This window comes from Argentina silus (assembly GCF_951799395.1).
Source record: "Argentina silus genome assembly, chromosome: 4".
In the NCBI taxonomy this organism is placed as follows: domain Eukaryota; kingdom Metazoa; phylum Chordata; class Actinopteri; order Argentiniformes; family Argentinidae; genus Argentina; species Argentina silus.
This window is the reverse complement of record NC_139658.1, coordinates 1,136,822-1,208,910: the sequence shown is the minus strand read 5'-3', so window position 1 is coordinate 1,208,910 and position 72,089 is coordinate 1,136,822. Positions and strand designations below refer to the sequence as shown.

Below are 72,089 nucleotides of genomic sequence, written 5' to 3'. Positions count from 1 at the left end.
CCGTAAAGTGGTAAGTGGAAATGCCAAAATTGTGCTTTTCACATACAACTATGAACTGACAGTCATTTTCCCTCTGCTCTCAAAGTTTCTGTCAGTGAAAGTGAAAAAGCAATGGGGACCAAGACCAAAACAAAATGTCATTGAGGAATGATGTGAATAGCCTGAGCAGAGCTTTGAGTTAAAAGGAGCTGAATGAGAAAAGATCAAATCTCGTTTTGACGGCTCAATTAGGAATAGATGCAGGCAAGTAAATGGTGATGGGTCTGAGTGGGTGTAAAAGCAATAAGCGGAAAGGCACAAGAGGGAGAAACATTGTAAAAGGTCAGAAAAACTGCCCTGCTCTATTGCAGATATCGAACATAATTTGAAATAGAGGAGCTCACTTCTGTCGTTGTTCAAGGAGTCTACTTTTGTAGTCTAGACCAAACATGAACGTATGTATCTGTTATTAAGTTTGTGTGATGAGGGACTGTATGTTATTTGCAGACCCCATCTGGATCTCACACTGTAGCTTCAGAAGATTAGATATTCATTTTCATTATATCACATATATATCCTATACGGTACAACACTGTTCATGCTGACATTTCAGATATGTCTCCTGAATGACCTATATGAGAATGGACCCATTGGTGTGTCTGGAAATAGGCTCTCATGTTCTGGTCCGTGGAAACTCACTTAGTTGGCGAAACATGTGTCAATGTTTATCCTTAGAATCTGGCAGTCCTGTCTCTGTCTATGTATCTTTCTACTTTCTCTCTAGCCAAGCATCCCATTTGTTTTAAGTGGAAGGTCTGGGTTGCTGCGTGGTTCAACCCCCCCCCCCCCCCCCCCCCCCACACACACACACACACACATACACATGCACCAGTAGTCACACCAGCATGCAGGTGGATCAATCCTGCATTCCGGATCCTCCATATGAAAAGGATGAACAAATGCTCCACAGGAGGGAAGCCACTCACAGAGCAGGTGGAGATGGGAGCTCTAGCTGAAGAGAAAAATGTCGACTATTCATCTGTCTGCTTTAATTTTCAACCTGAGACTACATCTCCACATATAGTAAATGGATAATTTCGGAAGACAGAGTGGAGAGGCAGCACTCCTACACCCTCTTTCACAGACATGTTCTAATTGGGATAAAAAGGTACCACGTTTGTATTTGTCCTTGTAAAAGACAAATGTGGGTATACTGTATATTATCATGAGTTTTATCATGTAAATGTCCAGTTATTGCATTAGTCAAATGAACATGAACGGAAGATGCAGCAGGTTTCTAATGATGCTGTATTGTGTCCACCTGATTGACAGGTTCATGCATTTAACACAAAGGAAAGCATCTTATCTGTACTACACATGATCAAAGTCTTACAGGAGTGCTGGAAGCAATGCATTATTGAGACATTGGCCTCAATGCAATTTTCTTTGAAAGGTACCCTTGACGTCAGAATGCCAAATCAAAGTGGTCCCACTATCAATACCCTCTTTTCATCATCAACCTTCGGCTTTATTTACAATACTGTAATATTCCTGCATCTCTTCTGAAGTTCCACAGGTTCAACCATAGGAGAGGGTCAACTAAGATTTCTCTAGTACCCTTGGTGAAGGTAAAATATACAGTACTGTAGTGTTGGTTGGGGTCTATCAAACATGGTCAGCTATAGGCAGCATAAACCAACATAAGTATTCACCAAGGAGACTCTAGTTCCTCAACATCTAATTAGTTTGGTTAAAAAATGACAGGAATTGTTCAGCTTTTTTACCTTTATCTATTCAACCTACAGTATTGGTAGGTACTGAGTTCAAAGGTCCTGATGCTGCCTGCTACTCAAGTGTGGGAATGATATCATCAATATACAGTGCTCTTTGAAAGTATGTGAACCCCCTGTGTAATTATAGATTTTTTTTGTTTTTACCATGAAATCTTTATTTAATCAGAACTAGTCTTTTTTATCTGACATAACACGTTTATATTTACCAATTCCATATGTTGGTTTAGAGGAAATCATGTGTGTAGTAGAAAAACTAAATTACAAAGAAATTAGTGCAGATGCAAAAATAAGTGAACCCCAAGTTGCATTGGTTAAATCAAGTAGGTAAGTAGAATCAGGTGGGTAAATAATTGGGTACCAAATGAACCAATCAAAGGAGAGATCTTTAGGAAATAGTTTGGGTGGGACTCTGATAAATAGAGATAAGAATCCTGGTCAGTTTTGTGTTACCCATACAGGTGAATCCAAAACACACCATGCCGAGAGGAAAGGAGGGTAGTGAGTGCATATCAGTCTGGCGAAGGCTATAAAATCATCTCAGTAAGATTTGAGCTCCAACAGTCCACTGTGAGGCAAATCATTTGCAAATGGAGAGCATTTAACATGACAGCAACTCGGCCAAGAAGTGGACACCCTTCCAAAATATTCCCAAGAGCCACAAGAAAAATAATAAAACAGGTAAAAGCCAACCCAAACATAACATCTAGAGATTTGCAGACCACCCTTGCTGCATCTCAGGTAACTGTGCATGCTTCAACAATAAGAAGAACACTGAATCGAAATGGGAGGGTTACTAGGGAGAAGCCTCTCCTGTCAAAAAAGAACCAAAATGCCTGTCTTAACTTTGCCAGAGATCACCTGGACAAGCCTGAAGGTTTCTGGAAGTCTGTTCTCTGGACAGATGAGTCCAAAATTGACCATTTTGGTCACAATCAAAGCCACTATGTCTTGGTGAAAACCCAACACTGCCTACCACCAAAAGAACCTTATACCAACAGTCAAGCATGGTGATGGGAATGTCAAGATCTGGGGCTGCTTTTCCTCCTCTGGACTTGGACAACAATAAGTGAATCATGAATTCTGAGGTACACCAGGAGATTCTTGAACAGAACGTCAAGCCATGAGTCAAGGAGCTAAAGCTGGGCTGAAAATGGGTCTTCCAACAAGACAACGACCGAAAGCATTCAAACAAATCTACCAAATAATGGTTCAGGAGAAAGAAGATTTGTATTTTGGATTCAAAGTTCTGACCTAAATCCAAGTCAAAGTTCTGACCTAAATCCAATCGAGATACTGTGGCAGGACCTGAAGTGGGCAGTTCATGCCAGACACCCCTCAAACCTCACTCAATTGGCTAGGAGTTCTGTAGGGAGGAGTGGGGAAAAATCTCCCAAAACAGATGTCAGAGACTGATTAGTGGCTATAAGAGACATTTAAGTCTCGAGAGTTATTTAGGGGTTTAGATAAAGATTTTATAAGTTAATTTTAATATTTTATACAAAAATAATGACCATCCCTGTAGGGTTCACAAACTTTCAAGCACCACTGTATACTAGTACCCCAACCCTTGGGTTTTAGAACAATACCTACAATGTCAACAAGCATGCTGCACAAGTTCTTTTAGCATGATTGAATGAGTCAGACCATGCCTGATAGTTTCTTTGGGATGGGCATTATCATACATCATGTGGAAGCGACTTCTCTTGAACAGAGGGAATTCTATTTCACAACTTAGGGCTAGATGAATCTGAACCCTGATCAGCTTGTGCTGAGATGCACTGGCATACTAAGACACATGGATAACAGCTCTCTCCTCCTTCACTGCTCTGTGATACACTCTTGAATTTCAAGGCCTATGGCAGTTGTGGCAGAGAAAAACATGGTGAAATTGCCTTGAAAAAAGACACCTGACTGAGCATAATAGACCTTCCTTGCGTAAGCCTTGAAACACAGACAACAAAGCAAAAAGTATGTGATGCTGAGAGTCTGTGAGTATGTATGTGATGCTACCTGTTCCAATAGAAGCCCCATAGCATTCCTCCTATTAAGAAACCAATAACCTCTCCGCCAATCTGTACTGCTTCCCTGATGTCCCTGTCTCTGCCTCTGGGACATACCTGTTCTGAGGCTTTGTATAGTAGGGCTTGCTCAGGCTCTGTCAATGTTTTCTTAACCGTTAGTATGGTATTCTGCTAAGCTAAATGCACACTTTTCCCTAAATCTCCAGTGGCTGAGGACTCTTCTTTCAGGGAAATCATAAACCTACGGCATGTTTCATTTTAATTAAGTAAAGGTTGAAGGCATGAATTATACAATCTCTTATTCCTCCCTCAACCTCTGCTTAAATGTTTTATGAGAAACCTCACACTCAGAGTCAAGCCTTGCAAATGTAATGTAAGATTAAGAGACATTCTCCTTATATGATCTACAGTATAGTTAAGTATTGATATTATACCTAGACTATGATTAGGCCAACTCATCTTGGAGCACTCACTTACAGTATTTTGGGTGGTGGGATTGAGGGGGAAATTTTCAGCAGGGTCATAATTAAGCTGTCAGGAAAAGTTGTGCAAACATATGGAAGAACTCAAGACCAGCATACAGTATTATAATAAATTCTCTCCAATAGTATAAATTAATGAACATCTGTGAAGTCTCAGAGTAGTGTGGTGAGTTTAAATTTTAATAATGTGTCGGTAGAGTAGGGTGGTACAGTACTGTACCTGAGGTGGGATGGCTGTCGCTCTATCAAAGCCTGATAAACCTCATGGCTTACTGTACTGCAGTGGTAAATGTATATGGAACATGAGGCCGTGTTTACCCCAGGTGAAACAAGGCCCAACCAATGGTTCCCCACCATGTGAGATTTATCATTCCATTCACACTCAGCAGTCAGACAGGAGACACTTGTGTAACACTGTGGGGCAACCATGAATATTAAAATACCACTCCAAATTGTTTACATGTAAGAGGTGAAAGGACACTTCTCTTCAAAGCTCAAAGAGCGAGACCGATCTGCATAGAGAATTATAAATGCATTAATTCCCCTGTATCATTTGCATTACATGCATTTGCACTTGAAAAGCAATGCATAATCAGAAAATGTACTATTTGTACTAAATGTACTAAATGTACAATAATAATGTATTATTATTGGCATTATTAACAATCCGGTCAAGTGTATGTTGTAACTGATTCCATAAGCATTAGTTTGATAGTCAAGGATTCTGCCCCAGGTAGTCTGGATATTGAACATGCTCCAGCTTGAAAACATTACATTGTGTGAAAGAACATTAGAACACCCATAGAGTTGCATTCAATATCGATGAAGCAATCAACCTCTCATAGGACTACAGACGTCATGATTGATTCTCCCTGCCTTAAAGCAGGTATTGTTCCATTGTTTAGCTGTATGGTTTTACTGTGTTGTGAAACCATGTAATCAATCATGTGGCTAACATTATATCATTTCTCAACATACAGAGCCTTCAGAAAGTATTCATCACTTTTTCCACATTTTGTTGTGTTATAGACTCAATTTAAAATGGATTAAATTAAAAGAATTTGCCATCAATCCACACACAATACCACAGAATGACAAAGTGAAAACAGGTTTTTAGAAATGTCAGTAAATTTATTAAAATTTAAATACAGAAATACCTCATGTACATCCGTATTCAGACTCTTTGCTATGACACTCTTGAAATTAGCTAAAATGCAAAAATGTCATCAACAAATCACTCAATAAGTTGAATTGAATCTGTCTTAATGCAAGGATAATAGTTCGTGTAATTTTGGAATTAATATCTGATTTGCATAGGAATCAATTACACATTGTGTAGATTAGGATGTCACTACCAACTGAGCAAATGTTCCTCTCCATTTGCTCAGTTTGTGATGACAACCTGATCCACACAGTGTGTAATTGATTTCTATGCAAATCAGAGACCCTATAAAAACAAAGATAATAATTCCAACTATTATCCTTGCATTAAGATGGACTCAATTCAACTAACTGAGTGATTTGTTGATGACATTTTTGCATTTTAGCTAGTTTTAAGAGAGTCATAGCAAAGGGTCTGAATACTTATGTACATGAGGTATTTCTGTATTTCAATTTTAATACATTTACTAAAAACCTGTTTTTTTGCTTTGTCATTCGTGTATGGATTGATGGCCATTTCTTTTAATTTAATCCATTTTAATCCATTTTAAATTGTCTATAACACAACAAAATGTGGAAAAAGGGGTCTGAATACTTTCCGAAGGCACTGTAGCTGTAGGATCTCATTAGTTGATTTCCTAGGTTCATACAAACTATCACCTCAACAGTTCAAGGTACAGTCAGCTAGTGTAGTGAGTTCAGTTCAAGGGTATTATACAGTACGTTGAATTTCCACACAATTGATTTAACTTTCTATGTTTAGTTTGCAGTATGTACGTCTGAACTGGACATTGAGATACAATGAACTATCGCCAGAAGGCTTATATTAAGCCACCAGTTCTCTGTGTTCACACTCATTGTCACTGCACTGATACCACATTCATTTTACACAGGGCCACAGGGCCACAGGGCCACAGGGCCGACACAAAGGTGTTTCATTTTCATTTTTTAGATTCCTTTGAAAAGGTTGAAAAATGTGACACATAATTTCTCAATTTCAGTATTTCAGTACCCAGAAGAGCTATGATAGAACAAATCCAATGAACACATTATCTGAGTAAATATTTTTGCTGTTTGCCAACCTGCTTTTCTTAAGTGGGCCAATTTGTCACACTGTGCACTTTGAAAGATTATCCCTGTGTTCTCACCTCACCACTTATTTTGTTTTCATGCAGCACTTATGGATCAAATGTGTTAATCATTATCACAAAATGAAGAATTGCCGCCTCAGAATCGATAGGAAGCAAAATAAAATCCTCACTACCAGGCAAATATAAAACAATAGAGTGCACTTACTTAGTGACTGACCATAGTCATAATTGCTTTTCTATATTTTGAATATATTTTGTGTGTGTTTGTGTGCTTGTGCATATATCTGCATGCACAGGTATAGTACAGCACAGTACTGTATGTGGAGTTCAATTTATTATGCTTCTTTGATTCCACTCCACAGGATGTGTTCCTATAGGAACAAGCTGATTGACACCCAATGGTCTGGTTGTGAGGAGGCGGGGCTGATGACTGGTGGGCATCCTTAATTGGAAAAGGTCAAAGCTGAGGCCTGAGCCAGCTGCCACACACTGGGTAAGATTACAGATCTGAGGATACTGTAGTCTCAAAACTCATTGAAAGGCTTTTATATGCATCAATCTTCCTGTGGATCAGGCAGAAGCTATAGTTCTCTGAGGTTCACTGAGCATTATTCTTCATAGAGCTGTGACTGAAGAATCTCTTTTTTAATGATGTTTGTGCTCTGCGTGAAATATTTATATACTATGTATATTTCAAAACTAGAAAAAAAGAAACCTAGAATCAGGCAGATTGCATGTTATTTGATTGTGTGTGATGTCAAGTAGTGTTGAAATCTGTGATTGTGCATTTGAAGTTGTAATGTAAGGATATACAGCTCAAAGAAGAGGAATGAAAATAACATCTTAGAAGCGCAGAGAGCATAGGGTTTAAAGAGCTGACCAGAGCCATCTTCTAGCTGTAGGGCTTTATGAAAGGGAAAAGGTGTGTTATAATAATGGTAAAATAAGCTTCTGACTGTAGTTTCCATCGTCTTAGTGCTAAGGGCCAATACCACTGTACCTTGATTCCTTATCAATGAGTAGGGATCTCATTCATGCAGTGTATTAGCAAATTCAGTATAGACCACAACAACCTTTAAACTACTGAGGCAAAATCAGACTGAGGGTCCCAGTGGTCAGTGAGTCTTAACAATCTTAGACCAGATCCTCTGTGGGAACCAAACAGCTGATTAGACATCACATTCAAGTTTGAATCCAAAGGAGCTAAATGATGCTTATTTTTCATTCAGAAGATGAGCACTGTTATCTTTGAATATGAATATTGCTTTAGTTCATATATGGGCCTGTTCTATCATGTCCATTGACCTAAGAGTTGTCCTTTGGGGGGAAAGTAAACAGACACAAGCTATATCATTAGTTTATTTGTCAGCATTACACCCGCTTGGATCAAAAGAGGAAAACATATATGGTGTTTACTGTGCCATGCAAAATGTACTTATAATGTACAAAAAAAAAAGAAAAAACTTTTTCACAGTTCATAAATTGCATACCTACAAGTAATCATTGACACAGTGTGTATATACTGTATATATATATTATATTGATACAGTGTTATATGTCTTAATTTTAGACAAAAGACATAGATTTAGACTTCACTATATGTCACAGACACTAGGCACTTATGCATTTAATCATATTTTGTATGAATTTGTATATGTATGAATCATGCAACAAGCTCAAAATGCCAATTATTGAGGCAATATCTAAGAAACTATACTGTGCATGACTAGTCATGAAAACATCCCATTAACATTGCAATTCCATTTTCATGGTCAAATACACATGCATGGTACATAAGCCCATTATAGCATTGTGCTCTTTGAATATACAATTTATACACAGCACTCCAATTATTTTCAAAGACACATTCTTCTTTAAGCCGCAGTGGGGCAAAAGCAGATGCACTGTACAGAATATATTTGCAGTGAATCATGTACAGAAGCAATAAAGGTAAACATAATATCTACACTGTCCTGGATATCAACCACTGGGCAGCTTGTTTCATCTGGAGTCAGACAGGCTCTTGAAACTTATGTACAAGGAGCTGACAACAGTTGCATCCTCATGTATGGATTCCTCCATATCCGACTGGCCGACGCACACCAATGCCACTAGTCTTTTAGGAAGCTTTCCACTGAAGAGCAGGTAGATGCAGGGATTTGCACAGCTGTTCAGACTTGCCAACAGCATCATGATGGTAAACATCGCAGCTGAAATCAATATAAAAGTACATAACATAGTTATTATAATATCAATCATCTGTTCATGTGATGTTTTAAGACAATCAGTTGTAATTTTGAGAATGAAAAATAGTGTTATGATTGCATGGGATCATCATAACAAGGGATGTTTATTTCCGCTCTTTGAATGATAAAAAAAACATAGATGTGAATGATGGTAAACTTTATTTAAATATATATTAAAAAAAAAAATTTAAACTGTGCATGCAGAACAAATAAACAATGATGATGATGATTCTTACTTTCAGTGGGTGCTTTTGCATCCCAGACGGACCACAGCTGGACAGTGAAGAAAGGTGACCAACAGATAATGTAGGCAAGAACAATGACCACAGTCATCTTCACGGTCTTGATCCTTGCTTTGGACACCCCGGCTACGCTACTTGCCCTCGAGGGCAATGGTTTGGTAACAGTTTCCCCTCGGTACGTTTTCATTTGGAGGTTTATTTGAACAGCGCGACAAATGCGCACCTGACACACGATAACAGTCAAGATGGGCAAGACAAATATCACCATAGTTGTCCAGGTCACGTAAGCTTTCAGTCCCCACGGTTTGATAAAGTCAGCCCAGCAGTCGTAGACACCAGGCGCGACTTGAACTCGGGAGAAGACAAACACTTGAGGGAGACTGCCGATCAGGGATACGGACCACGCAACACAAACAGGGACGTTCCAGCGCGCTCTGCGTCTTTGGAAAGTGACCATCGGGTTGCAAATGGCTTGGTAGCGGTCAATGGTCATCACTACAATCATGTATGTAGACGCAAACATGCCAACGACCTGCATGTATTTCACCAGGCGGCACATAATGTCAGGACCGACAAATCTATCCGTTATATCCCATATCAGCTGAGGACACACTTGGAAAAATGCGACTACCAAGTCTGCCAGGCAAAGGTGAAAAACAAAAACGCGCATCCTCGACAGCTGTTTCCTCCGCTTCCATAGCACCAGTAACAATCCCAAGTTTAGCATTACCGCACTGAGGAATATAATACTCAAAAGAGCTATTTCAACTCGAGCCAAGTGCTCATCTCGTGCCAGACCCTCGGTCATTTCCGTCTCCAAAGTTTTATTAGTAATGTTTGGACTGAACCAAGCCATGGTCTGTAAAAAAAAAATCTCAGTTGTACACTGTTGTTTAAGAAAACAGACAGATGCTCAAGCCCGATGCGTCCACAAGTAAATAAAACGTACTAAGAGAAGCAACGCAAACCTCATAACTTGGCATAAAATATGTCATGGAAGCTGTGCACAATTGAAATGTGAGTTGATCTTTGTTAGTGTATAAACACTGATGACCAAGTAGAACCCTTTTTTGAATAGTAGACCCTTTTCAAAAATAATATTAATGAAACCGTCGCTGCATGAAAGCTGCCTGATGCGCGAGAAGTTTTGAGATGGGTGGCACCGATACGCGCAATAGGAGCGAAGTCGAACGCACTGGATTTATATTTTAGATGCATAGCAGGAGGGAGGAGCTATCCTCTAGAAACCATGCCTTTAACACATGAAAGGAGGGAAACAATACGAGGCAAAAGTTTGCTAAGAAATATTATATCGGTTCCTGCAGTCAGGACTTTCACTGAAATACCAGTGATCGAAATACATTAAATTAGGATTTTTCCCCCACTGATCTATATTATATTTAGCTCAAATGCAATAATGTCTTCACTAAGTTACTAAATACGTTTAACTGAGTCTATTAAGTGCAATGATAATAGTTCAAACCTATTTTTGAATGTATAACCTTGTCTTTGCAGGGTCCCTCGTTTGAATAGGAATCAATTACAGTCTGTTGAACAGGTTGTCTGAGCGAATGGAGACGAACAAAACTGCTCAGTGATACTAACAGAGGCCTGGGGACTGTGCTTACATTTACAGTTACATTTTACATGTGTGCTTTATCTGAGATTCTGCAAGTGAGTGTAAGTCACAAAATAAATACTCTGCAGCAATTTGGTGGGAGAGTTTGAAGTCCCTCAGAATTTTAATGAATTAACTGAAATTTCTAAAAAGCTGTTTTCGCTTTGTCATTCTGGGGTATTGTGTGGGGATTGATGGCAAATTCTTTTAATTTAATTCATTTTAAATTGAGTCTATAACACAACAACATGTGGAAAAAGTGAAGGGGTCTGAATACTTTCCCAAGGCACTGTATATTTACCTCAAACAAGAGTGAATCGTCTTTATATTGAGGTGATCTCTTGGCACTTAAATCCTTTATATATGATTATTCACGGGTGTACAAGTTTGAAAGTCAAATCAATGAGTCTTACTTTCTTGAGTCTTATAAATGTGGTTTGTGAATCCCTTTTGAAATATTATTCATTGACTACTGACACTTTCTTTAAAAATATAGATTTATAGTCAATGCAGATGGCAGATTTGTTGGACATCTCCAATCCCATTCACATGTGAGTAGTTGTTGCATCCAATACAATTTAATAAGTGACCAGATTTGAATTATTTTGAGTCATATGGCATAAGGCACTGAGAAGCTTGAACTGTGCAACTGAATCATAGTTTGTTTATTTTTTACTGTTTGTCCTCCCTCAAATTCAAAGCTGTCATTGACTGCTGACTTTTGCAGACATATCAATCCAATGTTACTATTGCACTTTTGCACATCCCAAAAACCTTTACATATCCTTACATATCATTTGTAAAACATGATAAATAATGAACTGTGAATTCATACAATACAAAACAGGCAACACAGTGTATGCTGACAAACCAATGGACAGACAAACTAAAACTGAGGTAGTGTTGAGTCTACTCCAGAAAGAGTATAAACACAGTGTACACTAGCACTTCCGAGAACTCAGCAGGATGACAAACAGTTGACTCCAGTTTGTCTATTTACTAGACATTGTGTGCAATACTGCTATCTCGTAATGATTGAGAAGCAGCTTGACACTGAGCAACAGGAGTGGTATAACCACAACATCCGGAGGCAGGCTGGAGCAGCAGGACCCTTTGGGAGACCCAACATCATGTACATCACACCTAGCATGGGTAACTCACATGCATTGAAGATAATGTTGCCCTTATCCATCCAACATTTATGATCATTTTTGTTCATCCTTTTTGGGGTTTTTTGATACTTATGATCACGATGATGATAAATCATAAATTCTAGTCAACATTTTCACAATTGATCTTACCTTTCCCGTGTTGCGTTGTTGTTCTCTTGGTGGCTCTTGAAATCGCATGCATTTCGGCCAATGAAAAAGCTTCTTTTATGTTTATTTGTGTTGACTCAAGAACTATACAACTATACAAAAAGCACTATACAAATCAAATGTATTGTTATTATTATTAACTGGTAAATTGGATAAATTCACTTCAGGTATAAAAATTAAGAATGATACAATACTGTGTTTTGTACAAGTCTGAAGCTTGGGCTTTATTATAAGTGCCACAAAAGTAACATCCTTTCATAAAGCTTGAAAGTGTAACTTAAAAAAAAACATATCAATTGGTAAGGTTATCCATTAAACTAAACTTCCATTAGCCAAATAAAATATGATACTTAGAGAAAACAAATAAACAAACCCAAGCTGTGTTCCCCATAAAGCTGAGTCATTCATAATGTTTTATAATGAAATCATTAACATTTTTGCCCCCACAAAATAAACACTCCATTCTGTTCACGACAATGGCTGAAGAAGACCCCCTTCTGAGACGTGACTGTGACATTTAAAACACATCGATTTATCACAAACTCTGCTCATTAGCCTTTCATTGCATTAGTCTAAGCACAGAGTAACCACTGAGAATTGGTTAAATATTCAGTTTTCCAATAGTACTTGGCTGAATCCCAACTTCACTATCCCAACACCAGATTGCTCCCTCTGAAAGGCATTTTGAAGGCATGAAACATACAAATGATGCAGAGGTCTATAATGCCACAGATGCTGAAATCAATGACTTTTGGGTTGATTGCAAATACTTTTTTCATAGAGGGACAGCTGTGCAGCTGAGAGGGTAATGTCCAAACTGGTTAAGTGCTGCATTGGGATAAATTAGTTAATTTCAATGCAGTAAACATGCGTCAGTCAGTTCCTGTAGGTCCTCTCTCAGTCACATATCCTTCACTGTTTCTGGACAATGAACAGAGATGCGTGAGGGGCATCTAGCAGATGTCAGTTTATGATCATGACTTGTCGACATGACTTAGTAGCTCCTCTTTGTCCATCTGGTAGCGACTCTTCTTCCATACATCTCTTAGTTCTTGAAGGATGGTGCCGATCTCCTTGCCTGAGGTGATGCCCATCTTCCTCAGATCGTGCCCACTGACTGGGAAGCGTGGAACGGACCATCTGCTCAGCTCTGCCAGTAACTTCTTTTCTCCCTGGTACTTCAGAAGCTCACACACTTTACTTTGGGCATCCATCTCCCGACTCTGAAAAGAGGAGGCATTCATATTAACCAGAATCCCCTTCCATTTTTATTCACAGTACTCTTTCCCGTCTTTGTTGGCACAATGCATATGATAATTCACACAGACAACGGCAGTGCTTACATCTATGATAAAGTCAGTGAAAGGCTTCAGGCTGTCAGGCTCATCCTGGGACTTGTGGAGGTCCCGTCTGTGTTTGACCAGGAAGAGGCCCAGGTTCTTCTCCTCCTTGGACACCTTCAGCCTCAGGTCCATCTTCTCCACTTCCTCAGAGCTGCGGAACAGTGCAGACAGGAGTGTCATGGGCTTGGGAGACCAAGCCTCAGCATGCTGACAGACCTGCTTCATCTTCTCCACGTCACCCTCTGGAGGTAAACCTGTGAAATGGAGGTACACTTACTAATTCCAGCTTACGTTTTGAGAAAAGGGTTTATATGTTACACTCTATCAATTGTTAGAAACTTAATTCCTCGCGCTTCCACTCACCTCCTACTCAAGGGGCATTGGAGGAGAAGATCTAGGTTCCTCCACTCCAATGCTTTTTGAGAATTAAGTGAATGGCGGACAAGAGAGGTGGCGAGGAATCAAGTTTCTAACAATTGAGAAAGTGCCATTGTTACTATTGCTAAGGTAATGGGATAATTCCTGCAAAAAAAGGAATTGCAGCAGGTGATTTGTAGATTAGTGATTCTGCACAGTGCCTTGTTCAAACGTGGCGGCTGTCTCAGAGGTAAACAGACCTGCAAGCTGTGTGCAATCCAGGGCAGATGCTCAAAGGGCAGCAGTCTTGCTGCAGCATTCGTGTTGCGTGCACTTAATTGTCTGTGCTCAGCATGGTTAACTAGTCTTCTACTGCATGTCCTTCCTTACATTTTGATATACGCCTATAGTTATTGTCATAGGCTGAAGAGATTTTGACAGTTAGTACATTCAATTACCAATACTACTCCCTTTGAATTTGTGTTGTTGTGAATCTCCATGCATCCCCATCCCCATTGTATATAGTAGCTTGTCATGTTGAATACCATGGATATGGAGTAGACACAAGCGATAATTGTTTTACTTATTTATGTCATTTAGAACATTATTTAACCAGTTACAGAAGTACATACAGTAGACTTTTAGCACACTTGGCTGAATTGTTATTGGCTGAGAAGATGGTATTAAAAACATCTGGTGGAGATTATTTTGTTTTCTCCCCTTCATGACATCTACTGTATAACTATAAATGTAGAGTTTTTGTCACAATCTTTAATTAGGTCTAAATTAATCGTTTGACAGCTATACTTATAATGCTAAGCTGTGACTGAGTTATAACCCTATCCTGTAACAACGTTTCTGGTAGTTTACCTAATGTAACACTAAGAGGAGGGTTCATTTACTTAATTTTCGGGCTACATGATCCTGAGGATGCTTGCCTCTCCCTACCATCATTTCTCAGCAGCAGTACTCACCAATGTACTGAGGTAGGCCCAGCTCAAACATGATCTCTAGTAGATGGGCAGCATGGTTGCCCACCATAATCTTCTTTAACTCCACCCAGATGCGCTCCCCTGATATAGCTGCCAACCCACGGGCATTCTCCCTAATGGCCTCCAAAGTGTCAGTGTCATGTTCAGCAGGCTGGGCTGACACTCTTCCATAGAATCTGGAAGTCAAGTAAGACACAGGAAAGAACACTAAGCAAATCAGCAGATATCAGAGTTTATTATTATTAATTTTACATTTAAAAAGGTTGTGCAAACATGAAGCACCCCTTACATACAATGTTTCATTTGTTATAGTAGTGGCCAAGTCCAGATCCCATGTTTTCACAAACAACTACATTACCTGAAATATCGTAGTATTCTCAAGTAGTCCTCCTGAATCCTTTGCTCAGGACTTCCAACAAACCGAACTTTTTGGTTCTGGAGGTCTTCATAGCCTTGGAAATAGTCATATAGAGTTCCATCTAAACCTGTTAGGACAATAAAGGTCTCAGTCAAACAACACAACTTGGTATTAATGTACCAGTAATGAATGAGAAAGTATAAGTAAGTTTTCATAACTGTCTCGTGTCCAATTTGAGTGGTTTCAGAGGACATAAGTAAGACATGGGCGCACCTAGAAACATAGAGTTTATGGTGAGGTCTCTGCGTTCCGAGTCTTTCTGCCAGTCAGTAGTGAACTCCACCTCAGCATGCCGTCCATCCGTCTGAACATCCACACGCAGTGTGGTCACCTCAAAGTTCTCATTGTGAAGCTACAATTATGAATCACAAATTCAAGTTGATGTAATGGTCGATAAAAATAATAATGGGCCGGTTTCACAGACAAGGCTTGAGCCAAGTCCAAGACTAAAAAGCATCCTCAATTCCTCCAGGACTAGGCTTAAGCCTCGTCTGTGAAACCGGCCCAGAAAGTTGTAATGGAAGATAATGATTGTGCCCAGCTTATCCTATTGCACTATAGTCTTGGTGAACTCTTACTCGGGCAGTGATGGTACCATGCTTCTCCCCTTTGTTGTTGATCATCCTGATGCCTGCTTTCTGGAACATGCTCTTCATTTCCTCTGGTGTGGCCGTGGTTGCAAAGTCCACATCCTCGGGTCGTTTCCCAGACAAGAGGTCCCGTACGGCACCACCTGCTATTCTAAGCTCAAAATTGTGTTTCTCAAAGAGATCTGTGAAAAAACAACACACATTTGAATACAGCAGGTTAATGTATGACGAGTATTACGAGACTGTGGATTTGAGTGAGCTGCACAATTCTTAGATGCCAATGATAAGGTCGTGCACAGGCAATAGTTGTGTTTGACTTCAATGGCTGATACTGAGATGTGATGGCAGAGTTATGCCTGCTTCTGATCTCACCTGCTATGCCAGTCAGTCCATCAGTAAATAAGGACTGGAAGTCACGCGTCTTCAGCTGCATGGTAAACAGACTTCTGCAACTCCAAGTGAGACGAATTCTGCCAATCACCAAAGGATTCAATATTCTTCCCCACATCTACGGTGTTGAACAGTGTCACAACACTCAGAATTAGTCTTTATCGCTAGTCTCATAAATACCAAGCAAACCACAAAGTCGCAGTTAGCTAGCTTGCTAGACATCAAATTAGCTAGCTAGCTAACGACGTTACACTTAGATATATATACAAAAATAACTCGGCAAACAATTTTAGATAAAGTTACCTGCAACAAAATGTGAAGAATTTCTATGGGATGATGTTGTTTCTATTATTTCCATTCCATTCCATTCCTATACGGCATACCATGCATCTGTAAAACGATTACCATTTCGCTTATGCTATCAATGACAGCCAGCCTACAGAGCGGTCTTTACCTGTGTTCTCTGAGCTGAAATAGTGGAACTCCGCCCATTTACTTCTGGTCAATGGAAATGAGGATTTCTTCAAAATAAGAGAGCCAAGTTAAACTTTATTTAGCATTTAAACATGGTAAATAGGGATCAAGGAACCACAAACAATATGCTAATCATCTTAACAAATATATGTCATTCATAACCTTATCATATTTGGAATAGTATTGCCCCAGAAGGGTTTGTAATTGTTCTTATATCCTAATTAACCTGATGAAATCAGAATTATTTTATTTGGTATTAGTATTAGGTATTAGATTTATTAGTTATTAGTAAATAGTATTAGAATAATGGGCTGTATTTTTCAAAGATTTCAATTAATCTCTGGTACCACAACTACTCAGGAACACTTCCAGAATGCATATCAGGCGATTTTCCATTCATGTTTTAACTCACGCTTTTATTTTGAAGCCGCGAAAACGGCGAAAAGCGAAACCGGAAGTCTTAATGGAGATATATGGATTTTAATGGAGCTCTTTGGAGCATATTGGAGCTCTTTGGAGCATATTAGAGCTCAGAGAACACAGATGAGGTCTTTGCAGTCAGGCGTGTAGGAAGTGTATTCTCACAGCACGTGGTCGCTAACCAATAAGGGAAGTTTTTGTCATGAAATAGGCGGGGTTTGTGCTGAAGTAAAAGACGCGTAAATAACACGCGATTTCGTGAGCAGAGTAGTGGTTATTTTACTTTGTTGCAATGTAGCCTACAGTACTTTGTAGCGTCTGTCGAAAATTGATACATTAATCAGATACGTTCATGGGTTCAAGGTAAACAAGTGGGAGCAGAGCCTTTTGTCAGCACTGGTTTAAACCTGCTCATTTTGCTCACACAGCTGATGATATAGAGATTAAACAACATGAACAATGGATTGTTGAGTGAAATTGATTAATGAGATCGACCACGATTCTTTCACTCAGAAAGTGCATCCTCAGCAAATTGCAGCAGGAATTCTATGATTGTGTTGCTATTCATCGCATCAGCGCATTGGATCGCACTATCGCGAGAAACTGAAGTTGATTCTTTCTTCTCAACTGGATGATCCTCCGCTTCTTCCTCTACATACAAGCTGGTTCATTTACAGTAGCCAAATGGCTAAAGTAGAACTGACACCGCTGAGACCATGGGACGATTTCTTCCCAAATTCCGAGAGATTTGCCAAACCAGACGTAACAGATTTACCTAAATGGAACAACAGGGCTGTCAATAACTTGCTTTATTATCAGACAAACTATTTAGCGATGGCCATCATTGTTTTCCTTGTTGTGGGGTACGTATAGCCTAATCTTATTCGTATCTACGTTAAATATACGCAATATGTCTCTCTAGCTATTGTTTTAGATGTCATCGTGTGCTATTCACATTCATATAGTTAGTTGGATGTATTCTGCTGCTACGTGGCAGAAATTAACAGTGGGAACACTGTATTAGGCAACCCCTAGCATGCTACTGTAAATTGATGCACAGTAATTGTCATGCCATAGCCTAGGTTTTTATAGACAAACTCGTTTCAATAGGTATTCAAATGAACTGTTAGAAAATGATGTAGGTAGTGCCAAGAGAGATTAAACGTATAGTTGGTAAACAGGATGTGGGCATGCAGTTTGCACAGGTTGAGAGACTCATGTCAATCAAAATGAAACAGTTTTTATTAAAAGTTGTTTCAAATGGCATTGTGTTATTTCACAACTGGTGGAAGTGACTGATATCCTGTCATGACTACAAGCACTATGCTTACTTTGATGCATTTTGAAATGACAATACTATCTGAGCGTGTGTGTGTGTGTGTGTGGTGGAGGGGGAGGTGGGGTATTTTGGACATGTACAGTCTGTTTCTCTAAGAATAGTCATCTTTTGGACACTTGACTGTGATGACACACAGTTGCTATGGCCAGCTAAGCCCCTTAACCCTGCTCACTTATCAGTTGCTATTGTAGATAACAGGAATATGAGATATTGCACAATGAGAAACAGCTGTCCGTTGGAGTGTGGGAAATTGATTGGACTATACCTCTATAACTTAATCAGGACCTAAGCACTTTTGAATTAAGTTTGATACAAACCTTTTGAATATGATTACCTGAAATTATCTGATATGATATATGATTATATGATTATGATTATCCCCAACATTGCAGTAGTGTAGTCTATTTTGAAGTTCCCTTTGTAATAGGCCAGAGAAATACTGGCATGTTGTTGTACTGACAAGATATGGCCACAAGGTGGTATCAATGCCTACAAGACAAACTTCAGTGCATGTTGGCAGAGACATTTTGCCCTCTTGTTTCTCATATTGTGGTGTACCCTGGCAGGTTTCTGAACCCTATTGGGATGTTCATGGGGATGGCGGTGGTGTCGCTGGTCTTCTTGGGCTCAGTGTGGGCTGGAGATAACAAAGCCATGATCAAGAACTTTAAGAGGCAGAATCCCACACTGTTCATCATTGCAGTGATGCTAGCCAGCTACTTCCTGATGTCTCTCTTTGGTGGCGTCATGGTCTTCATGTTTGGAATCACCTTTCCTCTTCTGTGTAAGTCTGACATTTTTTGTTTTGTCCGTTACCACAGGTAATGCATTTGATGTGTTAGATGTCGTGCAAACTAATATCACATGTCTCTATCTGTTTCCTGATTTGCAGTGATCTTTGCACATGCCTCACTTCGCCTTCGCAACATGAAGAATAAACTGGAGAACAAGATTGAGGGGGCAGGGCTTAAGAAGTCACCCATGGGCATTCTCCTGGAGGCACTGGGACAGCAGGAAGAGAGCCTCCAAAAGATCCAAGACTTCCTGGAGGGCAAACTGAAGGAGTGACTTCCTGTCCAACTCTGGCCTCTAACTGATGGAAATGCATTCTTCTGCATACCCTTTTGGACACACATAAGAATCTGTACTGTACTGTAATGTACTGTACTCAGTGCTGGATATGAATGATACAGTAGTAGTAGCAGCCTAGATCTCAGTTCACTTAAAAATGTTGATTGTAAACAGTAGCCTATGTTGCAGATCAGTAGAGGTTGGTGGAGGTAGAGATTGGAAGAATGAAATGAGGAATGGTATCGAACACACCATTCGTCATTTCATTACAATGAGCCTGTCCTCCGATTTCTACCTCCACCAGCCTCCCCTGTTAAAGATTCAGAGGTGTATACTTACACAAAAACAATGTTGAACCAGTAAAAGGGGAGAATGAGCTATAGTTTTACCTTGGGATGTTTGTTACTCCACCCAAAACTTGTCAGGGCACTTCTCTCAAATAGTGATGATGGCATCCTCGCTATGCAATGTTTCAAAGATATGGAAATGTCTCTTCCCTTCTGAATGTATTTACTGTGTGTGGAGTTGAGGAAATGTTTCTTAATATTACTTTGATTATTTAAAACATCTAACATCCACTTTTGTATTGTAACACAATAGAAAACATTAGGGTGTTAAAAGCACAACTGTGACCTGACAGATTCACAGATTCAAAGTAAACAACCAAAGCTATGTGTATTGTTGCGTGAATGAATTCACAATTATTTCGCAAATTAAGCAGAATGAGTGAATGAGCTTTAAAATGGTTTGTATTCTGCCTCTGAAGTGTATTGATGCAAACATTGTAATGTGAAAAATGCTGAATGACTAATGCTTTACTATCTCTCCTATAGGGAGTGACTGTAGTTGATTACAGTCAGCAGACCTCAACAAAGAATAAAGGTGTTTAATCTATATTTTATTATTCCCAATTAAAAGAAACAACTGCCAAACAACTTGTCAAGTACGTATATTGAGCTGAAGTTGTGAAACCATTGTGAATTATTACTGTAGTATTGTTTTCAATAATGATGAAAGTATAAACTAAACACACACCACTGCCAGAATATTCTGAATACAAGATTGTTTCAAGTATTTCCTTTTTCACAGTGTGTTTCTCCTCATAAACTGTAAGGCTGTACTTAACCACAGCATGGATAGAAAGCAACCCTGCACATTGTTCTATGTAAGTAAAAGAACCAAACAAAAGAACCAAGCCTTTGCTTTGTGTGTCCTCATGCAAGAGTGATTTATTACTTTTAATATTTTCATAATCATACCAAATGGTCTGAATGTGCAAATGGGTCTTAACCTATGTCCGTCAGTATTCATCCAGCACCGACAGTACCTCCAGGGTGATGCATAGGGTAACTTTGCACTTCTCTTCACTTGTCCCAATGCTAATCAATAGGCTGCAGTAGATTATAGTGTAGAGCTGAGCGCTGCACGGTAATGGAGTCAATTCATCTGCAGTTACTCACCCCAAATCTGCTCAGAGTTGTGGTGTCAGCGCTACCCTGGTCTCTCATATTGGCCCCCATTTGAAATGGAATACAAATCATAATGCTGTCTCTTATACTGTATTTAAAAACCTTTTTCATTCACATAAGAGCAGTATCAGGTGTGTGAAGGGTTATCCAATCAGAGGTTGAGTTTGTCTGTGAGGCCCTGTTTGTCCTCTCAGAGCACTGCACGTGCTAATGTATCATCATGTGGTACTTTTCCTCCGTGCTGACTGCATTGTGCAACCCGGTGGTGCAGACGCAAGCACTAACGGCAATAAACTCAAGTAAAGTCAAGTCTTAAGGAGCACAGTGGAGGGCCTTGTTCTCTCTCCCCTGCAGCTGTTGTATGGGTCGTCACAAACGTGTGTGTGTGTGTGTGTGTGTGTGTGCGTGTGTGTGTGTCTGTAGTGTGCTGCTCACCCAACAGGCGTGTGTCTTTTGGTATATTGCCTCCTCAACTAACATGGTGTGTGAGGCTCTCAAAACAGACATGTAAATCTGGCAAGGAGCCCTGAGATAAAAACAGGCTTTGTATTGCAGACTCCCAAAACGATATTCATAATTTTTGTACTGTGTTTTGAGGGATTCAATAGTGTTACCTACCTTCCTCCTTACTGTGACTGAATTCAATAGATTCGACCACAAATAGTGTGAGGACAATGCATTGTTGTACTAGTATTTCAGGACAGTGTGTTCTCCTTATGTGTTATGGCTTTTGAATGACAACATCTGTCTCTTGTTTTCTTTTGTTGCAACAAGCCATTGGCATGAAATGGCGTAATTTAGAATAATGCAACATGCAAAGTGTCTGCTCATCCAGGCACACTTCAACACGACGAGCTGGCTGTTGTTGATCCATCACCTCCTCACCCCCACAGCATGCTTGGCTTCCCTGAGAGGCTTTGAGTTGGCTAAGCTGGTTAGCTAGCCTCATCACTCAAACAAACAATCTGTCATTCACCAGATCCTGGCTCTAGGGGTCTATGGTGAAATTCCTTTGTGGGGCTGACTGTGCAACACATGAATGATGACCCATCAGTCCGTTACTTCCTCATGAGAACATGGCAGTCTGCAGTAAGAGACTATCTATCTCTCCTATATGACTCTTTACCCTCATGGAGGCTATCCATGATCTCATAAACAATGAGCCTCAAGTGTCGGTGAGCTGGCCACTGATCCAGCGATTCCCTCCTCAGTTATAAGTGAGAAGTGTTACTCCCGGAGCAGAGATAGTCTGCTGGTCTGGAAAGCAATGGTTCACTATTATCATGATTTACAGTTGCTTTAACCTGAGCTGGGTTAACAGCAGTGTCTATCCACACAGGTTTGACACATATCTACACTTAACATTAGGGGAGTGTGTTTGTGGTGTACAGAGGGTAAACGTGCAAATATAGGAGTCCATTGTTTATGTAGTCATGTGTCAGCTGGAATAGGCCTCCATATATCTGTTTGCAGCTGGTGTCCAGGGAGAAGGCTGAGAGTTGACGGGAGGAGACAGCTGCAGCCCCGTGGCCCTCTCTCTCTTTCTCTGTTCTCTATGCCTGGGGTAAACTCAAGTAGCTGGAACCCTCTGAGTTCACTTGAGTTTAAGAAGCATAACACTCTCAGGAGGGGATACAGACAAGCAAAGCCAGTGAACTGTACCCTCAATAGGAGGTCAATGTTGATGGAAAGAATGGTAGGATACACTTGAAGTGCTGAGAAATGTATATTGGCTGGCTGGGGAAAGGAGGAAAAGAAAGAGGTGAAGGATTATAGACTGCTCTTGTATTGACTGGAGCCCCCATTGTCATGCATCACATGTTTACCACCTAGTCTCCTATAGAGCAGGTTTAGTGCTCTAAACATTTTGTTGACTTTTGGTTGTCGAATGTGGGAGGTTATTGGAACAGTGTGGGTGAGTCAGGCTCTTAAGACTGGTGTGTCTGGTTTGCAGTGTATGCAGAAAGAAAACCAGCTTGACTACACAGCAGTGGAAAAATGTAGCTAAAACAGCCTAACTGAAGAATGGAGTTCTGTGGCTAGTAACAGTTGTTTACATAGAGTATGTTACACTTGATACTTTATTAAAGATATGTGTCCTTTATCAGTACTCTGTCATGCCACTTTTACAGGATTTCATCCCATTAAGTTGTCAGTGTCGAGTCCACTGTGAAGAGAGATGAATAGAGTTGTAACAATTTGTGGTGATTCTAAGAAATAGCAATTTCATTGTGTGATGGGAAAGATGATGAAGATGTTTCTCACAGTCACATTTTCTGTCGACCATTTCTCTGTCCTTCTCCTGAAGTATGCACTTGTGCACTTGCCCACATGTATTTAAAAGCAAAGGATTGGTATTAGCATGGGCTATTACATCAAGATTTCAATCCTAATCTATGTAGTGAGTACACACAAGTGCATACTTCAGAAAAGGGGCAGGGAAATGGGATGCAAAAATGTAAAAACCTCACCATCCAAGCTAATGCCAATCACCTTACACAAGTAACTAATTTCTTTAAGGGAGATTCAAATGTAACCTTCAGGTCATTATATTATTGTCCTGAGCTCTTTAAGTTCAAGTAAAAAAAGCATTGTACTTTATTTACGGTAAAGCCCATTTAACTAATTACACTGGCTGAATGGAGACATTTAACTGCCTAATTAAATGGACCTGGATTTAAATCCTCTGTTTTACAGAATCAGTTGCATTTCGTGCTAGAATGTCTCTTTATCTAATGACCTCAGATTTAGTTTAAAGCTCCAGAACAGACATTACTGTATAGCATTTTTAGAAGATAAGTGTGAATGAAATGACAACACATTATTCAAAATGGTGGTTTTTAATTCAAACGCATTTCAATTATACAAATTACTAAGAACCAGCTTAACAAATTTGATTGTTTACTATATATTACACATGCTTTTTAAAATACATAAAAAGGCTCTAAAAACAGACAGAACCGTAAAATATATTTACATTATCAACATGTACATACAAATTCCTTCTCGAGAGGAATCGAGAGCACCAGTCCATGGATTCCAGCATGGATGCGAGAAGCATTTCAAAAACTCTGGAATTTTCTCTCACTGCAATATCCCATAAAATGAAGCCCTGTGGTAGACTAAGGGTTAACATAACTGTCATTTATATCCGAGTTGACATAATCTCTGAAACTAAAAGCCAACATGGTTTAGGCTATACTTATGGTTAGACTGTGAAGCATTTGGCAATGAAGATATTCAAATGACTGAAAATGAGAGAGGTCCAATACTTTGTTAAATGGCTGGTCCAAAATCACTGACAAAGTTTGACTAAGAATAGTTCAAAGAGCAGTACAGTGGCCACAAGCAATGTTACCATACATTGCAATGTGCTCTAGTGACTGGAGGATGTTTCAGTGGGTAGGTAGCCTTCCTCACACTCAAATCCAACCGAGTTCATTCCTTCATTTCAACATCTTATTGTGTCAATGTCTGACACATCCTTCATAATAATGTAGATCATAGCGCCTAGGGTTGGTTATACAGGGAGAGTCAAGGTCATTGTCCTCAGTCTGGCAGCCCATGTTAGGAGTCCCCTAGTCCTGTGTGCAAGACCCTTAAGTTCAATGACTCGTGTCCAAAGACACAGCGGCAGTGGAGAAAGACTAGGTGTCCCCCCATCTACTCAGATTAATCCACAGTCACAGCAGCTCCGTCCAAGTGCAAGCCCAAAGCGTAACACAAGTGCCATCATCACACACACTCGAAATTTTGCAATCCAGAACATTCACATGCCCAGTTGGAATACTGCTTTCAGAGAAGGCAAGCAAGGGGGATCCAGGTCACTTGGCAATAATTCGTGGAGAACCCATATCAGCATTGAAAATGTCAGTTCCTCCCCTGGTTGGATTCCATAGTGGTTTGTTCCTTGGTTCTTTGGATTCCTTCTTCCAGAAAAACAGGTAAGTGCAGTCTAAGGCACATGACAGCTTCACAAATGTGGAAGTTGAGGTGGCTGATGATTGCTAAGTCCACTAGACTATTGTTCCAGGTTTGGAATCCTCATGCCAGCAAAGTGTCTGGTCGGCTGGGTCCAAGTTGCTGTTCATTTGGCTGTTCATGTGCGGATCTATTTGGTTCACATCTATGTAGGATCTGAAACACACACAGGATGAAAACATTAGAATACAAACAAAAATAGCTAGGTCAAAGCATCCATAAAAACAAAGGTAAATCTCACTGGTGGATAGTATATTTGAATAATTTAACCCTGGGCTGTCAGGTGGTCAATGCAGTGTGTTTTCAAAGCAAGAATAGCAACTGAACTTAATAAAAAAAATATTAAGAAATTAATTGAACTGTGTCATCTTTGAGATAATTCTGTCCCTGTAGTGGACAAATATTTCCGTCTGTACTGTAGTACTGTAGTGTTGTGTTAGGCCCAGGATTAAAACATTCTCACACCTCAAACAAAGCAAATGCACACAACAACAAGCAGTATACACACAGCGTTCAAATACCAAAGACACAAGGGTCACATTTGCCTTCTTCCACAGATATCACCATCAGAGGTGCTGCCCCACCACCATTGTAAACAGGAAGCAATGAAGTGAAGGCTAGAACAACCCAAAATGTTTTTTTAGTTTTTTTTCACGGCCACATAACCAAAGGATTAATCACCGACACCAAAGAATCCGTGTGGGGTAGTTTTATTTTTCTCTCACCCTTTCTTTTGTGCTGTGCCTTTGATTAGGGGTTTAATTTTCCTGGTCAGTACCATGATAGGCAACAGCACCATACATCTCTAATGACCCCGCAGTGCCCCCCATCCTATCACAGCTTCTCCACTCAAACTCTGGGGGACATCTGTACATGAGAGGGTCAAGGGTCAAGGGTGAGTGACAGCACATTAGGGAGAGGTATTGAGGAGCAGGGAGGGGAAGGAGGGGATGGAGGTAACAGACAATTTAAATGGTGTATATATATATGCACACCATAAGAGAAATGTGACCACTTGATGACAATTTGGACTGGTGTGGCAGCTGAAAGGAAATGGCAGACATGAATAACAAGAGTCAAAGCCATGCAGTTACCTTGTCATAGAGAGAAAGAGAAACCGATCAAACAAACAGCAATGAAGCTCATTGAAAAAGAGAAGCTCAAAGCAAAGACCAGACCAGGACGTTTAAAGCTCACTTCAAAAAAAAGAAACCAAGCAGGCGATGAAGTAACGCTGAGGACAGAGACTGATAAGCGCAAAACCCACAGGCCTGATGCAGCTGGTTTACTTACTATGGTGGGCTACACTTAGCAAAGGAGACCTTACTAAGCCTCTGGCCTCGGGAGCCCTGGGGCTGCTGGGGACTGGAGGCCACGGCCACCCGCCCCGCCACCCGACAGCCAGGGGAGGAGGAGGAGGAAGGGAAGGAGGAAGAGAGCAGGGAGGAGGTGGAGGAGGAAGCGGAGGAGGAAGAGCTAGCAGGGACAAAGGCACAGCGCCTCTGGCCGTCAGGACTGTGCCAGGAGCCCTTAGAGGACTGTTGTTGTGAGGAGCCATATCTACAAGAGAGCGGCGAGGGGACAGTTAAGCAGGAGAGGAGGTAGAATCATTCCTAAGTCCTGTGGAAGAAGCACTGACCATTGGCTGCCAATTGACGCTCTAATCCCCACACCAAACACCCATGCTAGCTATGTCAGTTGTAAGTAAGCTTGTAGTAGCCTCCTATCAAACTTTCTAACACCTCGAGGACATATCATGGACAATAAAGTATATATCCGCCACAAAGGTAACAAGCATGTGTACATGAGGGAGTAATGAAACCAAAGAACAAGCTTTTTTTTTTCTTCTGCAGACATCCATTGTACATAATCAAAACAGTAGCGCTTAGCTCCATTGGTTAAGTAGGATCAGGGAGTTGGTAATTAGATAAGAAGGAGCTGAATTGGGGCCAAGGGTTCTCTCACCTGCTGTGGTGGGCGGGGTGGCTGTAGTGAGCTGTGCTGTAGGAGTACGGCTGCTGGATGGATACTGGCGTGTTGTCGTACTCCACCATGCCCGTGGGCAAGTGGCCACCGCGCCAGGTTGATGCGGTGGAGGCTGAGGACACTGAAGCAGAACGTTTGAGAAAATCAATGGAAATGGGATGGCATCATGAATGCAGTCTGTTAATGAATATGGTTAGCATTGACCTATTTGTATGCTAAAGTACTTGTTAAACTACTCGTTATATAACTTAGGGTGTAATGCAAAAAGCATTGATTTCCTCACTCAATATAAACAATGTCAATATTACGTAGGCCTATACACAGCACAAGCAGCCAAATAATGACAGACACAACATTTTATTATCAGTTAGTAGTAGTGTGTGCGTGGGGAGACAGGAACTAGGAGAAAGGACAAAAACAATTAGAATCTGGGGCATTTAAAAAAAAATACAATAATAATATTGCCCCAACAGAGAGGGATACAGATAAATAATTGTAATATCAAGGGAATGATAACCAAAGTAACAACCTATTTCTTTGATCTGTAACTGTAATATTATGACTCAAATTGGAACAGTAACCCCATTATATTACTTGTTGCTGCAAAAGGTAATACTATGACTGTAACACATTACTTTATAACACTGGTAGTGACAAGTGAGTGCTGTAGTGTGGGTACCTGATGAGTAGGAGGTGGTTCTGCTGCTGTGGCTGTAGGGGGCAGGCATGGTCTGGTAGCCCAGGCTGTGCTGGGAGCCTCTGTCGTAGTCATACCCCCCCTGCTTGTGCCCTGTGTTGCGGTGGTACCAGCCTTTCAGGTGCTCCGCCACCAGGGCCTTCTGGATGTTCTTGGTCACGTGCTGCTCGGTCCTGGGCGGCGCCAGGCGGTTCCTGGGCGGTCGCAGTGTGGCGTAGGGGTTCTGCGCCATGCTGTCCATCTCATCGTTGCCATAACGACCGTACGTCTCATGTCCGTGGTAGGTGGGTGCGTGGTAGGAGGGGTTGACGTTGTAGTGACCTTCTAGCTCGTTGTCGTACATGTAGACGCCGTTGGAGTAGGGCTCGGGCTCTGTGTAGGAGGGGTAGCCTGTCACGTAGTAGGCTGTAGTGGTGGGCCGCGCCCGCGGCTGGTACGTGTTATAGCGAGCTTCAGTCTGTGCCAGGTTGGGCATGCTGCCCGTGTTGGCGTAGATGTTGCCCTTCCTGTGGCGTCGGCGCGCGCGGTGGCTGTGGTTCCCGGGGGCGGCGTACTCCACACTGGACTGGCTGGTGTAAGAGGAGACATCGTCCAAGACCTCTGTGCTGTTGCTACGTCGGGCCGGAGAGACGGTGAAGGCCGGCGCCGGAGGCTCACTCTCCGTCAGAAACTGAGACTGGGACTCCAGACTGCCACTGCGCTGGCGGAAATGCTGGGAGCCATCCTCTGCCCTGGAAGCAAACAACAACCATCTCTATTATGAATCTCCTTCCATATCGTACACACATACTGTTATCAAACATGGAAAACTACACTACAAAACAGGCTTATAATTCACATGCACAGAGAACAAAGTCCTGAACAGGATACTGGCTGGTGTTGAGGCAGATGTTCAGGCCCTTACCTGAGCTGAGTGCTGCTGTAGGCGTTGCGGGTGAGGAGGGGGGTGGGGGGCATGCTGCGTGCGTCACGAGGCTGTCTGGAGACAGACTTGTAAGGGCTGCTGTGGCTCGATAAGGCGTCTCGGTGATTGCGGTGGAGCGACTCCTGGACTTCGCCATAATTTAATCTGGAACACAGATATGAACAATGCTTTTCACAGAGTCCACATCCTCTGGGTGGAGCTTTCATCATGATAAACACCTCTCCCTCTCCACGCTGCTCAGAAAATAAACTAAATAATAATAGAGTTGTATCCTTGCGAGCAGCGGTTTCAGGACGTTTCAGTCATAACTTACACCTGGATGAGTGTCATTTCATAGCTCACTGAACTTTCTCTTCATGGAACAGCAAACAAATAGCATTTACCAAACATTGGCATGAATAAAAACCTACAGCAAATCACTGAATCCCTAATCTCCAAACAGCACATCATCCATATAATTTGGTAAACATTCATGCAGTAAACAACATTTACATTCTGAGAGTTTCCAGACCAGCTTTCCACTTCCAGACTGTGTTTTTTTCCCTTGCTTGGGAATTGTTGTCTGCTCCTTAGCAAGCAGCAACATGCTTAAACTCCTGTCTATTTTTAAAGCCGGAGTGCGTTTGGGCTGATAAGGGGAAGATTGTGGAGGCAGCAGAAGCAGGGAGGAGGAGGAGGGGGAGGAGGAGGAGGAGGAGGAGGAAACTGGTAGGAATGCAGTCCTGGTTCTCCTCTACAGGTCTATACTGGCTGCAGCTCTCAGGGCCCCCAAGAAAACAACTAGGTCTGAAAGAAACACACAGAGATCGGGCCATAACAAGGCCGTGCCCTACTGCCTACTGAGTGGCTACCTGGAGTTGGGGCTGAGGTCCTGGAGTTGGTCGTGGGCGGAGGCCCGTCTGTCGGGGTGGTAATGTAGGGTCAGGGTGTCCGAGTGGTGGGGCTGGGGGGAGTACTGGACCGACCGGGACCGCTGCCTCTGGGCTCCCAGGTCCTCATCTGACACACAAAAATAGGGATCGGTGTCAATGTTAGTGTGACGAAGTTTAGTGTTATGATACAGATCTGCACTCAGAGGTTTAAACTCATGTAAGCACCACCACAGTGTACTATATGAGCCAACGCTAACAGCACTCACCATCGTCCAGGGTCAGGCTGTCAGACAGTGAGCTGAGTTCTGCAGGATTCACGTCATCTGAGGCCAGAGGAGAAACTTGGGTTCAGAAGAGTCTGTGTGTTGTTGCTTTTCATTTCAAGTGAGTCAGTGCATTTGAATAAATCTATCTGCAATCTATACCTGAGGCACTCTGTCAAACAAGTATAGGCAAGGTATAGTAGGAATGCGGTTATCTCTGGTCCCTCTTTAAGATAAACGCAGTGTATACCATGTTATCATCGTGACTGTTTGTGATGCCTGGGTATTGATAAGGCTTCATGTACCTGCTATGATCAGGGATGCTCTCTGAGTTGGCTTCTTGCCATTTTTTATCCTGTAGGCGTTGATTTCTTCCTCGATGTCCTGCAGCCTCCTCATGGCGTCCAGGCAGTTCCTCCTCCTCTTCTTCTTCACGGTTTTGCAGAGCTCAGCCTCGTTGGCCAGCTTCTTGGCTGCCTCCACAATCTTCTGCTGCAGAGCAAACCTGCTCTCCAGGTTTCTAAGGTGGGGGTCCTGTTGGAAGACATACAGAACACACACACACACACACGCACACGCACACGCACGCACGCGTACACACACACACACACACACACACACACACACACACATCAGTAAACAAGGGGATTTCCGCATGATGAGAACATGTTCATCATAGGATCTTATATATCCTGGTCTCATAAGTACTCCAAACATGCACTTTAAAAGTAAACCAACTTTTATCTACTCCAAGCTAATGCACTTTAAATATGTGACTGAAAAGCTAACATTACAATGTCAATCAGGTCTAGGATTCATTAAAAAAAAATGTGCTCAAAGAGCCAGTGCTCATTGTGGCTGCCATACAGTACTAACCGCATCATAGGGGAAGAGGTCATCCAGCTTGAAGGCTGTCCCCATGCGCCGTCGGATGGGGGGGGCCTTCTCACCCAAGGACAGGGGGTACTCTTTAGGTAGCTTGCCTGTCAGCTCCTGGAAACAAAAAACAAAACAAGGTTAGCTGAAATAAAATCTTAAATATTGTCATGTTCAAACAATTGAGAGTCAACGAAAAAGACACTCACAGCTTCTCTCATGCAGATCTTCTTAAGTTCCTCCAGTTTCTGAGTCAGAGCGTCCTGCAGATTCTTCTCCTTCTTCTTCAGCTCAGCCATCTTCTCCTTCTTCTGCTCCTCGCTGACCTCGGAGTCGGCTGATCCTGCAACAGGCACAGATTGCATTAGCCACGAGCCGCCTCTAAATCTGAATTTGTTTGAATTGAATTTGTGGGAGAACAACGCTGAGGCCATCCGGCTTTGCTCAACGTTAATTCATTTAACCATTTGTCTACCTGCTGAGATGAGGCTTCCATTGCTAGCCATGATGAGCCGGTCTTTAGTCTCCATACTGGACAGCTTACTGATCCTGGGCGCCCCGATCTCTGTAAGGTCCATGGCGATGTCACTCAAACTTTTGGCTGTGGTAATTTTGGACTGGACAGAGGGGAAGGGCAAAAAAAGAGGGAAAAAAAGAGAGAGAGAGAAAGTGGAACAGTCGCATCGTCAGTATTTCATCTTTATGATTGTGCAGTGCGATAGCAGCGCCATTTGCATTTTCAGGCTCAAAGCGCAGCGCTCTCTCATCAATCAGACCCGGCGCTATTCCTGGATGAACACTGACAGACCATCTGCTTCTGAGAGATGATAGAAACCCATCGGCCGGACGCACGCATACACACACGATCCTAATGCACTGTTTACATGCACGATCAAAACAAGCACATCGGGCCAAGCGGGCCTTTCATTGGCACATCAGGCTTTTCAGTGACTCATCAATTAAAGGCATGACACCGACACAATAAAATGGAGAGCCGCCCTGGTAGTCTTACTCCTTTTAGTAATAAGACTACAGAGGAGTTAAAGGGGCAGGGAGCAGGGATGGTCTGGCCATGTTAGGTAAAGGAGACATGGCCAGGAGCAGCCCAGTTGTGAGTGGAGATGGTGTGGGGAGATAAAAACGGGGGTGACCAGTGATAAGGCTGATGCTAGCCACAGATGCTGCTGGGGATCAGGGGTGGTAGAGGAGAGAGGAGGAGGAGAGGAGAGAATGGTGCTGACACACTCACTTTGCTCTGCTTCCTGTCCAAATAGAACTGGTGCTGACTGATGGCCATCACCCAGATGGTTTTAATCAGAGAGTGGCTGGCATACCATGTGTGGATGACCAGCCCTGTCTGCCCGAATGTACGCCTGGACACTGTTCTTCTGTGGATTAACACACACACACACACACACACAGACGTTTTAATCACTCGTGTTACTGCAAGGCAGGGGTAATTAAATCTCTTTAATCCCAACCTACAACAAGTGGTTGTAGCTTGTTGTAGGTTATTTTATTTTTTATTGAAATGGAATTATATGATATCACAAGAGTCAAACAAATAAGGTAAACCAATTCAACTCCTGGTGCAAATTAAACTCAGGACTGGGTTTGTAACGCAATACATTGATCAGGGGGAGAGATACAACATTAAGCTGGTTTTGCATGAGTGACTTTTAATTACAGCAAAAGGTGGCTAGCAGCATCATAGTAAAACCTGTGTGCAGTGTGGCATGAAGAACTGTAATGACCTGAGAATACTGCAGCAATACTTCACAGCAGGAAGGCCTTCATTTGACAGACAGGTTATTGCCATAAACATGCTGCTCTGAAATCTGATGTTTAGAGTGTCTCTTAATATAAGGCAATAGGTAAGACTTGAACACTAGTAAAGTAGGGAGTGAATCCAAGATCAGTAAATTAATTCAGTATATCTTGTTTTCTCTCACCTGTGGGGGTCGTTCACCTCCACAGCAAATTTCTTCTCGCGGAAGTACAAATTCTCCAGCTGCTTCCACTGAAACAACTGCAGGGAGAGAAGAAACAGGACACACCACTTAGCACACAACAGACAACCAACCGGGCCATGCCTTGTTTGAGCATCGACCCACAGATATGTGGTTTGATACACATAGCTGCATAAAAAAACTAACATCTACATCCTTTTATTCAAAACTTGCTTGAGGCAGCCGATGTATGGAACTTCTAACTAACTAACAGACAATGCCACAAAAAAAAGCCCAGCGAAAAAACAGACAAGCTTTGTTCCAGAAGCATCAGTCTTTCTATTGGCACCGCTTCATAAAATTCCAGGGAACTTGCAACATTAACAACAACAGCACAACAGCAGCAGCTAACAGCTGCTAACAGAAGACAGCCACTCAGGTAAAAGGTCAATCTAGCACAGTTGCCTCCATAATAATGAAGCCACTGCATCTTAGCAAGCCTCTCATTTCACTGTGCCCTAGAGGGAGAGTGCTGGAAACAGGGCAAGAAGTAAAGTCAGAGTGAAACATCTGGTCCGAACTGGGCTTTCTACAGAGATTTGGGAGCTATTTTCCTGTGAACGACTCTTTCTCCTGGTATCATTGTGGGAGAAGCAGAAAATCCCCGAACAGACAGTCCGGGGGTTGAGATTTATGTGTGGGGAGACGTAATAAACATTCTCTACCAGGTACCAGCCAGCCAGGGAGGCACTGCCCTAAATAATATAACAGATTAGCCTGCACTACAGAAGGAAAGGCAATATGTCATAGACTACTCAGTCCTGTCAGCAAGAATTCAACATGATCGCACAACTAAGCAGTCCATGACATAGCCATACATTCCAGAGCATTTCAGTCCCTCTCGTACTCTACTATTCTTCCCCCATGATCCAAGCACTGCTGTCAGTACTTCCTGACCACGCTTAGATTTTACTCTACTCTAGGGACTAAATCATTATCTGATTTTACTACAGATGTTTCCAGGATACAACTCATCCTCCTTGGATTACACATTATGTTGATTTACAATTGGTAGAGGTAACAACAAAAACATACTACAAATGCAATATAGTAAAAACATAATGAAGACATTATTTCCTCAACCACCTTGTTAGGTAAATTATCACACGGTTAGGTCTTACCGGAGAAGTTTTTGTGCTTTATTACCCCTGTTGAATTATCAGGGGTTGTATTAGATCCTCTGGCAGGAGTTTCCCACAGGGCTAGAGCTTCCTTGAACAATACTCTCTTGTCTGTTCTCAGACGGCCAAATAGGTGTTGCAAGAGTTTCAGCTGAGCAGGCTCCGCCCCTCTCCCCCATTCCGCCCCCCTCACTCTGACATCACAAACACCTCACTCTTCCCTCACCCACCTTGCACTGCTCGCTCTCTCTCGCTCCTTTCCCCATGAATTCTCTCTCAGTAACTCACTCACTCCCCCTCTCCGTCTCTCTAACTCATAGTCAAACCAGATGAACAGGTTGCACACACACAAAGGTATTCTGCCTGCTGCCTCTCCTGGGAAGTGACCATTCACTCTCTTACAGTCTGCTTCCCATCATTATTCACAGATCTTAGATAAACTCTCAATAGTCATACATAACATTCATTTGTGCCTCCATGTCCTTCTAGGAAGTTTTCCCTCCTCTAACTCGTGGTCTAAGTACCACTCCAGCCCCTGTTGTTTAGAGTCCCATCCACTGTAGAGATCTCCCACCGCTCCCCAAGGGAAATATGTGAGGAATCTCCTAGATTGGCCAATCATTAATAGCAGGCTAGGCCCCTGTAGCATGGCCCTCTTCACCTCCCTGTGAAAACAGGACAGACCGTGAGCTGAGCCCTACCTGACCAGAAGGAATCTCTCACCACCCTTCTAAACTGAGTTATTAATAGCAGCAACACCAATTACCACAAGGTGGTCTTAAGGGTATTTTCACACATACTCTTGAACTCAGTCCTCTTTAAGTGAATCAAGAGGTGAAATTCAAATAACTCATTTATTTTTGTGCTGCCATTCTGTTTGAATGAGGACTCGTTCTTGCTGGTCCATTTCAGCAGTGATGAGGTCTCAGTCCACTTTGATTTCACAACACCATCTTTCATTGGAATTCAGGCCAATTCACTGCTTTGTACGTTGATTTGTGCTAAAATTGCACCTAAAAAAGCAAACTGAAAGTTAACCCTAAAGGGAACCGAACTCAGATCACCTCCTGAGATGTGTCTGAGTTCATTTGGAGCGTTCACAGATGCTCCACACATTTCGGTAAACAGTTCACACAATTGGCTGAAAGGAACCGAGTGTGAAAATACCCTAAAAACTGTTTAAAATGAGAGTCTTTGGAAAGGACGACAACAAACTGTATAACATACATTTTTCAGGATTACATTGAATTAACATCAAATTGTCTTTCAGGAAATGTTTGAAATAAATCCAATACTATTCTCAATATAATGTCCAAAGTAAGCTAGTTGTATGATATAATCTCCAGTACCCACTAGAGATTCAGGGTAGTGGAGTGATCCACACAGTTACGTATTAGGTGCCAGCTCCAGCTGATACTGCAGGCCTAATCAATTGCATAGGCAGTCTCACAGTGAATTGGGAGCACGGTAATTAATGAACAATGGGAACCAGCATCCTCCACACTTCCCACAGGCTCATCCCATTGTGTGGGACACTGATACCCCTCTCCAATCCACACACCCCCCTGGCCACTCTCTTTTACTACAGCAGTACATTCAATAAACCAAAAAAAACAGAACACACACACACTCGCGCCCACGCGCACACACACGAAACCCTTTTAATGATTCCTCATGTGTGGCCGCTGATGAAGCGACTGCCAAAGTATGTCAAGGATGTGTCACACCCCGAAATCTAACATCACGAGACCACACTTACTCTCTACAGAAAGGCAACAGTCCACGACCGCACTAACAGTACTGAGGCAGAAAACTGCTCTGGCAAATTCAAGATAAAAAGACAAATCCCAAAACAAAACGCTATTAAGAAGGTAAGCAACAAGAGAGGTCGATAAGATAATAATTCATTTTGTATTTATTGTACATAGATTTTTCCTACACACATTAGCAGATCAGTGCTTTGGATGAACGTACAGTAGTTCCTCATCTCCATCTCATTTATTTCAGCTGTTAGATGTTAAAACCCTCATTAGGAGTGGTGGAGTCATGCCAAAATGTTTGTGGTTACAGAACGTTCTGAGTTCTGAGTTCTGATCCAGACCCAACCCCACAACAAACTTCAGAAACACCCTCCCACCCCCCCCCAGGGCCTGTGTGTGAAATCCTCTACGTCTATAGGAATAAATATGTGTCAAAGGTTGTGACTCACAGGCCTGTGCAGGATGTGTCCTGCCCCACCCTGTTTCATACTGCGTTTCATAACACGTCATAATTCTGGTTGGCAACACTGTACATTTCCACCGGGGGCACTCCACTGAGTGTGTTATGATACACTGCTACAGTTGAATAGATTCAACAAACACAAGCATTAGGCCTGCGGCGTTAACCCATGACGGATTGGATTGAAAAAGCAGAGTGAAGAAGACTTTGGATGAGCTTGTGGGGAATAGTTTGTATGGTCCACTGATCAGCCTTTAATTTTAGCACCTTTTTAAAGATTGAAGAAGACAGAGACCAAGAGAGAGAAAGGTCTCATCAATGATTCAAGCCTGCATGAATAAAGTTGCTCTTTAAAACCAGTCTCTACGTCACTGCTAACCACTGTTCCTTGGACCAGTTTAGAAATAGCCTTTCAGGTACTGTAGTAAAGTTAACGTCATGTGGGGCTTTGTATGCGGAGCTCGGTATGGTATCCAGTCCTATACCCTTTCTCAATGCAAACCTTCCCTTCCTTTTTACATACACATTCACATTCCTGATCCATCTTAACATCAACAACATAGGCCTCCTGGTATGCCTGGATACATAGTGTAATCTACACACAATATCAAAAAGACATCTTGGTACTCAAGATTTTGGGAAGGGCTTTACTTCTCCTTAACCCAGCGGGGAAACAGAGTTCTGGTTTCACCCCATTCATTAAGTTGTAATGAAACTGACATCCATGAAGACAGAGATAATGAGAGGCTAAGCTACAGTAGCTTCTTTCAGCGCATGTCACTCTGGGAAAACCACACTTCTCAAAGTCTTTTCTCTCCTCAGTCTCCTGACGCCCTGAGATTCGTCCTCTCAGGACAGTGCAGCAGTGGGATGCTTCTACAGACCCCCCCCCTCTGCAGCCCCTCTCATCCCCCCTGCCAAGGTGATTGTGTTTTATTGTTTGATCAATTGTTTGCTCTCCGAGAGACACACACACACTATGACAGGCAGCTTTGCATAATGAGCGCTGCATGCAGGGAACGGGGCAGAGGGGGGCCTCTGTTGAATACAAAGGCTGCCAGCCACGACAGGAAGAACTATCAATATTCCCCAGATGACAGGGTCCTCCTAAGACAGGGACAACAGTTGTGTACGTTCAAAATCAGCATGTTCCAAAGCCCACCATTTCACCGGGTGGGCGGGAAGACCACTGAAGAGTTTTGGCATGAGTGCCCCCTCCCTATGTGGTGGTGTTGGCGTGGGTAGAGGGTGGCTCTGAGTGCAGAGCCCCTCACACAGCCCAGGCTGGCATGGTGCCAGCCTCCTGCCCCAGAGCCTTGCTGCTCCCCATGGCGGGCCATAATTACACCTTCCACTGGGAGGGTCGGGAAGGGAGGGAGGGAGGAAGGGAGGGAGCTGTGTGCCGTAGTAGCGCTACGGTGGGTTTAATAAGTGGGACATGCCCATTAATGCCTTGGCATTCGCTGCTACAGCACACCCAGCTGTGTCAACAGGAATCTAACGTATGAGACAGGTTAGATGTCTAGTAATGAGGAGGGCTGGGAAAAGCACACATAGGACAAAGTACATGTCTTAAAAGTAAGAAAACGACGCCCAAAACTAGAGGGAGAGCAGAATTATGTTCAGGATGGTGGCAAACACAATCGTCAGTTCATACTCAAAAGTATTGTATGAAAGATTTAACATTTTAAGACTAAAAGCTGTGACTATTTCATCCATTTCGTAAACTGATTTGCACTGATGCTAAAACGAGGAATGCTAGAATCTTATCTCCAGATTTCATCATACCGACAACACAACTTTCCCTCTCTTTTCTCCCTCCCTTTCCCACTGTTCCCTGACCCTGGCTGAGAACACAAGCTTTTTGTTGCCGTTATTTACAGTTTGGTAGAATATTAACCAGCAAAGAGGGGATGGGTGCCAAGAGGGAGCATACCAATAGAACAAAAGCCACAATGTGAGTGACAAAGAGAGACCAACCTACCTTTCGTGGTTTGAGCTTGTCCTGTAGGTCGTACTGGCCGATGCCTTTGTAGCTGACTCCCAGCCACCACGGTAGTCCCTGCTTGTCCTGTGGGGAAGCAGAGCACCACAACACTCATTAGCGGCATTTTTAATGGTACGGTTTGAAAAGAAGAACGGCCCATTACTGAGGCAATTACCCCATTAGGCTAGCAGCACGAGCAACACAAGGAGAGATCAAATACATTTAAACAGCACTAAAACGCCACAGCCTGAGTGAGTCATTTTAACACCAGTGTTTGATCTCCTCAGACACCCTGCTCTAATGAGTTAGGTGTAGGCTCTGGAAGGAGAGAGGGAAACGCAGGGAGGGATCACTCAATCATTGGTTAACTAAGCAAGGAGCCAGGACACAGAAGCTCCCAAACATCACAACACTATTCTGCCACTATTCAACCTCTAGAGGGTTAACCCAAAGCATGCTGCATTTGAATATAAATGAATACAACCTTTTAAATACAAAGTTACCTTGGAAGTTAGATGGGAAAACAGATGGAAAATGCATGATTTTTTTTAACTGTATGATACAGGATGTTCTTACCTTTACTGGGTAGTAATGGACTCCATATGTAGGTAGGGACTCCACTAAGGCCAAATACCTTCAGAAAGAGTAGACACACGTTAACAGTAATCCAAGCAGTTCCTCTCTGAGATAGGTGGAGCTGGGTTTAAGTCACAGCCATACACCAGGCACAGTAATTTACAGTGGCGGAACTATCGATTCCTCTCAGGGGCCTTGACAGAGTCAATTGATCAACTAAAGGGCACAAATCCTCCAGGCGTAAATGACCTGGGCTAGAGGGAAAACACAGAGGAGCACTGTCTCTCACTCACTCACACACTCACACACTCACACACACACACACACACACACACACACACACACACACACACACACACACACTGCCTGCAATAAGAGCTGTCCCCTAATTAATGACAGTCTGAGTGACATCTTCTTAAACAAAAACAAACAGGACAGGAGAGGCAGAGGGAGTTGGAGAGATAGAAGGGCTGGAGAGAGAGAGTTGAGGTAGTGAACATAGAGGTACACAGCAGCTCATTTCCTCCATGTACTTTACCCCTGTTAACTTACTGCACAATGGCTTGTCCTCTGCTGAGGCCCTTCAGAGTCTTGTAATGCTCGATCACTCCGTCTTCACTGTCATAGAGAAATAAAAGGCTAAATGAACAATCCATCACAGAGTGGAAGATACTTCTCCCAAACAGAAACCAATTGTTAGACAGTCTTTCCCTGACACACATTCTGTCTGTTCATGCAGAAAATGCTGTCTGGCCTACTGGCCTGCCAATGGCTCTCATCTCCCTCTCACACACATCCCCTCTAGTTCCCACTGTAATCATCCCCCCTTGACATAGTGGCTGGATTGCAGACTACGACACACACACACACACACACACACACACACACACAAATCTGCCCATTGATCTGAATCCAGATGCTGTTCATCAGAGGGGTTGCAGTCTCAGATGACCACTGAGGCAGAAAGAGAAGAAAGAACAGCATGGACTCAGGACAGACAAACAGACACTAGAGCCCTTCAGACAGCAGCTGCCTCTGCCCAGCTCACAGGAGGACACAGTGATATCAGCACCGTCCCCATGCATGGTGCACTCAGAGCCACTGGGCAGATGTAATTAACACAGCACACTAATTAATTAGGCCCATCTGAGAACAGCGGGCTGCTGGGGCCAGGCAGGACTCTGTGTGCAACTCACTGGCCAAAAACAGCTCATCTGGAGAAATAATTGCTTTGTGCATCCAGGTGTTACAATTAAAGCCATTTGATGGCGGATGGCGGGAGGGGGGAAGTGGCGGTATGTACAGGACTGTGGAGCGTGGGTCTATGGGTCTGTGTAATCCACGTGGATGAATACCCCCCTGGTCATTTGTGGTTAAAGCCCATATCTTACCAGTAGGCCAGTGAGGGGTGCTCCCTCAGGACTCTGGTGGGGAGGACAGGGAGCTGCTTCAGGTCTGATCTGGCACCGTCAACACTGGGAAATAAGGAAGAGTTGTTGTTTAGTCATTTTACACATGATTGGCTGAATCATTCATTCACAATGATATCCTTTCTACAGTTGTTTTGACTAAAGAAAAGGTTAGTCTAAACACCAATAAGGCTAGGTGGCAGACTCCAAAATGACACTGCTGACTGATCAGACATCATATACATCTGTAAGATTCATATCTCAGTGTTCATAAATCTCATCATCCAATAAAAAACCTTGCATGAGCTGTACAAACAGAACACAAAGGACACAGAAACCATCAGAAATGTTTGGATAAGAATGTATGCTCAAATAGAGCCATTTTTATGTGTTTGTGGTTTTACAGATTAGAGAAAATTCCTAGGTCTTATAGCATGACAGCGATAAGTTAACACTATATCAAAATAAAGGTGCAATGTCAGGATATTTTTCATTTTTTATCTGTCTTCTGATGCTTGCCAAAAGAACAGACTAGGCTTAGTCTCCACTCATGTCTTGCCAAAAGTCCCTTTATAGAAGCACATAAGGGCCCTTTTAAGATAGAAGGTCTGCTTTAAAATGGGAATTGAAAAACGGTTCCGTGTCAAAGCCCATTCCATGTAAGTGAAGGTTGTTATAAGTAACTGTGTGCAATCTAATCCTATATACACTGAATATATTCTGTTATTGCTCTGTTCAGCCAGTGATCTCAGTAACCTCTGGATTGTATACAAGAGCATAGAGTAATCATACAATACTTATTTATTACAATACTTAGTTATTTTCCATACCAGTTCCCACAGACAGAATTATCATCCATGCAACAGGTACCCAGGCCCTGGGTGTGCCATTTAAAATGTTAAGCTGGAAGTGATTTAATATCCACAGGAATAACCATTTTATCTGTGTAGACAAACTGTGATGTATGTCACTGTCAAGGCCTGTGATAGTGTACTGAGTCACTCCATCCTCATAAGGGGGCTAGCACTTGCTCTACAATTACTGATCGACAAAGAGGGCTATGACTTGGCAGGCCAGTGCACTGGGGCCTTGAACAAAAGCCATTCACTAGTTGTTGGCAGCCCTCACAGTGTTGAGAGGTACTGTACAACTCCCAGAGCTATTCCAAAATAGGACTCGGCCTCTCAGACAGGTCTCGAACCTGTAGAGCCTTTCATATCTTCATCATAGACAACTATTGGGACATCCTAGGTACTTATGTTTTGGTCTACTTCCGCTGTGCATTTAAAACTAACCACAGTTAAACAAGAAACTGTTAGACCAAAAAAGCATGACCTGAACATTACTTTTGAAATGTATAGGATTGAGGTTTATCTTTGGCCTTTAAAGTTCAATCTAACAAGGAAAAAACAAAACAATCACTAACATGCAAAGACCATAACGTTGTAGTTATCTGAAGCTGCTTACTCAACATAAAAAGGTAAAAACACAACAAATGGCCACTTGAATCACTGCTCCCCAGCTAGCAAAGTCCTGTACTACCTCTTCTGTGGTTGACTAGGTTTTTGCTGCCACGGCAGTCCACTGTGCGTTTGATGGCATACATTTTATAGGCCGCTGGGGCTGGCGTTGTCAGGGTGATCTACTCTGTAGCCACATCACCCAGTCAGCAATCTGGAATTCATTACGATGTCTGTTATCTTCCCTGCAGTGTGGGGGCAACTCCTCCACCCAGCACAGCCAGGGTGGAAGTGAAACACTCATGTGTCAGCTATTTCAGTGGGCTGAGACTTGGTCACTGTTGAAGAAATGCATGGAGAGAGAGAGAGAGAGAGCCAGGGGTGCTGTAGGTCTTGATTATACAGTAGTACATGTGACATCTTTTCAAACTGAAAAGCACTAGCTGGTAGTACACAAGGTAGACTACAACATGGGTAGTAATGCTATACTCTTCCCTCTTTAACGTTGATGTTACACTACTGTATATGCTTTTGTCCGTCTTGTTAATTAAAATCATGACACCTATTGTTCATTTTTGTTTCCCTACTAGTACTGTATGCCCATGAATCAGTGAAAATCTGTTCACAATTTAACATCACTCCAGAACATACAGAGGAAACCACAGCACAGCAGGGGGTTGGCTCGCCTCGGACCACCAGGAGATGACATCACAGTGGGTAACCCCTCTGACGCCTGGCTGTCTACCATGGGGTGGTAGGGTCTGCACTAATACGGCTCATCCCTCTTAACACAGGCTGGATGTTAGGGGAGGGGAGGGGGGGTGGGGTTTCCCTTAACTCCTACACACCTAATCTCAGAGCTCCAGGACCCTTCAGAGTGCCTGTCTAGAGCAGCATATGTTTTATGAAGGGATTTGCCAACCTTCCTCCTCCATAAAAGGTAGAAATGAAAACCATCAGAGAGGAAAGAGACATATTAGCCTAAGACAACCCAGGAGAGAGTTGTAGGCTACAGTTGGATGAGCTCCAATCCACACTGACTTACATTTTTGGCAGGCAGTCATTCATTGTGCACTCACGGGCAGGACAAAGTGCAGCACATCCCCACGCCTACACACTACACATGCTGAAACATTAACTCACAAGGATAACATTTCAGGGCTAAACAGACAGAAAATACTGCCACACAAATCTGTGAAGGGCATCGGTATGGCAATCTGTGAATACAATCACCATCAACTAACTCAGTGAGGCTCGCAGAGAAGTTGGGAAAAAACATGTTGCTGAAATGCGAGTTTTTGAGAGTACAAAGACGCAACTTTGGCCGGGGCCCAAACTGCATTTTCAGCATTATATATCACTGTGCATTCACACACCATACAATTCCTTACAGAGCACAAAGCTTTGTGTTGAGATAATGCACAGGGCCTCTCTGGGCACCAAGCTAGTTCAAACACACAGGTTTTGCCATAACCTGCTCATCCACTTTGACAGACAGGGCAATATTTACAGATTACTGCAGCCCTCTCCATTCTTACAGCAAAAAATAACAAGCTCACCAGGTCAGGGCTTTCAGTGCTTTGGCATTCAACAAAGACATTAGTTCTTAATAAAATGCTGGGAGATGATTAATGATTCGTATATATATATCTTGTGCAGCTACTGTAATGAGACCTTATAATTTCACCTTTAGATGAAATGTAATCAAATAGAAAGTGAAATACTCAGGACACATAAATTCAAACTGAAAGCGATTGATGTCATGTTTGCCACAGTCTATGGCATTTGGCTTGTGAAGAATGGAGATTGCAATCAATAAACATGTTCCATTTTACATTAATCAGAACTGACCAGGAAGTGCAAGCTTTAGCAACAGCCTCCTCTGGGCATGTTCAACAAATGCTATTATAAGGTCAAACAAATGCATAGAGTGTTTAAATGGCAAAATCCAGCACAGTTCAATGTCATAAGAGCAACCTCAAGGCAACGATCAACGAAGGGAACTCCAACAAAAAATAAAAATCCAACATGGTTAAACATTAACTGACCACAGTGACCCTCTCTCAGTCTGTTATTCACTGAGCTTTGACCCAACAGGTCTCAAAACAAGAATCCACTTCCTGTAAAATACAAATGTGAGGCTATAAGCCAGGATAATAAATAAGTCAATAAGTATGCATCAATGATAAGTTAAACTCAAACTGCAGACTGCTTGAGAAAATACCTGTATGTTTAAGGAACACAATCTGAAGTTTCATTCGTTAGCTCCCTTTGACGTCAGTATGACAGCGAACAGAAGTGAAGATGAACATTGTAGCATGTGAATGTGAGTGTCTAAAATCCAGGCAGAGTGACAAATATGACTGACTGAGAACATAACCGAGACAATTGTGTTGCTACAGTATGCTCTGTCATGACATAGTGGTAATGCAGTAATAATAAATCATTTCTTGATTTTACAGAAGTATCATAACAGAATCCTTACCTTGTGTAGTCTCCTTTGGCCTCCTGCAAAAAAAGATTAATATGACAATAAGATACGTAGACTAATTCCAAAGTAAACATGGAGGATAGCATTACTTGTGAGATTCTGTTCATTGTGCTGAAACATTGACATACATTAATATGCCAGCCCTGTATGTTCACCTTGAAAAAACATATCGGGAACAGTTATCAACACCTTAGGAACTTGAGTTGAATAACATAAGGGGGAAATAACTAAATAACTAACTAACCTTTTTAAATATGGTGCAGGCAGCAGTAAAAGGAAAACACGGAGTCACAGCCCCTGATAAGGTTACTTCCACTGATATCTTGTAGTAGTGTGGCACCGTGATGATTCAGTTTTTTTTATTAAAATCGCTGATGCTATGGATAACAATACAAACAGTAATTCAAACTCCACACATTGCGAAAATGCACTTACTTGCAACGCGTATGCAGCTAACTTGAAAACATTTTCACTCTCCACTTCGATGATCTCCTGTGGTGGGAAAAGAGTAGATTATATTGTAGAAAAACAAGTGTGCCATTTACGAATAGTAGCACTTGACTTGAGAAAGATCTCATTCCCACCCGTACCTCAGTTCGACTGTTACCGACTGAACCATTAAACACTGAAAAGAGGGTGCACGTGTTTCAGATTGATTCAGAATCTCACGGACGTAAACTATTAGTACTCTTCATCGACATACCGAAATAATTGTATTGAACAGAGTACGATTAAAATATACTAAGGTTACAAAACGCCGGCGTAACTGTTTATAATTTCAACCCTTCATCGAAATGGTACATTCTGTGAACAGGTTCTTTTATCCAGTGCAGTCCACCCGCTGTCCGCTGAAAAAAGTTACTCCTTTGCAACATTGTATTAGTCATAGAAATACACGCTCGGAAAATAATCGAATTGTTTCTATTGACAGATGACAGCGACTTTCTCCTGCTTAGTTCCAAATAGGATGTTTTTGTGCGTCAGAATGTGTAGGTCATTCGATGAACTACACAGCGGAGCTGTTGCTTTGCTCCATAGACCCCGACCTCACCATCTGCGCTACTACGTCGGAGGGGCTCAAGATGTCCTAAGACCATCCCTGTGGCGCGGGAAAGATCAAGGGCGCCTACACACACACACACACACACACACACACACACACACACACACACACACACACACACACACACACACACACACACACACACACACACACAGAAGAACTATATTTGACCAGAATTCTCATGATTCTCACGACGTTTAGGTATATTTAGCTTCAGATAAATAATTGCAGACATTACAGCCATTCATTGGTGATAGCATGTAAATGTATGTAAATTGGGGAATAACAAACCGTATGAATGACATTGATCATCATTAATCAATAAACCAGAAAAATTGCTATGAAAACGTATTCACAGTTCAATTAATTTGAAGGTCAGCTTTCCAAAGGCAGACCAATAAACATCTGAAAAGAAAGTGAAAGGTGGCCTCAGTCTTTATTGCTTATAATAATTAGAAACATTCCTTTCCACTGACCCTGTGTGTGTGTGTGTGTGTGTGTGTGTGTGTGTGTGTGTGTGTGTGTGTGTACCAAATATCTGATCATTCAGCTATATCCACATTCTGTTAATGATTCCCTACTTTTAATTATCAGGGTTTATCACCATAAACACTGTATATTATTTTTATTTTAACAAGACAGCACAAATGGATTTCTGCTGGTCTGGCTGAGCTCTGTGTGGCACTACACTCACAAACACTTTATTAGGAACACCTGTACACCTTCTCATGGTGGAGGTGGTGTAATGGTGTGGGGAATGTTTTCTTGGCACACTTTGGGCCTGTTAATACAATCAATCATCACTTGAATGCCACAGCCTATTTGAGTATTGTTGCTGACCATGTGCATCCCTTCATGGCCACAATTTACCCATCTTCTAATGGCTACTTCCAGCATGATAATGCACCATATCACAAAGGAAAAGTCTCAAACTGGTTTCATGAACATGACAATGAGTTAAGTGTTCTTCAATGGCCTTCCCAGTCACCGGATCTGAATCCAATAGAACACCTTTGGGATGTGGTAGAACGGGAGATTCACAGCTTGAAAGTGCACCTGAAAAATCTGCAGGAATTGCGTGATGCAATCATGTCATCATATACCAGAATCTCAAAGGAATGTTTCCAACATCTTGTGGAATCAATGGCACGAAGAATTGAGGCTGTTTTGAGAGCAAAGGGAGGCCCTACCCAGTATTAGTATAGTGTTCCTAATAAAGAGCTATGTGAGTGTATATACAGGTATCGGAGAGGGGAGAGGCAGTGAATCAGGATATTGTTCTTTTTCATGTTGTTACAGTGCAGCGTTTCAAAAAGAAAGCCCTGAGTCAAATGGTGTTTTTGAGGATTAGGGAACTATTTGATACTCATGGCGAACCCCTGAAAGCCATCATTGTGTGTGGAGGAATTTAGTATTACACTAAAGTACATTAAACAAAAGAGGAAGGATTTGTATGTATTGTAAGTCTGAAATTAGGCTTCCAGCAAGTTAAGTTAAGTTTAGTCTCCCTCTCCCTCTCCCTCTCCCTCTCTAACTTTCATCATCACACATACTGGATAGTGGCCAGTCAAACACAAGCTATTATTTATTAAATGACTGTCTTCCGCAAATGCTGTGTAGACAAAACTCCATGGCCATCACTGTGTTTTTAGCCACCATGTGGTTTGAGATATTGACATCCAGCAGTCAGCCATCCAATAGAACGCACTGTAATGATTCCACAACAGGAACCTTATGCTTGTAATTCCATTTGTGGGATTATACCTTTAAACTGAACGAAAGAAAAAGTTCATGCAACACTGCTTAATTGCAAAAGTTGGCATGTTCAATTATCACTGATGTTTCGCTTAGGAGACCTTCTTCAGAGTGTACATGAGAATGGGATTATACCTTTAACCATCCATGATTATATTTAACACTATTGGTTTATGTTTGAGAATGCAGTGGATATCCCAACATAGTAAGCACATTGTGTGCACTGGCCCAAAATTTGAAGGGCAGGCTGTATTGGGCTTAATCACAACATGCTTATTAATACCGGTAATACAATTATGTATTGAGGCATTATAAAGACTTATATTAGAAGAAGGTGGTTATAAGCACTTACATTGTAGACTGATGATTTGGCATTTAGAAAAAACAGCTCCACTGTTGTATTCTCCTTCAAGAAGGTAATCTTCTCAATGTAAAACCTGTAAAATACACATAGAGAGATTATGGAAACCCATTTACTGATAAGGACAATGTATGTTGTTATGTTACCACAACATCAAAACGGTACATTTTATTGCAGAGGGTCATACATTGGTACATGAGTGCCATCTGCTGGATAAAACAAGATACTTGTCCAAGCAACAATATTCTCAAAGCTATAGTAGAAAAGTGCTGTTTTTGATCTTCAAACCCTCTCTCTGGGAACACTTATTGTAGGTATCATATTGTCACACTTTCAGAAGGATTTTCAAATATGTCAAGCCCCTATGGGTGATGCTCCTGAGAGGATAGTGGTATGATGCAGTATAGTATTCAACTTAGCTGAGTAAGTGGCTGTGAGTACTCACCTGACCAAGAATTTGAGCTCCAGTGGACCAGTCTTTTTAGAGAAGTCATGATCCAGGACCCTGCGATCCAGCTGGAGCCAGTTGCGCTGACCGCTGGTGAAGGATGAGAGCAGTGTCACAGCGTTACTATGAGGTGTTTTTATTGACTGACAAAATTGCTATCATTAATTTCTCTGTTCCCTTTGTTTAGTTGTTGCATTCAAATACGAGTCATGGAAATAGTATGGAAATGGTACCAGTCATATCAAGAGTAGGCAAATTGTCACTCGTGCATGGTGTTTTGACAGCTCTGCAAATATCCCTACAGCTGGACTAGAATTGTAGCTAGAAATTGTACATACGTGTCATCGATGAAGGATATTCCAAAATACTCCTTCTCCTTCAGGTTAAAATGTGAAGACACCAAATCCAAAAGCTCCCGGGACAAGAGCTTGGGCTAAGAAAAGCATGGAACAGAAAACATGAGTATAAAGCTTTGAGTATAAGTGGAGTATAAAGCTTTGGGGACGTCACTCAAATGAAACACCTCTAAATGAAACATACAGTAGATCATCAAGTATCAACACTGAGAAAAATCCAGACAGTGGCAAGTCAAACATAAACAAATTGTAACAGTGTACAGTGTACCTGAACCAGCAGCTCCAGCTTCCTGTCATCCAGGAGGTGCACCTGGCAGAGTCGGCCCTCTGTCATCTGTGGGAATGGAACAGACATGAGAACCACTGACACTGACAGCAGAGCGACGACAACCACACTCCTCCACCACCTCTACCTAACGCTCCGTCTCTGCATCTACTGCTACCCAACCTAACCTTAAGTCCAGAAGGCAAGATAGCTACAGTGTCTGTCTTCCTCACAGCCTTGACCTTGCTACCACTCTCAATACCTAGAATCAAATCTAATGATCGGAGCCTTCCTCTCCTGTAACAAAGTAGAATTCCTCATCTAGAGCTGTTGAATAGATCAATTGGATTCCTTTTTCATTGTCCAAATGGATGTTAGTGTTAATCCGGGTGCAGTCAGCACATTTTACAGGTGTATGTGCTTACTGTGTCCTCTTCCTTATCCTTGGTTGAGTCAAATCAGTGTTTAGTGTTTGGTGTCAAAGAAAGACAGTCTACCACACAGCCAGATAGGAAGCAAACATTCAAACATTCAAACTACTGTTTGGGTTGGTGATATTTTAAACCCCATAATCTGCTTTCCCTATTCTGCTATTCCTGGAAGAGTAGATGACAGGATTTTTGTTTACAGCACAAGAGACTTAATTGTCAGATACAACTGGTAGATTTAAAGAAACCAGGAGATGTGTAAAGTTACAGTGAACGTGAAACAAGCCTTGCTGCATAGACTCAGACTGCGTGCCAATGTTGACTCTCATGGCTGCCTGCTACTCTAGAATGTGGCAAGGACACATTTATTTCTGTGACTGGTAGTGAAAAACATGTGGCTCCCAACTGGTTTGGCCTAGCCTCTCTGGTGGAAAGACATGGTCATATTGGAGACCATGGACCACAGGGTGGGAAGAGGACTTATAGGCTGGTGTTAACTACCATTCTAGGACACATTGTTCTCTCCACCACAACAGAGCTACCATTAAACTTTTATACAGGAAACTTTTATTTGCTTTGTTTTCTAACACACAACTCACTAAGATTTACTTTCCTATGGGTGAAGTTGTAAGTCTGAACAAGTTTTATTTACTGTCAGGCAAACATTGAATTATGGAAAACATTCTTACTCAAAATGTAGTAGTCATTTAACCTTTCAAGCTCTTTATCTGAATAGTTCAATACCTTCATGTAACATACTGTAGGCCAAACCATTAATCAGAAACACAAGCATGGAAATAGTTTGCAACAACAAAAAAACAGAGAGAAAAACAATTGAGTGTGACCTCAACATAGGATTGTGTGTAATCCGTCTTTATAGAGAGAATTATTGTAATGTTAATTACACAAGCTCCATTGTCTAAGAGGGGATAAGTCACTATAGTAACCCTTTAAAGGATTGTGGGGGGCTGTCCAGTGCATGATCCTGACCAAAGAACATCTATCAATGCTGCATTGTTACGCACAAATGACATCAAAACATATAAACGAACAAAGGACAAAGGAAGCTAGTCTAAATGTATGGACTGATACACTTTTCAATATTTTATAATTTTCAGCAGATAAAGTGTAATTATTTAGTTTCTATCTAAAACATTGTCTTGCTTTATTTGTGAACACTTGGCTTATTTGATGAATACCAGTTACTTTGTGTGTCTCTATTGGTTTATTAGGAGGCTATCACCATCCACCCTTTATGACCAAAGCAATACTTTGTAGTGTGACACGTGTAGCCCCTTGACCTGCACCTCCACCCCCCCCACACACTCCTACCTCTCTCCTGTGCCTGTCTACCCTCAAGCCCCCCCCCTCCCCGCCCACCTCTACTCATACACCCTGCACACCACCACCAGCAACATGCTGTAAACCCTGTTCAAATTCATCTTTGAAATAAAAATGTGATGAGCTGCTGCTCAGACTCATTCCCTATCCCCAGACCATATCACCACAGCTCACTGCACAACCAATTTCAAAAAGACACCTAGACTCATAAAACATTGAGACAATGCCTAAAAATACCCTCAGACTATGAAGATCTATTGTGTCCTTAGATGTGGATGCAGAATGTTCACACTCAATCCATTTTCCTTACGTAGGTGGCATGGCAGCATTAGTGAAGATTTTCAATGACAATTTGAACCATATAAAACAATTCTCAGGGCGAACTAACCCCCATACAAGGCAAAAAGAGGTCACAGCTTTGAGAGAGAGGTTGAACAAGTTTAAAGGAAGGTCATGTGATCTGTAATGGCCATGACAGAGAGGTTATCCCCCTAAAGCCCTTGTATTGGGGCGGGGAGCTCCAGCAGTGGCCTCTTCACACGACCTCCAGCCACTGACCTACATGGACTTAGCAGGACCCACCCCAGCCCCCACTGTAATTGACTGCTTAACAGACAACCACTGTATAAGCCCCACATATTCTACCTGATTACCATCTTCTGTCACGAGGCATCTTCAGTAATTATGCATTTTCTTAAAATTTGAATGAGAATATGATTTCAAGTGAATTCATCTGATGAGATAAATTTAGATAAAAAAATGTTTATATAGACTCAGCTTTCCAAAAAGTTACAGTTCTTATTACAGGAGTTACCAATGTGTAGTATGCGGTACGAGAGGATGATTACTTTGTGCACGCACAGATCCCCATCCAGGTGCTCCTCCAACAATAGAGATTTCAAAGACAACTTTCAAAGTGCTTCACATTCAGCTGGGAGATCAAAAGACTGGCTATCCTGCTTCCTAATGACTCCCATGTGTGCCATGAGACCCCTGTTAAAAACGGGCTCTGTGACTCATGCAGGAACACCCTGTCCTCCTCACACACACAAGCACACATAATACAGCAAACAGCAAACCTTAATCCTACAGTAGAACAACCTGGACACTGACCAGTCAAAGACAATCTATGATAAACACATCATTTTAATCTCATTCATTGCCAGCATAGTATTTGAACTGTGCTATGGGATAAACTGAATAGAAGTAATATAGACAGCTATTGTGATTCACATATGATTCACATATGATTCACACATTGTTCAGTAGTACTAAATCAGATATGAATCAGACTAAATCACATATGAGTTTTTTGGCACAGGCCAGCAGGACTTCCCTCTTGGAAATTACAACAGCTACATTGATCTGATACTTAAATACAGTACCGGAAATCTCTCCCTGAGTGTATAGAGATTGATCAGTCACACACACGCACACGCACACACACACACACACACACACACACACACACACACACACACACACACACACACACACACACACACACGCACACACCTCCAGCATTTGGCATACCTGGTAGAACCCCCCGAGGCGGCCCCATGTCTGTAGAAAGCGTCGGCATGGCATGAGCCCCTCGCTGTACCACCTACTGAGGGTCCGCTCTGCCAGGCTCCACACAAACTGGCTGCCTGATGCCAGCAGGTTTTCTACCCCACACATCAAGCCCAGAGCCATGTCTAACTGTTCTCTCAAACAGGCTGAGTTCCCCGATGCGTAGCACAGCCTCTCTCGATAACGTCTCACAGAAGAAGGGCTAGCAGGAGATGCTTCAGAAGTAAACACACTACTCCGTCTCCATGACTGCACTGAGTACAGCACCGACTGCAGCTACTCTGTGTCTACGCTCTTGTGGTCTCAGAAAGTTACTGCCCTGGAGAAACTTCAGTAGTACACACATGCTCTACTATGTGTCCCTGCTGATGTAATGTCAGAGAGAGAGTCAGAGCTCTGGAGTGGCGTCGCACACCACAGACTGACCTCCCAGCCTCCCAGCCTCCCAGCCTCCCAGCCTCCCAGCCTCCCGCCCTGGGCCCTGGTCCAACACACAGCCTCATAGGGAGCACTGGAGAGGAGAGGGGGCTGGACACAGACACACACAACCAGTCTAGTGGGTCTTTTCTGTTTGTCCACCACATAAACACACTTGTAAACACACACATTGTAAATACACACACACTCTGACTAACAGCTCAGTCGCTCCACTCCCTCATCATAAACACGCAAACACTATTTTTTTTCTGACTCGCAGCAATTTGGCTGTTTTTTTCTTCTGAATTCTACTACTGCTGTAAGCATTGTTACACTGTAAATCACTGATTCAACCTTCAAACTATGATTTTACCCCTTTTCAGGCTCACAAAGTGCTAGGAGTTTATCATCAGAGAAAGGCTTGATAAACCCTACTATGCCTATCAACATGTGTCAATCATATCACATTATAGACTGTTATATATCGTACTGTAATAGAGTGTGCAGATTTCAGTGACTCAGGATGGGTGTCTGAAGGTCATTCCTTCTCTGCTCTGCTTGGAGGGTGCAGTTTCCTGAGGAAGACCAGACGTCTCCGCCCATCATATTCCACAGTAAGACTGAAAATACCCTTTCATTTGGACCAGCCGAAGCGATGGAGCTCAAATACTACAGCTACGACTGACTTTCTTTGGAAAATGTTAATTGTTGGAAACTTCTCTGCAATACATCTGACATAATGAGTCATTTTAACGGTTACAGCGTAGGAAAAGTCTTTGATATGATTTCCATGGTACACAGTAGTTTCCCTTAATGTAAAATAGTTTTTCCAAATGAGATTTTAGAGTAATAGCACTGGCCAAATATAGCAACATACAACAAGATAGCAACAAGATTGAAATAGTTACATTTAAAAATTATCCTGGCAGATGTAGTTACCTGTAAGTGAAATAGTATGCTCATACTATGCTCATACTCTTTAGTTTATTTGAAATAAGCATGTTTACATTTATTTTGGCAAGGAAGAATGCTCATACTGCATTTCACATAACATCGCATGACATCTGAAAAATCGAGACAGACGAAAGCAAATAAAAGGAAATGCGCCTTCAGCTGTTCAGCCAGGCTGTGGCTCATCTGGAAACAATATCCTACTGTTTGTTTGTGTAATCATCAGAGTCTCCTAGAGCACGAAGTTGCTGCAGTCAACACATACACATGTTGCAAACCAACTGAACAAGGAAATCATCTGAAATCAAGTTGAAGGATCTACTCTCATAACAGGCCTGATTTCTGTGGGTTGAAATCAACACTAAACCATACATCATGAAAATAGGCTAATCAATTGTGCAAGAGTGCTGGCCAGAGAACATTAGCAGGTGTTGGGCAGGAACAATGGGATAACACAGCAGTCTAATAGGTGTGTCATGCAGACTGACGCAGTCATCCATACACACACGTCCTGTGCTAAAGACACACACAGTCATTGAATTAAATAATCAACCAGTTTATAGTTAATTAGGATTTTGCTTAAATACTTTAAATACTTAATCAGTTAACTACCACAATTATGGAGCTGCAGTGCTAATTGAAATTTGAGCTCCTTATCAACAGACTCTCAGAGAGAATGCAATTATTCTACTCTGAGGTGAGAACCTGAAAGTCTTTGTGGAATAATTGAAATGGTTTCATAAAAAGTAGACAAAAGTGCTAATGACATGATGCTTTAATGTGTATTAAAGGGTGGGGGGTGTATTAAATTATTCATGTTGCCATAGACACACACACACACACACACACACACACACACACACACACACACACAAATACACACACGCCATGACAGCTACAGCTGTGGTGGACACAAGCCAATCATGATCAAATATGTCACCATAAAAATGAGTTAGAGTCAGAGTTAGTGTCCTCATCCACTGCATAGACAAAACAGTCTTGTGATATTGCATGAACATGTACATTGGAGTGCATCCACTGCATTATACAGTGTATCTCAACATAAAGTATTCAAAGGGATATCATTCCCCCTGGTCATATATCCTGACTTGCAGGCACTGTCTTCTTCCCATTGAGACAAAGGAACAGCCTAAAACACAAACACGCACGCACGCACGCACGCACGCACGCACGCACGCACGCACGCACGCACGCACCCTGCAGGTGACTGACACACAGTTCACAATTCACACAGAAGGGAGCAGGGGGAAGGTAAATATTGACTGCCTATCTCTGCTCTTCAAGGGATAACACACACTCTTTATCTAATCCAGAAATCATCTGTCTGCAAGCCCATGTCTCAAGAGGAGAATCTACTGTATTCAGCTGTAAATGCATGCCTCAGGCATGCACAAATCCATAACATCAGTTCTCTGCCTTTTTAACATGATAACATGATATCCTATCATCCATAGTTATGGTGTATTGTGGTTCATTCCGCAGTCTGGTCCTAATGGTCCCTGATGAGTGCCTAACACATATCTCTCTCGTTAGTGGTCGCCTGGTGGTTTCTGCATTGTAAGTGTGCACAGGTGCTCAGAGATGTTCCTTTCTCTCTGATTCACAGACTTCCATAAGAAGAGATCCAGTGGAGAGACTGGTACCACAGCAGTGCTCAGCTACTGCTGCAAACAGCATGAGCTCACCCTCTGGACCACTGTCCTCTCTGATGTCACTCTGGCTGCCTGGTAAACAGTCCACTAACAAACAAACCCCACTAACAAGTCATACGCTGCACACAGGATCCCCTTTATTTCAACGCTGATTATTTTCCTCATGACTCAAAGAGAGAACTTGACCCAGCTATTGTTTTTCTTATTTACCAGGCAGAATACAATCAGTTGTTGTGGAGTTCTGTCCATGCTGCATTTCCCAATCATGACCAGCAGGAGGAGTAATATCACACTAAAGTATTGGAATAAATCCAGTTTATGGAATATATTGAGTTCTGGAAATTACCATGAAAATTATGTCCTGTATGCCATTACCTGTATGATAATACACATGCCCTCAAACACATTTACATTGGGTTCTCATTTGACTTCAGTATCATCGTCTGAGGAGATGATTACCACAAGACTGCGGGGCAGTGGGTGCCTGTTTCAATTGAGACCACCTCTCACTTCAATTCCATAACTTATCAGTATTAATAAGCTTGGGCCTATAGAGAATACATGGAAGTGCATGACGGCGTGCCATCTGTGTCCCTGAGCTAATTTCAATAGGGATGGCAATTACCATGTACAGTATGCGGTAGATTAATTGTCTGAAAGGGGAAGGCCTCCCACAGTAGCAGGCAGTCCAGAGTAGGACAGGGAAACAGCTGTCATCGACACAGAGCGGGGACACACCACATACAGGGACTACAGCTGACAGACAGACAGACAGGCTGAAACAGATACAGCACAGTACGATGGACTGGCGCAAACAAGGGCAGGATGGTGTCGGTGTTAGTGTTCCCTTTCCTCTCAGGGATGCCACCCATGCCTTCAGACACACTGCCCTAACTCTACTTTGCATAAATGTCCTGACTGACTGGTGCCTCTGTTTAGAAGCAGAGCAGGTGGGCCATTTGTTAGAGACCATGACACTTCAGTCGGGACAATTTTGAAGCGATAAATCATTACAGAAAATTAGAAAATAATTTCCATCCTCTCATATGATTCCCCCCTATTCAGATTGGTGCTTTATAAGCATACTGCCTGCATTCATAGAGCTGCATCAACAGGGATGCAGCTACAGATTCTAAGAAGGATTTCTACCCTCAGGCATTTAAGTCAAACTACCATGTCTGTAACTGAGTGGTCCCCATTATGTCTCTTGACTGAAGTTGTCACTGCATCTGTTTAATACACACATAGGACATCTCAATTATAGCCAATTAAAGACATGTGATAAAGCTCCAGTTGGTGAATGAGGGGAGAGAGAGAAAAGCTTTTTGTGTGTGCTCGGGCAGTACAGTCAAGCCCTGCTTTGTGCAGCCTGGCAGGGGGTGGGAGGACAGGGAGAGGGGCCTAGGGGCCTGTACTGCCTGCCACCACCGCCCCATTCAAATGTCTGTTGTGACTGGGGATTTGGGGCCTGGGTCTCTTGCTTTACAGGACAGTGCTATGGGGCCTACTGGAGGCCCAGGACTCTGACAAACAGCGTGTGTGCATAACCCAGATGCCACAGAGCCCGCGGGAGGGGGGGGGGGGCATGGTGTCAGCCGCACACTGTCTGTCCCAATCAAATAAGCCCCCCAAGGGATTGTGGGTGCTGTGATTTGCAGAAGCAGAAGCAGCTCTCTTAGGGAGAAAAAGAGCTGGAGCTACTGGGTTTTAATTTCATATGCAAGAGATGGAGGCCTCTCTTAACATCTTTTTGTGGGTCCTAACTGACAAAGACAGAGAGAAAGAGAGAGAGAGAGAGAGAGAGAGAGAGGAGAGAGAGAGAGAGAGAGAGAGAAAGATACTGTTTGCTTGGTCATCCAAGCTTGTTATTTAAAATGATGTGTTGGTACCATGAATGAGGAAGGTTAGAGAATACCATGTGAGCAGTTATGCATGTTTTCATTTTGTTGTTGACTCTTCATTCCTATTTATATCGTATGACATAAGTGTCACGCTATGCCTTGTCAACAAAACCCCACAATTTTTCTCATTTTATTCATGACCATTTTATTCCTATCTGTATTGTATGAACATACCGTAAGTGTCACGCTATGCCCTGTCAACAAAACCCCACAATTTGTTCTTATTTTATTCATGACCATTCAAGCTGAATCGTTTTATTGTGTAGAGCTTCCTATACTTCCTATACATAGAAATACATCTTGAGCTACTATCCATTAACAAAGAAGTGTGTGCTGTTTTTTTAAGCTATTTTAGGAAATAGCATTGTCCTTATTCTGTAAATATAGATGAATTAAAACCATCATGCATCCAATTTCCACTGTAATGTGAATGGTGTCCAGGGGAAGGTCTGTAGGGACCAAATTAAAAGGTTACTCTGCCTATTAAACCAACTATGCAGACACAGTGGACATCAATTTCTAAAATATCTATAGAATTGAAATCCATTTCAATCATCACTCACTGATTAGCTTAACATACTGCTCTTTCCTGTCCTCTTTATTCCAGCGTAGAGATAAGATCATCTATTAGAGAAATGTTTCCAGTTGAGAGTTAATAACTTCTAATAGAGAATGTAATGGGACCCTCTGGTGTTTCCAGCTTATCAGAGCCAACCGATCCTCTAACTACATAATCAGATCAATTACATGGGTTTATCAGGATAGCCAAACACACGCGGGAAGACTGCCCAAACTCACTGCTCTCAGCTCTCTCTTAAGTTTACCCCTCATAGTCACTACACTCTCAAGACTGAAAGGTAAACACAGGTAAAACAGAACCTGTGGCATTAGGGGAAAAGGCTAGCCTATAGCAGACACCCAGAACAATCACTATGGATTACCTGCCACTGGACCGTTACTTCATCTAAGCAAAACTACCAATGTGACAGAGAACCTCCATCTCTGTCCTATCTGTTACTGTATGAACTGTGGAGTATCTCTCTCAGTGGGCTTCACTGCATAAAAGCTATTTCAGGATCAGTCTCTTGTCTCAGCCATCTAGAGGGGCAGGCTGATTGGTAGGGAAACTGAGTTCAGGGGTGTGGTTATGGAGACCATCGGAAACATTGGAGATCAGAGTGAAGTATCAGACCAAGGGATTGTCTGCTTCTGCAGTACTGCATCCCCATTGAGAGGATGTCTATGCACTATGACACTATACACGCCCTATATGCCTACATGAATAGGTGTAAGTAATACATTTTATCGCCTCATGATATGGGTTTAAATCATGCATAATTCATAGATAGACTAAAACACACCCCTAAACTCACTGAGGTTTGTTGTGTCTGTCGTGCCAACAGCCACACTTACATCACAAGGCTGCAAGAAAAATATCCAGGTATCATGGAAAAGTATCTCTCTAACCTAAACAAGGTCACAGCACCATTCAACCCCCCCCCCCCCCCCTCCTCCCCACCCTGTCTTTGCCTTCTCCCTGGGGGTGAATATTACTTTACCACCCAGTGTGGATGACACCTGTTGTAACCCCTCTATAGGGGGATCCTAAAGTAACCAGCTTGGAGCAGAGCAGAGCAGAGCACACTGCCAGCGTATCAGGTCTCTCTGCAGGTCCAGGTCACATTATCAGGGGCTATACTCAATACCGACACCATTCATTGACACTGCATATCTAAACCATTGATTGATTGGGACTAAAGGCTAACAACATCCAGGCAGATGACTAATGGAAGAGGTGTTGGCCATGGTAACGAGGGACTGATGTTTCTGGTAGACACCTCATGTTGTTGTCTCTCTATACTAAGTGTACATATTGGAAGGAGCTCTGTGACTGTACTGTAAACTTGCTATTTGAGATCCGCTATCACTGCAACAACAGATGGCGAAGAGGGTGAAACATATCCTTACCACATCGGTGCTCATATGAGAGCGCTATTCAAGTGCTTGGGATGTGACTAAGCTTCTCTGAACCCGACTACTGTACTATACTACAATGAGCAGCTCCTATATCAACAGATATTGTATTACCAAAGTGCTCCAATAATCATAATAGTAATACGCCTCGGCTCCTTTTGTCTTTATATCTCAGTGTTCTCATTGTCATCAGTAATAAGACAGTATTCCCATATAGCTCTCTCCCTTTTTGCAGCGAGCGACCAGAGTGCCCTCATTGAATGGATCAGCAGGGTGCTTGGTTCTGGCCCACAGAGCAGGTGATAATGATGATTCCCCTCCCTCTCTGCCCCCATCAGTGTCAGCAGCAGTGAAGGTGACTGCAGCTGGACGACTGCTCTGTGGACTGCAGAGGATCTGAGGACTGGGGGGGACAGCAGTGCGGAGGGACAGGTGGTCTCTACAGAACGGGAGAGAGTGGGGGAAAGGAGGGGGGGGTCCAGTGCTAATAGACAAAGAGAGGGGGGCTCATATGACAAAACATGAATGATACAGGGGGTCATCCACTGGGAGGGGATGATGCCCCTATAATCTGTTTGGAGAAGGAGAAACAGTCTCACATACTGACTTGATAAGTTAGGAATTCACTTAAGGCTTTAGATGAGCTATTGAGGGAAGAACTCAATATATCACGGTTTCATAGGGCCATGTGGTGAGCTAACCACCTCTTTACCAAGTCATCCCCTCCAGCAGTTTCTGTGTGAAACATTCACATGGGGGTTTTCACCACTGAGTAGTATTGATCACTCTGGTTTGCAAGGCTGTGGGGTATGTCTGCCCCCTGATCACGGCTGCCTCAGCCTCCATCATCCACATGCACATCTCTATTGCTGCCTGGCTCAGAAGAAAACTGCAGCTCAGGTCTCTCCGTCCATATCCATTCACCGTCGAGTCTTCTCAGTGGTCATTATCATTCAGGCTCTGAAACACCCCATTAAATGAGCTCTCTGGCTCCTCTGGTGTGTGTGTGTGTGTGTGTGTGTGTGTGTGTGTGTGTGTGTGTGTGTGTGTGTGTGTGTGTGTGTGTGCGTGTGTGTGTATGTGTGTGTGTAAGAGAGAGAGAGAGAGAGAGAGAGAGAGAAAGGGAAAGTGGGGGACACACATAGACAGGGTAATTACAGGAAGGATCATCGACAGCTACCCCCAGCTTGGAGGCAAAGCAGCAGGATAGCATCCCCAGCCAGACACAGAGCAAGGGGTTGCAATGGGGCTCGCTTTGTTGTTATTTCCATTTCCAAGCCTCAGAGCAATTTAATCCTTGTCTGCAATGCACAGAGGATGAGACAAACAAAAACAAGAGGAAGGGTATATGTGTTTCTACACTGGGCTGCGGCTGATGTTTGCTCTCCAGGGAATTACACCCTCCGGCTTGTGTCTCACTTCACAACCACTGCCAGTGGTAACCACTCCACAGGGATGTAGATTCTATGGCTCAAACAGCCTTCATATAGACAATATGGACCACAATACCATTTGAGAAGTGAGAGGTAACCGTAGTGTCCAAACATCTCTGGTAGCTAAATTTGAAATCAAATAATTTGAAATCAGATTGGTTTCACCATTTAGAAATTACAATCCAAACCCTACATAGTCCCCCTATTTCAGGGCACCAAAAGTATTGGAAAATTGGCTTGACAGGTGTGTGCCCAAGAGTGGATGACCAAAGAATGCTCACTATAATTAAGAAGACGTGAATGGGACTATTTGGACATTATATGATTTTTTCCAATAGTTTTGGAGCCCTGAAATAGGAGGAGTACAGTATGTTTAAAAAATCTTTCTTTCTAAATGGTGAACCCAATCTGGAAAAAAGAAAACACTGAATTAAAGCTGAGAATCTCTACTTTGACCCCATAGTAATTGTTTGATTTCAAATCCAAACTGTTGGAGCATAGAGCTATTTTTTGTTCATTCATCTTTTTGATTCTTTCACTTGTCTCATAAAAAAGAGGGATGAGTCATAGTCTAAAGGTTGATATTGCAGCTACATCCTCTTCCCTTTTTTGCATCATATGGGAACAAGCCCAATGAATGAGTTAAAACCCTGTTCCTGGATGGATTTGTGACATTCCCTGATATTCCCATGAGAATGGGGCACTTACTGTGGAGTGCCTCAGTCAATGTCCACTGAGGCAAATGGGTGATCTATAAATCCATGATCATGTGCATTCTCTAAATAAATCATAGGGAGATGCATGTGCTTTGGATTTTTTAAGGGGGATTTGCTCACAAACTGGCAACCCTCTCTGCCTAAATAAATTGCTGGTTGTCTTAATACAGTCTCTTTCATCTAAATGATATGGGACCTATCTCCCAGAGGACTTCCCTGCCAGCTGAGAGCAGAGCCCCTCTCAGGCCTTCTGCATGGCTCTGAACTCTGAACTGAGAGAGGAATAGGAAGTACCTGTCACCATCAATCACTATTCAAACCTCCCTTGCAAGTAAGAGGATGAGTAACTAAAAAAACATAACACTAGAAAATTTAAAGGGCAAAGGGTATGTATGTGCTACCTAAATGTCTGCTTAATCAAGCTCAGTTATTGCCAATCTGTATATCCATGTATTTCAAAAGCTCATGAGTTAATTATTGACTGGACAATGAATAGGATGTATTCCAGAGTTTTCATAGGGTTGCATGTGAAACTGATGTACAGACTATTTGTTTTACACAGGACATCCTGTCTGAGGATAAAAGCAGACGTAAAACAAGGAAAAGGCCAAGAGATGCATTGCCGGTGCACTGTTTTATTGGTTAGCAGCCAACCAGGAAAAGATTCTTGTTCCCACTACTGACGGTGTGAACCAGTTTGTGACTGTTCCCTTCCTTGGGAAACTGGAAGTAATGAGGGCATAAATATGTTATCTCAAATCAGTTAAAAAGCAATCAAATCAGTTAAAAATAAAGCAATTCTTGCAATAACCTCTGCCCTCCATGTTTTCTATTTCTATTTGCAGTATAAGCAATATACATTGCCCCATTTACTGCAGAGCACCCCTTAGGCACTGTATCACCCTACAATTGACATTGTGGTTATCCCTGACATCTTCCGCAAGCAAATGACATGACATGACTGCTAAAATACTTGATCCAAATCGGTACTCTCTAATTCATTACTGTCCCTCCTAACTCAAATGTCCCTTCTGGATATCTAGTGGCAGAGGCTCTGAAATGTTGACCCACACACAAGCATTGACCAACACTGCTCTGGGGCTTGAACCTACATAAAGCCCCACCATAATCAATTAGAGTAGTTGGTGTAGAAGGCTTACTCATAAAAGCAAAAATACTTTGAAACTAATTACAAACAAAACATGTGGAATGCACAAAATGTACAGCTTTGAAAATGAACGTAAATTGAGAAATGTCCGAAAGTGGCATTTGCTCTTTTTCCTCTGTTTTTAGTAATCCATGTATACAATGAGGACTTAGAGCATTGTCTGTAGAGGAATGCCTTGTTTTGAAAACCTGTTTAACAGGAACTGTCCATTCTGGCAGATGACACAGTTTGTGTGAACCTGCACGACCACAGTATCGCATAACTACCAATCCTCCTGTTCACATAAAAGAAAAGTATGTGTGGGAAAAAAGAGAAAATGCTGATGAACAAATCTCAAGACAAAAGGAAGACATGATGGTAGAGGTGGGAAAACATGATTAACACAACACTAGGACCCTAGTCTCTGCATGCTTTGTTACCTCTGTTGGCTAAACTGTTTTGTCGAGACATATCAGGTCTCTCTGTTTCTGCTGTTTATTCTCTGAGAGACAAGCTTGTATGTATGAGTCCATTAATGTACTCTGATTGGCAAATAACTCTTATCTGTACTGGCTGAGCACCAGCGATGGAATCTTCTGTGACAGTTAATAGCTTTATTGAATTGGAAGCGCTGACCCCATTAAAAGCAACTGAACATCCTAGACTAAAGTCAACACAATGCTGTCCAGCTTTTGTAGTGTGTGTGTGTGTGTGTGTGTGTGTGTGTGTGTGTGTGTGTGTGTGTGTGTGTGTGTGTCTGTGTGTCTGTGAGTGTGTCTATGTCTGTGTGCATGCTCTTGCATAGTGTTTGTGTGTGTGTATGTGTGTGTGTGTTTGTGTGTATGTGTGTGTAACTCGTCTATAAACCTCAAATTCAATTTTGCCCCTATACAAACCAGCCCCATGCTTTTGTTCAATATCACTGTAGCGACAAGCATATTGACACTGGCTGTCCTCAGCAGGCACTGCTAATTCAACAAATGAGACATGATATGTTAGACCATGTGATTGAATTACATGTTAGTGAGGTAACCGTCTGAGACTGAACCCAAATTTGTCACACTGTACTGTACTGTTTATAGTTGTTGTTTATAGTGGATTATAGTGTTTTTACCATAGTCTTAATCAGCTAAACACTCCTGAATGCCTTCAGTACATCAGTAAGATTGCACTTTTTTTCAATTTCAGTCTTATCCCTCTTTTAGCCCTATTGTGTAGTCCAGAGTGACACAGGGCTGATGCAGGATATCACATGCTTTCTCTTTCCCATTGTTTGTTTTTCCCAGGAAACAGGAAACTCAGACACAGAAGTTGTGAGACTGGCTGTTTGAGGGGTTATTTCAAATGTGTGTGTGTGTGTGTGTGTGTGTGTGTGTGTGTGTGTGTGTGTGTGTGTGTGTGTGTGTGTGTGTGTGTTTTCTGTTCTTTTTATTGTCTCAGAGGACAGTGCTAACAATCAACAACTTGAGCACAGATTTACAGGACAACAAGCTTACACATGTTTTTGTCAATTACCTGATGGCATCTAAGGACTATGCATACATGTTTTGTTGCACTATGCAAGGGGTTTTGTTGCTTTTATTTTTGTTGACACCCGTATCTCACTTCTAAAATGTACACCTACAAATAACCACGTTTTCTTGTAACACAGATGAACATTATTTTCAGTGATGAAATAGCATAAGATAAATGTAACAGAAACCACTGGACCTCAAAAGCAAACAGATATACATGTAGGCTAGACATTTAATTGCCAATTCTAGAGCTTTCAAAGTGGTTTAGTGTACATGATTGATTAAGCCTATAACGAAACACTGTACAATGCAACAGGATATTGACAGAACAGAAGGAATGGTCCCATAAGTTGGTGATGGTAACAACAACAAAATGATCATGTTCAAAACAGCAGCTTGGGAAGGTGAAAATAGAGCTAATGAATAATGGCATAAACTGCATACGATTATATGACAATATAATCACAAGCTGTCAATAAACTATTTTCAATTATCAATAAAAAAATAAAAAAATAAAAAAAAACAAAGAGGGACAATCCCTTACCTTGTCTTTATTGTTGCCGACTTGCCGTTATCATCGAATTGAGGTCCACTTCTAGGGTGAACAGAGGGTTTCCACCGGCACCGATGATAACAAAGTAATTCCACCGGCGTTCTCCCCTGCTCCGCTACAACTCATAAAGAAGGTGCTGTATCGCTGCGCTTTCGCTACACAGATCTGTTGGGGCCAGGAAGGGAAGCTGCATAGGTCCGCATATCCTTATCGCGCACAGTCCCATCCATTCACACCCCGCTTCCTCCTCCCCTCCTACCTTCAGCCAATTCACCGGCCAAACGAATTTCCCTGTTTTTCTCTGCTTGTGCTAACATGACCTGACCAGCGGTAGCGCACTCTCCAATCAGTACTCCACAGAAAAAGCCATGAACCGCTCATGTTACCACCTAAATTCAAATAACAAGATGTTTGCAGGTTCCCATCATTCAATTGCATTGTCCTTATACTGTCAATTACAACTCTGTGAAAGTGAAATATATGACAACCTTGTCCAGGGCCTGTAGTTATCAAGCCTCTCAGATCTGGAATTACTCATAGGAACAGCGCTAAAAGTGCAGTAATGGCTAAAACAACTCAGCTCAGAGTCAGCAGTGGAAGTGCGTTATCAAGCTTCTTACTCTCACTCTGAGCAATGAGTAGGACCAACTCATATGAATGAAATACGTCTCGATTTTACGACATATTTGGAGGATTGGATATTTGAAGACGTTCCTTACTTCCCATACTTGGTTTGCTCCAAACATTGAATATATAATGCAGTCGTAGTGACACTCTAAAAAATAACACAAGTAAATTAACATAATAACAATGCATGATTGATACCACTTTTTGTTTAATGTGAGGGTAAATCATGTTTATGGTTTATTTTGGTATAGGCCTAATCATCACAATAAAATAGCCACATACCGTATCATGTATTTTAATAACGGTTAAGGGGTTACATTACACCGATATATCACATATGCATGAAGGCAGATTGTTCGACGATAATTTGACGGTGAGTGGTGGGGATACCAATAAAATGAGACGGATGATGTGTGGTGCTGGAATAAATTAATGTTGGAGTTATTGCGCGGGTAGGCCTAATGGTTGTCTGTGATGCAACCGTCGGGTATGTAGTTATCAAGCCTCTCAGAATTGCTCATAGGAATCGTACTAAAAGCAGTTAAGCTCAAGAGTAGGCAGTGGACGTGTTATCAAAAATGTTACTCACACTCTGAGCAATGAGTAGGACCAACTCTTATGAATTAATTTTGTCTTGATTTTACACATATTTCGAACCGCAAAGAACATTTTGATGACGTTCCTTATATGTGGTGCTGCAATAATGTTGTGATGCTGAAATAATGTTGGAGTTATTGCGCTGGTAATGGTTGTCTGTGATAGACCCAAATTGTCGCTATTGCACTGCTGCATTTTCCTTGTTCAAGACTATTTTAATTTCTCCAGGGAGTGCAAAAAAACCTTCCTGTAAGTGTCGAAGTGACAAAAATGATGCCATCCCTATCCAAACGTTATCTTTAAGGAGCTCTCCGTTGTCAAATATTTGTAAAGCCATCTATGGTAACTCCTAGCCTACTCATGACGAGTTAGGCTTGATAACTACCTCTGATTTCATGGCTGACTGAATCTGGAAAGGGTTCTGTGGCTGCTCTCTGCAATATGGTCTGGCTGAAGACCGCAGCTTGTCGCAGCTTGTGACAGACCAATCATCTTGATATCTGTGATTAGTAGGAGCAATTGGATAATGAGTTTTCTGGACCCAGCCTGCAGAAAAGAGTTCAAAGAGAAATGTTTTCATCCCACAATGAACAACAGTTTAAAGCTGGTAGAGCTACCTTAAACATGATGACATTGTTTATATAAACTAGGTTTATGGCCTAAAGGCCAAACTACAATATAACCACTTTTTCTTTAGCATTTTGGTGTGAATGAGCAAATTGCATTCTTTTCTCTGGATCACTGGAGTGAGATGTAAGGGGAAGGAAGGGAGCGAGATTATTGTGGAGTCACAGAAAAAACAATGGAAAAGTGCTGCAATTCATATAAACTGCAGGCTTGGGAGAAATGGGAGGGAAATGGGGTGATAAAAAATTACTTGTTTCACTCTATGGTAGCTGAACCGGGTCACAGCGTTAACAGACAACAAAAGGTGACACCGCTTGAGCAATCTCAACATCGCATACCCGTTTAAAAAAAAAAAAGAGAAAACAAAAGATTATCCTTTGTGTCTAGGCAACAGACTGGTGTGTTAGTGGAGCAAAATGCCTTCTTCAAAGCCTAAATGAGTCACCCAGGGGACAGCTCCCATCCCCCATTCGTGGGGATTTCTGCTAGGCAGTGATTAGGCTCACCCCAGTGCCATGTGTGCACTAAGCATCTCTACCCCCAAATCTCAGTTTGGCCTCCGGTCCCATACAGATTGCCACAGGAGGTCTTGTCACTTTGACACTCCAATGACACATTCATATCCACTTTTGTCAGGTTTTGTGAGGAACAGATGAAGCTAGCTCAAGGGGAAAATATATTGATAATAATATGAAATATAATGTGTTGGCTAAATATTTATAGGGGTTTGTCTCATCAGACAAAAACATTTGTCAAGATAGACATCCATATTGACAAGACAGAAATAAATAATTTGCCACAATTATTCATAGGACCTCCATGAGAAATATTCTTTTCATCGGGAATGTATTTGTCATGGTCAATTTCAATATAAATGACTAGGTACAGATGAATGACATAAACAGTAAGTATTGTTTTTATGGTCAATCTTCTGAAATTACTAAGCAGATATGTAAACAGTTAAAGGATTATTGTTTATGTGTAGATATAACACCATGAATATTAAACACAGGGGATTATGCCCTGTCTCTGTTCCTTGTGGAACAGATGTTAACATGGAGAGGGATAACCTCCCGAGAGAGACCCTGGGCTGACACACAGTGCCAATCTCATCGGCCCATTGTCAGTGTGCATCCTGTCACCATCTCGAAGAATCTGTCTCATTTTACAGCCCCCTAGGCCAGATTAACTCCCTCTACCATTAGCTTTGACCTTGGTTAACTGGTAACATGAGGTTTGGTGCAAAGACATCATCTCTCATTAATTTTGCAGAGCACAAAGTTGTCAGTGTTGTAAACTTTACACACAACAATATCTAATAGGAAGCAAAGAACAGTAAGTGTAAGTGACAGTAAGTGTCCATTTAGTTTAACTATATCCCAATCCCATCCTACTGTACCATAAAACAGGTCGACTGTACAATGGTATTGTCCTGATACCACCAGCTCTCATTCTCCTTTCTTGGTTTGGTCATTTTGTATTTTCTTTTGTATTTTCCAGGTCAGAGTAAATTCATTTATCATGTCTCTCCTACAGCTTTGTCCACCCATCCCCCACTGCTCCTATTAAGATGAGGTGTAATGAAGGGATATTACAGAGAAGGGTAGAGTGTTTTTTCCCTTGGCATTGTTCATTCCCCCCCCCCCATGTCTGTACCTCCTGTCTGGGATTCTTTACATTGTATATGCATAATGTGGTCTGCAATTACATCAGAATTGATAATAGCCATTGCCATTCATGCATTTCCTTTAATTGTACAGTACCATACATTGAAATGTATCTGAATAAACATAAACAATTATTAGCGCTATACCACACCAGACAATGTGCCAACATCTAAGTGAATAGAACATCTTGTAATAACTTAATGTAATAACAAGCTAACACTGAAAAAAATGACATGAGGCATGCTGGATCAGGTTGGTTGCTGACACGCATCAGTGCATGTTAACACTGGACAGAATAAATTGACAATATCAAGGTGCAGTAGGCAGAGGAATGGTGATTATTAAAGTGGGAACAGGTGTGGCGAGTTGGCAGGGACGGGGTGTGGCCTGGGCTAATTGGGAAAGTGGAGTGGAACAGCATGACCCAAAATGGTATACCGCTCTGACATGACCCTATACCACTCTGACATGACCCTTTGAAAACGCACACATTGGAAGAACACAGATTTCTTGAGGGGTGAGTAAAATGTATTTTCTCCACTCTTGCCTTACACTACCATCTAGTGGAATTAATTTGGAACTGCAGCATTCATTCACACCAGGCCATAAAGGGTATGCTAGAAAAATACGTCTGGACTGGATTTTAAATTAAACCTTTGCGATGTTTGTTTATTATGCAGTAGGTATGTTATTGAATTGTAACTATAATCCAAATGTAAAGAAACGTATGTGTTAGCTAGGCTACTACTTTAAGGTCAACAATTAATTTCACGAGGAACCAAACGTTGGTGGTATGGTGCGCTGGACAGGACATGGTGCTTACTGGTAACCAGAGCTGGAGCGATGTCGCATCAGTTATCAGCTGATTTTTCCATGAGCTGATTATATATCAAATAATAATGATAATAATAGTAATGAATAACTGGACAGGGCACTTACTAACAGTAGGCGTGGGCATGTATAGAACATAGTCCATTCTGTATTTTGGATGCACTGGAAGGTCTGCAAAACAGAGTGCAGTGTATTGTCTCGTCCTCTCTTGGTCGATATTTAGTCAATCAGACAGGCATGTCACATCCATCAGCTTAATGAACAATGAGGAGTTATTATGACATTTCATTCATGTGTGTGCTTACCTTGGGCCATGCCTAGGTATGGAATAAAAGTCCTGTCTGTGCACTGCTCTTCCGTGTTTAGGTCCAACTTAACGGTTCTCTGAAGAAGCATTGGAACCGAGCGCGTTTCTTTACATTTTTCTTCTCACCTTTGCCCCTATTAGAAATCTGAATCTCATAGCATTCACTGCATTGCTAGAATATTTGTGTTGTTGTTGTTGTTGTTGTATAAATGGATTAAGTGCTGGAGAGTAGGAGACTTGAAACCTTATTTGAAACTGCAGTATGTGAGTGCTGTTGTGTGCTCATCAGTGTTAGATACTTTTGTCACTGTTGTCTTGGGAAAACAGAGGATTTTTACTATATATATATATATATATATATATATATATATATATATATATATATATATATATATATATATATATATATATACACACACACACAATTTTTCAGCATAATCTTTGCATTTAAACAAAGACTAGTTCATCTGATGCAGTGCATTGTTAGTTATACAGTGTGCAGGGATCATTAGATATAAATTGTAACAATAATTTTCTCAAAGACCATTCATGTTTACAGCTGTCTTGTGTGTGTCTTAAATTGTTGAAGAGCTGAAACTCAGAATGTTAGGCCACTCCTTCTCAGTGTGTTATGCATGGATAATGATATTTTATAACTGCACTAACATTTACCGTCACAGGGCAACTGTTCATCTTTTTAGGGATTTGAGCAGGCGTCACTGTTGAAGTGAATGTAATGTAATCCCATGGCCTGGTGTCATGGGTTGTCTTATAGCTCATCCTGAACGTGATTGAGTGCTCCCACTGTGACATGATGCGTTGTGCTATGGGAGCTGTGTGGCTCGGCTGACAAGCTTCCCAGTGTGTGCTGTTTATGACCACATGGCCCCTCACTTGAAAGAGGCAGATTGAGAAAACAGGAATGTGCCCAGAAGGATGAGGCTCCTCAGACGTCACACTCTAGGTGTCTGGAACCTCACCTCACCTGAGGCACACAAAACTCATAGGGTTCAATTAAAGCAGTCACATAACTAGTTTCATAAGATGGTAAGTTTTTGTTCTGGCATGTTGCCAGGATATGTGAGAAGTAGCCTCCTTTAGAAAACGATTGAAGTTCCTGATCTTCAAAGTGAAATACAGGTAAACTGTATGAAAACAGATGTCTGTTATCTCACTTTTCTGGGTTAGGTAGCCTGAAAGTAAGCATACTAACAGCATCTTTAGTAGACTTAGTACTTGTGCATGTGAAATGAACACAAAATGGTGCTTTAACTTATGGACAGTTGTGAAATCCATTAGAGCATATCAAATTGGGTGTCAAATGAAAGCTAGGAATCTATATTTTAGAGAAATTAAGTCAGAAATACATTTCTCAACTATCATACAAATTGGGATAAGCAAATGCTTTGACTTCTAGCCAAACATATGGAAAAGTGTCGAAGAAAACATCTCTCAGAAAAAGTGTTGAGAAAAACATCAAACCTCATGTTCAATGTTCAAGTATAGACCCTGGTCAACTAATATCAACACATACATTTTGTTTTTAGGAAATGGTTTGGCTTCTGTAAGATTAAGAGTCATTGCCAAGTCTCGAGGCCTTTCTGTTACCAAAAACCCACCTAAGTGAGGAGCGAGGATAAAGAAAGTTAACAACAAAAGTAAGAAGTTTAGGTGGACCTACCAAATACTTGTAGTGTTTTTACTGATATTGACTCATTACAGAACTTTGAAGCTGCACAGTGCTTCAAGATTATTATATATATTTTTTTTTTTAAATTTCAGTTGGAATTGTTAGAGTCCTTGTACATAGAGTTGTAGTTTGTTACATATTGCTATCAAGGGTTTTTGTTTAGCATACTTTTGAAAGTAAAAAAAATCTCATTGTTAACAGTAAGTTTATCCTTCCATCAGAGATACTTGGTTTGCTTTAAAGCATGAAGCTAAGACTATTCTTACTTACTGTGTGGAACATCTTATGTTACCCTTACAATTGGGTTTATGTTCCTTAAATTCATCTATACTGCGGAGGCTGTAGTGCTAATGCTTTCTAATTTAAATGTAGACAAACTGTATTAATAATCATTTCAAGCTGCTAATGGTTCCTCTATTTTGCTACTGTATCATTTCAACCTTATATCCTTTAAAGAGAGATATAATATTGAATACAGGAACTTTGGCATGATTTCCAATGACTTTATGCTTGTCATTGGTTTTTGACTGGTTAACTGTGAATTAGTGTGAAATTAAACAACATGTCAATTATGATCCCGATGGTAATATAGTGGTTATGTGAGGTTGGGTAACAAAATCTCAGAGTGGTCAAATCTTTTGTAGAAATCATAGCAATCCAGCCCTCTTATCTCGCACAACAAGAGGAAGGTGAAGAAACATACTGGAGTCTGGAATAGGGAACATCATTTCTAGAACCAGTTACTGCATGGAAACGGTTGAATCACAGCCTATCCTTCCTGTTTCTGTTTGACCACAGGCTGTTCTAAATATATTCACAAAAGAGTCTTGGAAAGAATTTGGTCAGAGAGAGAAATTGAGATTATCTAGTTAAGATCATAATGTTTTCTAAAGATATTGTAAGGAATCAAATCTAAAGCTATGTTTTAGAAATATTACAGCATACAGTAGTGAGAGAGAGAGAGAGAGACAGAGACAGAGACAGAGAGAGACATGCATAATTGATTTGTCCACAAACTACGTACTCTTTTGACAGAAAATCAAAAGCAAACTATTTGCATATAGGCAGTTCACACTTGTTCTTTTCAGCAGACAGGCATAGCTTTGTTTGTTTGTTTTGCCAAATCAGTTATCAGTAATGGTGTGAGTGGCATCTAGATTTGTTAAACATTTTGTAAATAAACCAATGAATGTGGCACAGCTAACTGAATGTAGACTACTGGAAGACATGGCATTAATGACTGGCATTAACAAGTGAGACATTATTGTGTCATAACAGGAAGTAATGACATCCTCATGTGCTTTAAAAGGACCATGACACAGAAATATTGAAGTGTCTCATAAGTGTGACTTCCATCATGAAAATAAAAAGGTAGGACCTTATTTACTGTACGGTTTTTAATTATCTATGATTTTACAATAGCCATTTATCACAGTTATACGGTGTTATCATGGTAAATAATACATATTGCACATGACAGCTATATTTTGAGTATTACTTTTCTTTGGCTTCAGGTACAGCTTGGTGATGTACAGCCAACATCACTTTTAGAAACGTTTTGTGTTATTGAATGGTTTTGATCACTTATTGATGTTTGGTGTTTGAGCTTTCTACACGACCACGTCCCTACAATTGGCAACACTTGAGCTGTGTGTCCAATCCACACGCAAGGAGGGTAATTGTTTACAATGGCTTTGGTTAAGAAATGGCTCCAAAACATTCTGTTTCCACAGTGATAACAGAATAAGCAGTGAACAGGCTAGGCATGGGGACGCTGAAGTCATCCTCTCCCTAATGGTCATGGTTCATGCTTGTATTTGTCATAACAGAAAGACTGTCTTAGTGTATGACATCAAAAAAGGAGAAAAAAAAACAAATTTAGCAGTGGCACATTATGTTATGCTCATTTATATGACAAAAAAACATAAAAGTTATTGCGCAGAAACTATTACACAAACCAAACTGTGTATCCTCTTGTCTAGTCTCCCTTATCTATACAGCATGCTAATCAGAGATCAGTTCAACGGTGTGTATGTACAGTACAGTAACTGTGTAGTGGTCCATATACTGTAAATTAATCTCTTTTCTCTTGTGTATCTATTTGCTGCTGCTTTTTATTGTGTCAAAGTGTTAGAGGAATTGTCCCTATAAAAAAGTTGTAAATCGGTCAGATTTGACCCAAACACA

The 72,089-nt window shown here is 41.8% G+C and overlaps 4 protein-coding genes across 6 annotated transcripts; 1 reads left to right on the top strand and 3 right to left on the bottom strand.

The window, feature by feature from the left end:
* Positions 1 to 8,528: 8,528 nt before the first annotated feature.
* Positions 8,529 to 9,871, bottom strand: avpr2b.1 (arginine vasopressin receptor 2b, tandem duplicate, 1; the record flags this gene model as incomplete). The annotated part of the gene is made up of 2 exons (XM_083667911.1): positions 8,529 to 8,737; positions 9,010 to 9,871. The coding sequence occupies 2 exons, from the start codon at positions 9,869 to 9,871 to the stop codon at positions 8,529 to 8,531; spliced, it is 1,071 nt and encodes a 356-aa protein (XP_083524037.1).
* A 2,275-nt stretch (positions 9,872 to 12,146) lies between these two features.
* Positions 12,147 to 16,485, bottom strand: trnt1 (tRNA nucleotidyl transferase, CCA-adding, 1). Of its 2 annotated transcripts, none has more exons than XM_083668364.1 (8): positions 16,346 to 16,485; positions 16,025 to 16,160; positions 15,641 to 15,834; positions 15,276 to 15,414; positions 15,003 to 15,129; positions 14,627 to 14,820; positions 13,296 to 13,549; positions 12,147 to 13,175 (listed from the first exon to the last, which is right to left on the bottom strand). In XM_083668364.1, exons 2-8 carry the CDS (start codon positions 16,158 to 16,160, stop codon positions 12,927 to 12,929), a joined length of 1,293 nt encoding a protein of 430 aa, XP_083524490.1. In that variant the 5' UTR covers positions 16,346 to 16,485; the 3' UTR covers positions 12,147 to 12,926. The 2 variants fall into 2 exon arrangements, with proteins under 2 accessions (XP_083524490.1, XP_083524491.1); XM_083668365.1 differs by having other exon boundaries at positions 16,025 to 16,122.
* Positions 16,486 to 17,291: 806 nt separating this feature from the next.
* arl6ip5a (ADP-ribosylation factor-like 6 interacting protein 5a) lies at positions 17,292 to 20,492 on the top strand. Its single transcript, XM_083669314.1, has 3 exons — positions 17,292 to 17,799; positions 18,842 to 19,059; positions 19,168 to 20,492. The coding sequence occupies exons 1-3, from the start codon at positions 17,621 to 17,623 to the stop codon at positions 19,341 to 19,343; spliced, it is 573 nt and encodes a 190-aa protein (XP_083525440.1). The 5' UTR covers positions 17,292 to 17,620; the 3' UTR covers positions 19,344 to 20,492.
* A 3,271-nt stretch (positions 20,493 to 23,763) lies between these two features.
* frmd4ba (FERM domain containing 4Ba) lies at positions 23,764 to 63,717 on the bottom strand. Of its 2 annotated transcripts, XM_083669211.1 has the most exons (24): positions 63,548 to 63,717; positions 47,940 to 48,005; positions 47,654 to 47,748; positions 47,313 to 47,405; positions 46,859 to 46,943; positions 44,124 to 44,180; positions 43,683 to 43,705; positions 39,720 to 39,803; positions 38,881 to 38,946; positions 38,329 to 38,386; positions 37,750 to 37,836; positions 32,368 to 32,444; positions 31,665 to 31,803; positions 30,891 to 31,032; positions 30,625 to 30,758; positions 30,416 to 30,532; positions 29,845 to 30,073; positions 29,543 to 29,599; positions 29,256 to 29,403; positions 28,384 to 28,548; positions 27,462 to 28,210; positions 26,762 to 26,903; positions 25,522 to 25,663; positions 23,764 to 24,952 (listed from the first exon to the last, which is right to left on the bottom strand). In XM_083669211.1, exons 2-23 carry the CDS (start codon positions 48,003 to 48,005, stop codon positions 25,555 to 25,557), a joined length of 2,922 nt encoding a protein of 973 aa, XP_083525337.1. In that variant the 5' UTR covers positions 63,548 to 63,717; the 3' UTR covers positions 23,764 to 24,952; positions 25,522 to 25,554. The 2 variants fall into 2 exon arrangements, with proteins under 2 accessions (XP_083525337.1, XP_083525336.1); XM_083669210.1 differs by lacking the exon at positions 25,522 to 25,663.
* Positions 63,718 to 72,089: the final 8,372 nt, after the last annotated feature.

Coding starts and splice junctions, on each gene's coding strand:
- trnt1 (XM_083668364.1), bottom strand. CDS start 16,160: ATGTGGGGAAGAATATTGAATCCTTTGGTGATTGGCAGAATTCGTCTC. Junction 15,835..16,024: donor TGGACTGACTGGCATAGCAG/GTGAGATCAGAA, acceptor GTTTTTTCACAG/ATCTCTTTGAGAAACACAAT. Junction 13,176..13,295: donor TCACTGACTTTATCATAGAT/GTAAGCACTGCC, acceptor TCCTCTTTTCAG/AGTCGGGAGATGGATGCCCA.
- arl6ip5a (XM_083669314.1), top strand. CDS start 17,621: ATGGCTAAAGTAGAACTGACACCGCTGAGACCATGGGACGATTTCTTC. Junction 17,800..18,841: donor ATTGTTTTCCTTGTTGTGGG/GTACGTATAGCC, acceptor GTACCCTGGCAG/GTTTCTGAACCCTATTGGGA. Junction 19,060..19,167: donor AATCACCTTTCCTCTTCTGT/GTAAGTCTGACA, acceptor CCTGATTTGCAG/TGATCTTTGCACATGCCTCA.
- frmd4ba (XM_083669210.1), bottom strand. CDS start 48,005: ATGACAGAGGGCCGACTCTGCCAGGTGCACCTCCTGGATGACAGGAAG. Junction 43,706..44,123: donor TAGCTGCATACGCGTTGCAA/GTAAGTGCATTT, acceptor CTTTTTTTGCAG/GAGGCCAAAGGAGACTACAC. Junction 38,387..38,880: donor AGAGGACAAGCCATTGTGCA/GTAAGTTAACAG, acceptor CTCTTTCTGAAG/GTATTTGGCCTTAGTGGAGT.